This window comes from Vipera berus (genome assembly GCF_964194415.1).
Source record: "Vipera berus genome assembly, chromosome: 1".
Classification (NCBI taxonomy): Eukaryota; Metazoa; Chordata; class Lepidosauria; order Squamata; family Viperidae; genus Vipera; species Vipera berus.
The window spans coordinates 8,550,268-8,616,231 of NC_138202.1; the positions used below are offsets into that span (position 1 = coordinate 8,550,268).

General features: G+C 45.8%; 1 protein-coding gene across 1 annotated transcript; it reads right to left on the minus strand.

Annotated features, from left to right (window-relative positions):
* Positions 1-4,609: 4,609 nt before the first annotated feature.
* CIMAP1D (CIMAP1 family member D) lies at positions 4,610-14,026 on the minus strand (the record flags this gene model as incomplete). The annotated part of the gene is made up of 4 exons (XM_081315009.1): positions 4,610-5,332; positions 6,809-6,916; positions 10,599-10,709; positions 13,975-14,026. The coding sequence occupies 4 exons, from the start codon at positions 14,024-14,026 to the stop codon at positions 4,845-4,847; spliced, it is 759 nt and encodes a 252-aa protein (XP_081171135.1). The 3' UTR covers positions 4,610-4,844.
* Between the last annotated feature and the right edge of the window lie 51,938 nt (positions 14,027-65,964).

A 65,964-nucleotide genomic window follows, 5' to 3' on the forward strand; every position in this document is an offset into this window, starting at 1 on the left:
GAGTTGAAGTCCACGAGTCATAAAAGGGCCAAGGTTGCCTAACCCTGGCCTACTTGAGTAATAATATGGCATTCAATTTATATACAGGTAGTCCTTAACTTACAACCTGATTTAACTTCATTTCAAAGTTACAACAGCCTTAGAAAAAGTGACTTGCAACCATTACACCACCCCCAATGGTCACGCCATTGCAATTTGCCACTTGGCAACCACTTACACTTATGACAGTAGCAGCGTCTTGTAGTCACGTGATCAGAATCTGCGGCCTTCCCAGCCAGCTTTCGACATGCAAAGTCAATTGGGAAAGCTACATTTAGTTAACAACTGCTCACTTAATGGCGCAGTTAAAGTGGTCACAAAATCAGGTCTGACCCTAGGATGTCTGCCTTTAAAACTGCATTGGCTTAGGATGGAAATTCCGGTTCCAATTGTAGTCGTAAGTTGAAGTTTACCTGTCAAGAGCCAGAAATCAGGAGATTCAGGCAGTTCAAATGAATATATAGGTTTATTGCAAGCTGAAGCTCTCTACAGAATCTGAACTACAAACAATCAAAGCAAGTTGGTGGTAGATGAGGAATTCAGGGACTGAGATCTCCTGTGGGTGTGAAGAGAATTGAGACTGATGATATACTTGACCCCTCCCTCAGGCTCAGTCTGGCCATCCCCTACAGTACCTGTACTGCCAGACTCCCAGCGATTCTAGGTGATTTACAATTGTTAAAACATTTAATAATAAAGGATCATAGAAAAACACCCTGCAAAACAGAGAGAAGAACAGGATGGGGGGAAAAATAAACCCAAAAAGGAAGGAGGGAGCAAGGGAGGGAGGGAGGAAGGAAGGGAGGAAATGGGAAGGGAAAGGGAGAGAGGGAGGAAGGAAATGGGAAGGGAAAGGGAGGACGGAGGAAGGAAGGAAATGGGAAGGGAGGGAGGAAGGAAGGAAATGGGAAGGGAGAGGGAGGGAAGGAAGAAATGGGAAGGGAGGAAGGAAGGAAGGAAATGGGAAGGGAGAGTGAGGAGTGAGGGAGGGAGGAAATGGGAAAGCAAAGGGAGGGAGGGAGGAAATGGGAAGGGAGAGGGAGAGAGGGAAGGAGGAAATGGGAAGGGAGAGGGAGGAGTGAGGGAGGGAGGAAATGGGAAGGGAGAGTAAGGAGTGAGGGAGGAAGGAAATGGGAAGGGAGAGGGAGGGAGGGAGGAAATGGGAAGGGAGAGAGAGGGAGGGTCAGTCCCTCTGGTACAGAATGCGGCCGCGAGAGTTGTCTTGGGAGTTTCCCGGTACTCCCATGTTACACCTTTGCTCCGCGAGCTACATTGGTTACCAGTTGTCTTCCGGGTGAGGTTCAAGGTCTTAGTGATGGTTTTTAAGTCCCTACATGGCATGGGTCCGGAATACCTCGGGGACCACCTGCTGCCGGCGTCAACTCCCCTCCGCCCTGTGCGTTCCCACAGAGAGGGCCTCCTCAGGGTGCCTCCGGTCAGAGAATGCCGGCTGGTGGCCCCCAGGGGGAGGGCCTTCTCTGTGGGCGCCCCGGCTTTGTGGAATCAACTGCCGGTGGAGCTCCGGATGGCACAGGATCTCCGCTCCTTCCGGCGCGGGTTAAAGACCCACCTGTTTGAACAAGCTGGCCTGGCCTGATGGGGAGTTAATTTGGGTTTTAAATATTTGTATATTTTATTGTTTTATCTTGGGCATTAATTTAATTCTATTTTAACTTTTGTAGTTTTGTATTTTTATCACATGCCCTGTTCACCGCCCTGAGTCCCTCGGGAGAAGGGCGGTATAAAAATTTAATAAAACTAAAACTAAACTAAACTAAACTCTTCTCCAGACTTTCTAAAGCAGCCTCACCATCTGCTCCTATCCAGCTCCTTGGGGACAGGAGAGAGGATGATACTTGGTAATGAGATCGTGTTTCCCCTGTTAACTGCGAAGCCATTCTGAGCCCTCCGCTTTGGAAGCCGGCTTATCCTTCGGTCGCACCTTGCCTGGCGCACGTGGGAGACATAATTAGTGTGAAAAGACTCCGCTTCTCTTAGCCCACTTGGACGCTTCTCCACCGCAGTTGTCTTCATGTAAAGAGATGGGGACAAGAATTTGGAAATGCTCCACTAACTCCCCCAAACATTTCTTCCTAACAGGCTCTGATTATATTTGGGCGAGTGAAGATCCCGTAACGTTGTGAGAGGCCACCTGCTTGAAGGTCAAGCAACTGGAAAGGCCCACATTAAAATTCCAAATTCAGAATGGAGCTGGAAGGGACCTTGGAGGTCTTCTAGCCCAACCCCGTGCTCAAACAGGAGACCCTGTGCAATTTGAGACAAATGGCTGTCCAGTCTCCTCTTAAAAGCCTCCAGTGATTGAACACCTAGGACTTCTGGTGGCAAGCTGTTCCACTGGTTAATTGTCCTCGCTGTTAGGCAGTTTCTCCTTTATTCCAGGTTGCTCCTCTCCTTGATTACTTTCCATCCATTGTTTTTTGTCCTGCCGTTCAGGTGCTTTGGAAAATGGGTTGACCCAGTGCTTGGATTCAAATATGTGAACAACCAGTTCTCCGTGTGGGATGCCACTTCCGGAAGTCCATTCTGGGCCTGGGCAACAAAAAATTAGCTACCGGTTCTGCCGAACTGGTGTGAACTGGCTGAATCCCATCACTGCCCCTCCTCCGAGATCCAGATTGTGTGACCCTGTGGTTCTTTTGTCAAGCATGAAAGATTGGTTGATTCCCTAAGATTTGGGCCTGGGAAGTTAAGTGGACCCCAGCTGGTTGATTGGTGTGTTTCGATCCAGCCTTCAGACCAGAAACGGAATGATTTCAGTCACTGTATGTAAATTATACTAGTTGTTCTGTACCTTTATTTTCTATTTTATCCCTGTTTGGCTTCAGCCCTCCAGGCACTTATCTTTAGCCCCCCACAAGCGAGGGAGGCAGCCAGATTTAAATATTTATATTTAAATAAGTAAACTTGTGGTCTTTTGTTTGCTTGGGTCTCACCCTTAGCCAGTTAATGCATAAATCATTTTTAAAGCTGCCAAAGGCAAATGGGAATAGAGAAAGTATAATTGCTTAAAGGGAGGTGCATTTTCTATGCCATACAACCCGAACACAAATACAATCCAGCAAGGAATAGAACAAAAATATCCAAAGAAACAAGTTACAGACCTCTTAACATTGCTTGAATAAACAGATTCCTCATTTTGCAAAGGCACCATACGAATCTGACAGCGAAAAACAAACAAATCACGTAACCCGGCTTTCACGCCTATCTAAATAAACACAACTGCAAAGAATATTACTCTTATTTACCTTGTGTTTAAGCACAAAACAGAAGAAAGGAAGTATCAGCTTAATTTCGCTGCACAACAATGTTAAGGAGACACATTAAAAACCATGGCAGCTGATACCCTGAATAGAGAAATCCCAAAGAGGTAACGGTATATGACAAAAAAGATAAATTTTGTAGATAAATTAGACCATACAAAGCATACTAATAATATACGTTGCGGTTTTGTGAGGTTCTTGTGGTGGGAATTACGAATTTTTGTTCACAGTCAAAAATATACAGTAATGTTGATAAGGATTGATAAACGTTGATTAACTAAAATGTGTGGCATGAATTCTATGCTGCGCTTAATTTACACAACTGAAACATCAAAGAAGTGATTGTCATCAATAAGATCAAGTAAAATTAAATAGTACAGCACTGTATAAATGCCAGAGAAGCTTGTCATCAGGACCACAGTCCCCAATCAGAAGATAACAATAATAGTAATAATAATAACATCAGCACTAATAGAAACACCACTATGTCTTATTTACCATTAGAATTCATTCCAATGCTTCATTAAAACAGGAGTGTCCTGCCTTTCAAATTATTCGTTATTAATTTCCAGTTGCTCAAATACTGCCAGAAAAGAAAAGAAAAAGAAAAACTTTTAAACATAGATAACTTTCCAAATTCAGTTTTGATAATAGATAATAGGAAAAAAATGATCTTTCCCCCGTGGTTACAGCGTAAGCTTGTAATTGGCTGCAAACGAAATCAAAAGCTTCTATTTCTTTTTATTCTTTCTTTCTGCTTTCTTTCTTTTTTCTTTTATTTCACTGTATTTAATCATAATCATAATAGTAAAGTTGGAAGGGTCCTTGGAGGTCATCTAGTCCAACCCCGTGCTCAGGCAGGAAACCCTATGCCATTTCAGACAAAGGGCTGTCCAGTCTCTTCTTAAAAACTTCCAATGTTGGAGCATTCACAGCTTCTGGAGGCAGAACTCAAGACAGCGAGGAAATCCCCCCCTCCTCCTATTTTCCTCACAACAACGACCTTGTGAGGTAGGTTGGGCTGAGAGAGGGATTGGTCCATAGCCACCCAACCAGCTTTCGTGCATAAAGCGGGACTAGAACTCACCAGCTCCTGGTGATTGGCCCATAGCCACCCAACTGGCTTTCGTGTATAAGGCGGGACTAGAACACACAGTCACCTGGTAATTAGCCCAAAGTCACCCAGTTGGCTTTCAAGTCTAAGGCGGAACTAGAACTCATCGTCACCTGGTGATTGGTCCAAAGTCACCCAGCGAGCTTCTGTGGCAGGGGTGGAATTAAGAGTTCAGTTTCCTTTCTTTCTTTCTTTCTTTCTTTCTTTCTTTCTTTCTTTCTTTCTTTCTTTCTTTTTTTCCCCTTTTGCTTTCTTTTCTCCTGCTTTCACTAATTTGCATTAGTTTTTATGCTTTTTGTAGAAAAAAATTAAAACAATTCATAATTAGGAATTAATAAGGAATAATTTTTAAAAAAAAATTTTGAAAAAAAATTACTCCAGAAGACACACACCCCCTCCTTTCTGCTGCCCTACCACTTTGGAGCATCCGCGATAAATGGCATGAGGTATTCGGAGTGACGAACCCCCAAAGAGTAAGACGGCCCCCTTGTCTTGTGAACGCTGACTTTTTCTGGGCTGTGGGCCCCTGGCCCGGGGGTCTGGAAGGCTCTCGGGGGCTTCTGGAGCCTCTTCAGCATGGAGAATGCTGGGGGGCGGCAGAAGCAGAGGGCAGGTGCCTGGGAGTTGTAGTTTGCCGGGCCTGGCGTTTGGCAAGGTCCCTTGGAAGCGCTGCCTTTAGCGTTCCGGCCGGAGATAGCAGCCCGGCTGGGCTTGGAGTGTCTGCCAGGAATCCGTGCTCTGAGCAGTGAGGGGAGGGTGTAGCTGTTGGGAGCCGGAACGGCATCCAGTGGACGAGATTTAGGGCGGGCACCTATGGAGAAGGTGGGTGCCCGCTGCTGAAGGTTGGGTCCCAGCTTCTCTGGACTGTATGTACCCGGTCCGGGGGTTTGAGGCAGAGCTGGGGAAGGTGCAGAGACAAATGTAGAGTTTAGAGACTTTTTGTAATGGGTGTCAACGCTGCTAACGTGGAATGTTCTTGCTTGACAAGGGATGCAGAAGCAGCCATCTCCTACGTTAAACCTGTGTATTGCGATTGAGTTTAAGGTTGGGAGGGGGGGGAAGAGGAGGATGGGACCTTCAAGGCCATCTCTTAGCTAAAGAAGATAAGACCTTGTCGGGTGGAAGGGAAACTGGATTCTTTAAATTAATTGGAGAATATGATTAATGACAAAATTAGAAAGGGGGAGAATTGCCTTTTAATATATGGTGCAAGGGGGAGGAGATTTCAGCTTCCTTCGAGCAAGCGTTTGCCGGTGTGTTAGGCTGAATAAAGGACTTTTATTTTTATTTTTATTTTTTTATTTTAATTCCATTTATATCCCACCCTTCTCTGAAGACTCAGGGCGGCTTACAAGCTTAGCAGTAGCCTTCATTCTATGTATATGCCTGCTTATTAGGGCTTTCACACACACACCCCAAGCGGCATTTTTACAAGGTCAGCTTAATTGCCCCCAACAATCTGGGTCCTCATTTTACCTACCTCGGAAGGATGGAAGGCTGAGTCGACCTTGTTTACTTTTAAGGTAAACAGTGCCTCAGAGTCACTTGAAAAGCCCATACAACTTGACAGCGGGTGGTGGGAAGAGGGGAGGGAGTTGGCCTGAGGAACCAGGAGCAAAGCAATGAACCACCAGGGCAGAGAGTTCCTCCAGCTTGGTGATTTTAAGATGGGTGGACTTCAGTTCCGGCCTGCCTGCCTGCCTCTCTCTCGCCCCCACCCCCGCCTGCTTCCTTCCTTCTTTCCTCCCTTCCTATTTCCCTTCCTCCCTTATTCTTTCTTTCTTTCCTCCCTCTCTCCCTCCCTTCCTTTCTTCCTCTCTCTCTCCCTCCCTCCCTCCTTTCTCCCTCTCTCCCTTCTCCTCCTTTGCCTCCTTCCTTCCTTCCTCACTCCCTTCTTTCTTTTCTCCCTTTCTTCCTCCTTCTCCCTCCTTCACTCCCTCCTTCCTTCCCTCCCACCTCCTTCCTCCCTCCTTCCTTTCTTCTTCTCTCTCTCCCTCCCTCATTCCCTCCTCCCTTCCTGTATCTCTCCTTCCTTTCTTCCTTCCTCCCTCTCCCTACTTTCCTCCTTCCTTTCTTCCCTCCCTCCTCCTTCCTTACACCTTCCTTTATTCTTCTCTCTCCCTCCCTCATTTCCTCCTCCCTTCCTCTATCTCTCCTTCCTTTCTTCCCTCCCTCCTCCTTCCTTCCACCTCTATCTCTCCTTCCTTCCACCTCCCCTCCTCCCTTCCTTTATCTCTCCTTCCTTCCTTCCTTCCTTCCTTCCTTCCTTCCTTCCTTCCTTCCTTCCTTCCTTCCTCCGTCCCTCTCTCCCTCCCTCATTCTTGCCTCTTTTCCCTCCTTCCCATTCCTATTGTCATTATTGCTTGGCGCTTACCTGGAGGTTTTGCTCGTCCCAGCATGGAGTAAGAAGGACCCGTCATCCTGCCGAAGCGTGTGTGCTCAGGGGACACATAGTAACAGGGTCCAGGACTTGCATCATGGCCTGAGAAGAAAGAAAAAACAAAGGGAGACAATTATTTGTAAATAATTCTTCGGATATAGGGTTAATGCTTCAGTTTATTCTAGCATTTGGCTGGTGGTAGTAGTAGTAGTAGTAGTAGTAGTAGTAAACGACTTTATTGTCATTTCAACAATATACAGTACAGTACACAGTGAAACAAAACAACGTTACCCCAAGACCAAGGTGCTACATCAGACGACACAAATCAAAAAAGAACAGAACACAAACTACACATAACTCTAAACTAAAAACTTTTAAAAAACTACAAATACAAGTATTTATAGTTCCAGTTTCTTCATATTGAGATTTCTAATGGCTTGTAGGAAGAAACTGTTACACAATCTGGATGTCCGTGCCCGAATGCTCCTGTACCTCTTTTCAGATGGCAAAAGAGTAAAAAGTGTGTATGAGGGGTGTGTGTAATCAGCCACAATGTTTCTGGCTTTACGGATGGATGCAACGTGTGATGTAAATATCCATGACGGAGGGAAGAGCAACCCCGATGATCTTCTCTGCCATCCTCACTATTCGCTAGTAGGGTTTTGCGATCCGAAACGGTGCAGTTTCCAAACCAGGCAGTAATGCAACTGCTCAGGGTGCTCTTAATAGTCCCTCTGTAGAAGATTGTGAGGATGTGTGGTGGAAGCTGTGACTTCCTCAGTTTCCTCAGAAAGTAAAGACGCTGGTGGGCCTTCCTTGTTATGGAACAGGTGTTGAGGGATCAAGTGAGATTCTCCGCCAAGTGAACACCAAGAAATTTGGTGCTCCTTACAATCTCCACGAAGGAGCCATCGATGTTCAGAGGAGAGCGGTCATATTTTGTCCTCCTGAAGTCAACAGCCATCTCTTTTGTTTTGTCTACCTTCAGAGACAGGTTGTTGGCTTTGCACCAGCCTATTAACTTCTCCACCTCCTCTCTATATGCTGACTCATCGTTCTTGCTGATGAGACCCACCACGGTTACAAATCAATCAAGGTAACAAGCATATCCAACACACTTTCCAAACAATAACCCTATGAGGTGGGTTGTTTGGACTGAAAGTGATTGAAGTCCACACATTGTAAAGTTGACAAGGTTGAGAAACTCTGGTCTATAAAGTCCAATATCGGGCACCCATCCACTTTTGCAGAGAACGGGTGTCTGAAGTCTGCATCCAGTTTTGGTCACCACGATGTAAAAAAGATGTTGAGACTCTAAAAAGATTCTGGAGAAGAGCAACAAAGATGATCAGGGGACTGGAGACTAAAACATATAAGGAACGGTTGCTGGAATTGGGTATGTCTAGTTCAGGGGTCGGCAACCTAAAAAAGGAAAAGAGCCACCGGGAACCGGTTCCATCACAAATTAAAAAAACTGGGAGCCGCGTGCGTGTGTCCATGCACGCGCATGCGAAAAAAACGTTTTGCGCATGCGCACGCGGTTGCCAATTTTTTAAAAAGTGAGATGGAACCGGTTCCCGGTTGCCCGACGGCGACGGCCCGTCTGCAAAGCTGCCGCTTTCGGCAGCTTTGCAGACGGGCCGCGGCAGCTTCCTCAAAGAGCGGCACCGCTGCCCGTTCGCCCGGAGGTACGCGCGCACCTCTCCAAAGGTTTGGGGAGGTGCGCGCGCACCTCCGGTCGTTCGGAGAGGTGCGCGCGCACCTCTCGGAACGGGCCGCGGCGTCGCTCTTTGAGGAAGCTGCCGTGGCCCATCTGCAAAGCTACCGCTTTCGGCAGCTTTGCAGACGGGCCGCGGCAGCTTCCTCATAGAGCGACGCCGCGGCCCGTTCGCGCGGAGGTACGCGCGCACCTCTCCAAAGGTTTGGGGAGGTGCGCGCGCACCTCCGGTCGTTCGGAGAGGTGCGCGCGCACCTCTCGGAACAGGCCGCGGCGTCGCTCTTTGAGGAAGCTGCCGTGGCCCATCTGCAAAGCTGCCGCTTTCGGCAGCTTTGCAGACGGGCCGCGGCAGCTTCCTCAAAGAGCGACACCGCGGCCCGTTCGCGCGGAGGTACGCACGCACCTCTCCAAAGGTTTGGGGAGGTGCGCGCGCACCTCCGGTCGTTCGGAGAGGTGCGCGCGCACCTCTCGGAACGGGCCGCGGCGTCGCTCTTTGAGGAAGCTGCCGTGGCCCATCTGCAAAGCTCAAAGAGCGACGCCACGGCCAGTTCGCGCGGAGGTACGCGTGCACCTCCGCCCATTCGGGGAGGTGCGCGCGCACCTCTCCAAACGGGCGGTGCCACCCGTGGTCTAGTTTAATGAAGAGAAGGACTGGGGGAGACATTGTAGCAGTGATCCAGTATCTCAGGGGCTGCCCCAAAGAAGAGGGAGTCAAGCTATCCTCCAAAGCACCTGAAGGCAGGACAAGAAGCAATAGATGGAAAGTCATCAAAGAGAGAAGCAACCTAGGACTAAGGAGAAACTTCCTGACAGTGAGAACAATTAACCAGTGGAACAACCTGCCTCCAGAAGCCAGGAATGCTCCAACACTGGAAGTTTTTAAGAAGAGATTAGACAACTATTTGTCTGAAATGGTATAGGCCAGGGTTTCCTGCCTGAGCAGGGTTGAACTAGCACAGAGGTCCCCAACCTTTTGGGCACCAGGGACTGGTTCTGTGGAGAGAGGTTTTTCTGTGGACTGGAGAGTGCGTGGTTTTTGTGTGCTACCTGCATCCCACAGATCGGGCTTTGCTCGTTTGTGTGGATCAGTTGCTGGCATGCCGTGGCCCGGTACTGATCCACGGACTGGGGGTTGGGGACCCCTGGACTAGAAGACCTCCAAAGTCCCTTCCAACTCTATTATTATTATTAAGTCACCAGTTTAACTTTCCTAAGGTATTTCAGTGCAATAGAGCAGGGGTCCCCAACTCCCAGTCTGTATTGGCATCGGGCCACAGCATCACACTTATGACTACTGTAGCATCCCCCATGGTCATGTGAACAAAATTTGGACGCTTAGCAACTGACTCATATTTATGACACTTGCAGTGTCCCCGGGACACGCGGTCCCCTTTTGCGACCTTCTGACAAGCAAAGTCAATAGGGAAAAACCAGACTGACTTAACAACCGTGCTGTCAACTTAATGACTGCAGTGCTTCACTTGACAACTGTGCCAGGAAAGTGTCGCAAAACAGGGCAGAATTCACTTCACAAATGTTGCATTCAACAGCAGAAATTCGGGGCTCAGTTGTGGTTGTAAGTCGAGGACTACCTCTATTTACGACGGTTGCAGAGTCCTGGGGGCACGTGATCACCACTTGTGACCTTCTCAATCAACCTCCGACAAGCAACGACAATGGGGGAAGGAAGCTGGATTCATTTAATGATTCACTAAAGAAATATAGCGATTCACTTACCAACTGCAGCAAAACAGTTATAAAATCAGGAGTGACTGCCTTCACAGTCGCCTTGCTTAGCAATAGAAATTCTGGCCCCAATTGTGGTTGTAAGTTGAGGACTTCCTGTATCTGTCCCCATCTCCTATCAGAGGCAGTTACGAACGATGGAAATTTTAGTGCAGGGGTCTCCAAACCTGGCTGGCTGGCTGACTGGCTGGGGAATTCTGGGACTTGAAGTCTACAAGTCTTAAAGCTGTCAAGTTTGGAGAACCTATTTTAGTGGAAGCATCTCTTGAGTGACCATCCCCCGTCTTACAGGTTACGACGCTCAGCAATGCTGTTGCTCACCGTGATTGTTGAGCCTCTGACGAAAGGAATAAGCAGGACTGGTGAAGCGGGTATAATCATGGTTGACAAATCCAATCGTGGGCGGTAAGCTGTAACATCCAGGTCCAGGACCTAAGAGGACAGGAGAACATTTTTTTAAAAATTTTCTTTAGTCTTCATTAATTTCATGATTATATCCTCTTCTAAAAAGGAAAACGTCACTGGGCAGGGGGCTTCTTTGAATAGAATAAGAGAGTTGGAAGGGACCTTGTAAGTTATCTAGCCCAGGGCTTTTCAACCTTTTCACCCTGTTAGGCATATAATTAAGCCTACCTGGTTGGGTTGGAAATATATAAGCCATGATGTATGATATCACTTTAAATGTGATGATTGGCCAAGGGTGTGTTTGCCTCCCAACGGCCATAAGAGGGAGCTAGGGACGTAGTTTCTCTCTCTCGCTGTTTTTTCACTGTTAGTTACTCTGTTACTGCTGTTGTTGGTTTGCTACTGTGTTAAACCTGAACAACTGTGTTTTTCACCTTTGGACCGGTAAGAAGACTTTGTATTTGGAATACTCCTTGGACTGTTACTATTGTTTATCTGTTCTTTACACGTGTATGACCTGGACTGTTTATTTTTGACTGTGCTTTGTATTACACCACAAAGTAAAGTATTTTGTTTTTCACACCTCAGTGTATCTGTGTGGTTACTGTGTGAACTTTGCTGCTCTCAGTACCTTTTTTGTCTGTGCAACTTCTTGTTAGCCCAAGGAGATCTCTGCACAATTCCTGACACACCCACTGTACCACTTTTAGGATATGGCAACATCCGAGTACCACCAGTCGCCTAGCAAGGTGTCAAAAACTTGATGACCAAAAAAAGAGGAAAAAAGTGATGAAGTACAGGTAGTCCTCGACTTACAACAGTTCGCTTAGTGACTGCTCAAAGTTACAATGGCACTGAAAAAAGTGCCCCCCAAGCCACAGCCGAGCAAGACACCTGCCTGCCCGCCCAGCAGCGCTCTTCCTCCTGTCCGAGGTTTTCATTGTTGTGAGCATTTCTGTTGAGGATTGGCAGCGGGGGTGGGGTGTTTGGTTTTTATTCCCCCCACCCCTCTCCTGTGTGGTTGCAGCAGGTTTTGGCCACTTCACATGACCCTGGCACACTGTGACCGTCATAAATATGAATCAGTTGCCAAACACCTGAATGTAAATCACAAGACCCTGGAGATGCGGCAACATTCCAGCTGATTGGCGCTTCTGGGCTCAGCAGAAATGCCAGGATCAGTGCTGAGCTCCAGCTGGATCCTGGTGCTGATCCTGGCGTTTCCACTAAGCCCTGACAGCCCTGCAGCTCCAGCCGTCTCTCGTTCAGGCTTGTGCGGTGCTGCCAACGGTTCAGCTCATTCCCCTCTCCCGCTACTACTTTTCTAGGATGGTTGTGTACCACCTGCCAGGTGCCAATGTACCACAGCTGGTACCCGTACCACTGGTTGGAAAGCCCTGGTCTAGCCCAAGCAGGAAGCCCAACACCAGGGGTCCCCAACCTAGTGGGCTGTGGCCTGCTGGCCACTGGGCCGCAGGACAGGCTGGCCAGTGCGCGCACGTGTGCGCGCACATGCCCCCACTCGCGTTAGTGCCGCAGTTGTGGCGCGTGAAAACAGTCTGCCACCGCACTGCGGGATGTGAAAATGGGACACCACTGTGCCTTGGGGGGGGGGGAAATGGGATGCTGCCGCCATGCTGTGGGTGCAAAAATGGGCTGCAGCTGTGCCGCAGGACACCACCATGCTGCAGGGTGCAAAAATGGAACGCCACTGCACCTCAGGGGGGGGAAACGGACCACTACTGCGGTGCTGCGGGCACAAAAACGGATGGCGCTGAGCCCAAGAACGGGACAGGGCTAGCAAGTATCATGCAAGTGCTAGCCACACCCATTTGCATCACGTGTGGTGCTTGTGGTCCCATGTGTGCATATAAACTGCTTCCCCCTCCCTTTCCTTCCGGCCCGCGAACCAAGAAAGGTTGATCACCTCTGCCCTACGCCATTGTTTATTTTACATCCCACCATTCCTCAGGGCTTCTTGCAAGCGGATCACAATCTTATCCGCAGAAAAAGGTTGCAAAGTAGTTTGGGTTCAGAGTCTGAGCAAGGGTGTGGGGGGGGGGGGAATAGACCTTTTATCCCACTTTCATTCCTCTTATGAGTAACTCAAGTCAACAAACATACATAACAGGCCTTCCTACTACTACTTTCCTCACAACAACTCTGTGAGGTGGGTTGGGCTGGGAGAGTGGGAGGGGCCCAAAGTTATTCAGCTGACTTTCAGGTTTAAGATGGGTCTAGAACTCACTGTCTCCTGGTGATTGACTCAAAGTCACCCTACTGGCTTTCATGCCTAAGGCGGGACTAGAACTCACAGTCTCCTGATGATTGGCCCAGAATCACCTAGCCAGTTTTTATGCCTAAGGCGGGACTAGAACTCACAGTCGCCTGGTGATTGGCCCAAAATCACCCAAACAGCTGTTATGCCTGAGGTGGAATTAGAATTCACCTTCTCCTAGTCCAGGGGTTGGCAACCTTGGCTCTTTTATGACTCGTGGACTTCAACTCCCAGAATTCCTGAACAGTATGGCTCAGCTTGGAACCTCTCTCTTTCCCTTCAGCATGGCTGGCTCAGGAATTTTGGGAGTTGAAGTCCACGAGTCACAAAAGAGCCAAGGTTGCCTACCCCGTCCTAATTTCTAGCTAGATGCTTTAACCATTAAACCAAACAGGATGTTAACAAGACACCTTTTTAGAGATTTTTTGAAACAATCATTTTGAATAGTCTACAGATTCCTCTTAAATAAGGCAAATCATTTATACACCAATGCATCTAACTAACAACTTCCTGGTTATGTTTACAAAATGTACAAAAACATGCTTTGCTTAACCCAGGGGTAGGCAATCTTGGCTCTTTTATGACTCCTGGACTTCAGCTCCCAGAATTCCTGAGCCAGCCATGCTGAGGGAAAAGGGAGAGGTTTCCAAGCTGAGTCATGCTGGCTCAGGAATTCTGGGAGTTGAAGTCCACGAGTCATAGAGATGCCAAGGTTGGCCTAGGGCAGGGCTAGGCAACCTTGGCTCTTTTATGACTCATGGACTTCAACTCCCAGAATTCCTCAGCCAGCCATGCTGAGGGGAAAGGGAGAGGTTTCCAAGCTGAGCCACGCTGGCTCAAGAATTCTGGGACTCCACGACTCATAATAGAGCCAAGGTTGCCTACCCCTGGCTTAACCCATAACTGGTTGGATTCACAAAATACACCAAGCCACAAGCCATGGTTTACAATCCACACAGGCTATTTTTAAAATCTACCACCCAAAGTATATAATCTTGTCCCTTTCCTCCTGACCTGTCTCAAGGGCTCCAATCTTTGGGGATTTCTTTGGCTGAGAGTCTTCCATCTTCAACCCACACATTTCTTTGATGAAGGAGAGCTGGTCTTCTGTTTTGCTTCTCCACTCCTCCCCTCCTTCCCACCAAGGCCACTTATGAAGGAAGGCCAACAATTTTTTTTGCAATGGAGGAACAAGCAAACAAACTAACAATGTGCCCTCTCCAAGCAAAAGAACAACCCAATTCAAAAGGGGGAGGGGGAAATGAATTTATACCATCCAAAGCAGACTTAGTGGGAAAACAGTGTCTGGGGAAGCTCGGAGAAGTGAAATATAATTCCATGGGGTGCGTCCTTGGAGATAAAAAGATGAGCTGTAAGCAGAGACGCAGCAGGTGGCCAAAGAGGGATTCTGTGTGTCAATTATTCTTTTTCCATCTGATCAGGGTAGCTCACATAAAGCCAGCAGACTACTGAGGTGGTGGTTAATTTGCTGGGAGCGGATCTTGAGGTACGGATCCACTAAAAACAGCCCTGGATTTAACTACCTTTGTTTTGTTCAGCCACTTGGAACCCCTGGATTAATATGGCATCCATTTTGGTCACTACAATATAAAAAATACGTTGAGACTCTAGAAAGAGTGCAGAGAAAAGCAAAAAAGGATGATTAGGAGGCTGGAGGCTAAAACATACAAATAATGGTTGAAAGAATTGGGTATGTCTAGATTAATGAAAAGAAGGACATGATAGCAGTGTTCCAATATCTGAACACTCCCACAAAGAAGAGGAAGTCAAGCTATTCTCCAAAGCATCCGAAGGCAGGACAAGAAAGAACAAATGGAAACGAATCAAGGAGAGAAGCAACCTAGAACTAAGGAGAGATTTCCTGACAGAACAATTAATCAGTGGAACGAGTTGCCTCCAGACGTTGTGGGTGCTTCAACCCTGGAGGTTTTAAGAAGAGATTGGACAACCATTTGTCTGAAACGGCATAGGGGTTGGACTAGAAGATCTCCAAAGTCCCTTCCAACTCTGTTACTCTGTTATTCTAAAAGGTAAAGGTAAAGGTTCCCCCGCACATGCGTACTAGTCGTTTCCGACTCTAGGGGCCAGTGCTCATCTCCGTTTCAAAGCCGAAGAGCCAGCGCTTGTCCGAGGACGTCTCTGTGGTCATGTGGCCGGCATGACTAGACGCCAAAGGCGCACGGAACGCTGTTACCTTCCCACCGTGGTGGTCCCTATTTTTCTACTTGCATTTTTACGTGCTTTCAAACTGCTAGGTTGGCAGAAGCTGGGACGAGTAACAGGCGCTCACTCTTACGGGGCACTCGGGATTCGACCCGCCAAACTGCCGACCTTCTGATCGACAAGCTCAGCGTCCTAACCCACTGAGCCACCGCGTCCCTTCTGTTGTTCTAATTTGCATCATTTCACTTTTCTATGATAAAGCAAGCATGCTCAGTAGATTTATATAGATAGAACATATAACATTTCATAGCATCCCAATATTCTTGATATTTATTTATTTATTTTTTATTTTAATCCCATTTATAGCCCGCCCTTCTCCGAAGACTCAGGGCGGGCTTACAATCTAAGCACAAATCAAATGTGCTTAGCAATAGCCGTCATTCTATGTATATGCCTGCTTATTAGGGCTTTCGCCCCCCCACCCCCAAAGCAGCATTATTACAAAGTCAGCTTATTGCCCCCAACAATCTGGGTCCTCATTTTACCTACCTCGGAAGGATGGAAGGCTGAGTCAACCTTGAGCCTGGTGGGATGCGAACCTGCACTAATTGCAGGCAGCTGGTGTTACTTAAGGAGGCATTAGCCCACTGCTCCACCAAGGCTCTTTAAGATATGAACTTGTTCTTGTTCAAGATATGAACTTGTTCTTGCTCATCCTTATATTAAATAGGTGTGGTTTTCACATTAAAATGAGGCATAATGAGTTTGAACGTTACTAAAGTTCAAATGCATGTATAGTCTTTGTCCTTAGCCTATTGCAGACATGTCAACCTTGCGACATCACGTGACATCATGCGACATATCAGAGCTTTTTCCCCATTGCTGGCAATGGGGTGGGTGCGGTTTCCTCATGACGCATCCGGCCCATGGGCCGGCAGTTTGACACCCCTGGCCTATTGGAACCAGAATAACAGAATAAGTTGGAAGGGACCTTGGAGGTCTTCTAGTCCAACCCCCTGCTCAAGCAGGAAACCCTATATCGCAAGGGTCTTCAAACTTGGCCCTTTTATGGCTTGTGGACTTCAACTCCCACAACGCTGGCTGAGGAATTCTGGGAGTTGATGTCCACAAGTCATAAAAGGGCCAGGTTTGAAGACCCCTGCTATATCCATTCAAACAAATGGTTGACCAGTCTCTGCACTTAAGTGAATCATGAGGTCATTAAATGAATCTGGTTTCCCCCACTGACTTTGTTGTCAGAAGCCAGCATGGTTGCAAATGGCATTCACATAATCTCAGGATGCTGCAAAGGTCCTAGATACACACTCCTTGCCAAGCGCCCAACCTTTATCTTGTGACCACGGTGATGCTTCAGTGGTTTTGAGAACTGGTTGTAAGTCACTTTTTTCAATGTCATAACTTCAAACAGTCACTAAACAAATGATTGTAAGTCAAGAACTACCTGTAGTTGGACAAAGTTGGACAAATATTATTATTATTAACTAACCAGTGGAACAACCTGCCTCCAGAAGTGGTGAATGCTCCAACACTGGAAGTTTTTAAGAAGAGACTGGACAGCCATTTGTCTGAAATGGTATAGGGTTTCCTGCCTTAGCAGGGGGTTGGACTAGATGACCTCCAAGGTCCCTTCCAAAATAATAATAATAATAATAATAATAATAATAATAATAATAATAATAATAATAATAATAATAATAATATAAAGTTGGAAGGGACCTTGGAGGTCATCTAGTCCAACCCCCTGCTCAGGCAGGAAACCCTATACCATTTCAGGCAAATGGCTGTCCAGTCTCTTCTTAAAAACCTCCAGTGTTGGAGCATTCACCACCTCTGGAGGCAGGTTGTTCCACTGGTTAATTGTTCTAACTGTCAAGAAAGTTTTTACATAAAAGGCAAATAGGATGCAATGAATGGATGTATTGGAAGCCAAGTTGGTCATGGCATGTAGATCATCTGTGGTACATTTAATTGATGTTTCTCAATTAGTCTTGGTGGAGCAGTGGGCTAATGCCTCCTTAAGTAACACCAGCTGCTTGCAATTATTGCAGGTTTGCATCCCACCAGGCTCAAGGTTGACTCAGCCTTCCATCCTTCTGAGGTAGGTAAGATAAGGACCCAGATTGTTGGGGGCAATAAGCTGACTTTGTAATAATGCCGCTGGGGGGGGGCAAAAGCCCTAATAATAAGCAGGCATATACATAGAATGAAGGCTATTGCTAAGCACATTTGATTTGTGCTTAGATTGTAAGCCGCCCTGAGTCTTCGGAGAAGGGCGGGATATAAATGGGATTAAAATAAATAAAAAATAAAAAAAATGTTGGCAATTTTACTATGCATGGACTTCAACTCCCAGAATTCCCCAGCCACCAGGTGTGGACTTCTGAATTCTGGGAGTTGAAGTCCACAGATTTAAAAGTTGCCAAAATTGAGAAGGGTGCACGTCAAACTCGCGACGTCACATGACATCGCATGACATATCGGAGCTTTTCCCCCATTGCCGGCAATGGGGTAGGCATGGTTTCCTTGTGACACGTCCGGCCCATGGGCCGGCAGTTTGACACCAGACTACATTATTTTTTTATTTTTTTATTTTAATTCCATTTATATCCCGCCCTTCTCCGAAGTCTCAGGGCGGCTTACAAGCTTAGCAGTAGCCTTCATTCTATGTATATGCCTGCTTATTAGGGCTTTCACACACACACCCCAAGCGGCATTATTACAAAGTCAGCTTAATTGCCCCCAACAATCTGGGTCCTCATTTTACCTACCTCGGAAGGATGGAAGGCTGAGTCAACCTTATTGTCTTTTCCCTCAACTTTTCCCTTTAATGTCTTTGATTTTATTACTTTTTGTGCTTTCTCTCCAATGCTGCTTACTCCAAAATGGAAGAACATAATGGGGATTCACACATGCTGGGGGGAAAAATCCGTGTAGGGCAGGGGTCTTCAAACGTGGCCCTTTTATGACTTGTGGACTTCAACTCCCAGAATTCCTCAGCCAGCATGCCTGGCTGAGGAATTCTGGGAGTTGAAGTCCACAAGTCATAAAAGGGCCACGTTTGAAGACCCCGATGTAGGAGAAAGAAGAACTGGAAACCCAAATGAGTTCTCAAAACCCAATCTCATCTGAACTCCACGAAAAGTTGGAGAAAGAGGGACAGAGGGTTAATAGGGTGGATAAAAAGAAGGAGAAAGATAAAAGATTGGCTGAGAGAGCCAGCTCGTGGCAGGTGGGCGGAGACATGAGTGTGACGAGATGGCTGATTGGCTTGAAAAGTGAGATTAGGCGTGTCTTAGCTTTGAAACAGATTAGAAAGTGGAGAACGATTGTGATTGAGCGGATCTGCCGAGGTGGGCGGGGAAAGGAAAAAAAATAATCCAGATTTGATTGGATGATAGCGGTCATAGGCGGAGCGGAGGAGGGGCGGGCGGAATCAAATGTTCAAAGAAAACAAAGGCGGGCTCAGTTTGTTTGACACATGTGGGCTGGGCGGGGTCTGTGCATGCGCAGCCTCTGAACGACACCGTCCTGTTTGTCTGCTCGCGCGCATGCGCAAGCCTCCCCCTCAGTTATCTGTTAACATGGTGCTGCCTGAGGCGAAGAGAAAAAGGCGGGAATGGGTAGCTCGACCCTGGAATTGAGCGGTTCGCCCGGTGGGCCCGGGGAGCAGCAATTCTCCTCAGGTCCCCCTCAAAAACCCCGAGGAAACCGTCCACCCTTGATGAGAGGGCAAGCAGAGGTCGCCTCTTGAGCCTGGATCCTGGAAATCCACTTCCCATGTTCACCCAAACCACCACATAGCATGGGTTCATATTATAATATTTTTATAATTTGTAATAGCAACAGCAGTACCTGGAGACAGCGGAAACACTGGAGAAAATCACAAAACGCACAAGACCTGAAAATGGGACAGCTATGGCAAAAGAATGCCTTGGGCGCAATCCCAAAACATCTGGAGCGCTGTTTGAATAACATCAGCATTGACAAATTCCCCATCGGTCAATTGCGAAAGGCAACTTGACATGGAATAAATAGCTTATGTCCTGCAAGGTATCTTTTAACACCATTAAATAAATAACGTCTGCCTATCCCAGTTCCTTGGGAAGGGCTCAGTAGGCAGACAAAAATAACAAATGTCTAAATATCTGACTGACTGCAATGAGCCATGATATATAATAATTATACTACTCTATGCAGCTTCCTTTAACCCCGATCAACGTGGGCGCTTTACAATTGTTAAAAACATACAAAAACAATACAAAAGCAGCAGAAGACAACAACAGTGGCAAAAATAAGTAAATGCAGGAGAGGAACAGAAAAGGAAGAGAGCATCAATCATCCTGTCCCAAAGTAATAATAATAATAATAAGTTGGAAGGGACCTTGGAGGTCATCTAGTCCAACCCCCTGCTAAGGCAGGAAACCCTATACCATTTCAGACAAATGGCTGTTCAGTCTCTTCTTAAAAACTTCCAGTGTTGGAGCATTCACAGCTTCTAGAGGCAGGTTGTTCCACTGGTTAATTGTTCTGACTGTCAGGAAGTTTCTCCTTAGTTCTAGGTTGCTTCTCTCCTTGACTAGTTTCCATCCAGTCTGGGAGAGAGTGGGGGTGGGAAGAGCCTGGACTTTTTCTTGAAAAAGCAACTGGACTTTCTTGGTTTTTTCCTTTGAAAACTTTTCACTTCTCATCCAAGAAGCTTCCCCAGTTCTAATCAATTAGTGGAAATTGAAGGAGTTCTATTATTTGCAGCCATCCAGTCGTTGGCACTTTGAGGGTCTGTTCTTAGCATTCAGAGAGTCCTGGGGGCCATTTAATAAGAGCCTTGCTGGAGCAGTGGGCTAATGCCTCCTTAAGTAACACCAGCTGCCTGCAATTAGTGCAGGTTCGCATCCCACCAGGCTCAAGGTTGACTCAGCCTTCCATCCTTCCGAGGTAGGTAAAATGAGGACCCAGATTGTTGGGGGCAATAAGCTGACTTTGTAATAATGCCGCTTGGGGGTGTGTGTGAAAGCCCTAATAAGCAGGCATATACATAGAATGAAGGCTACTGCTAAGCTTGTAAGCCGCCCTGAGTCTTTGGAGAAGGGCGGGATATAAATGGAATTAAAATAAATAAATAAATAAATAAATAAATAAAATTCTTCAGTGAAGATTAAGCCTTAACCTGGTTAAGCATCTGGGCAAAGGAGGCTGTGTGCTGGGTGTTTAAAGTGTCTTACGAATCCAGCCACTGAGACTTCTGCAGAGACAACCCTCCCCAAATCTCTTGTGTGGTTCTGTTGTCGCTGTTCTGCCATTACAAGTGCTTTCAAGAGGAACGGGAGCAGTGGCTCCATGTAAAACTATGGGGGTTAGATGCCCGCAATTGGATATTGCTCCCAAATGCACAATCTTTGCTTGGGTGGCAATCTCGTCTGAAGCCCTGGGAGAAAGTGGAAGCTCCTTTTTAGCAATGCACGACCTACATACCAAGCTCAGTGGCAGTAGACAAACACACAAACTCTTACGTGGAAGTGTGTGCCAGCATACAAGGATTATGTCCTTGCTTCTTGACGTTGGTACATACAAGTGTGTAGTATTTGATAGATTTTTAGAGAGCCACTTTGGTCTAGTGCAGACATGTCAAACACAAGGCCCGGGGGCCGGATCCGGCCCGCGAAGTGGTTTCATGCGGCCCGCAAAGCCATCCTGGAAACAGTGAGGGAACGGCCCCCACTGCCTTGGCCCTGGCCCAGAGACCCTCCTCCTGCCAGAGACCCTCAGATCTGTCCCACTCCTGCCCAGGCCCCCATAGGCACCCTTGATGCGAATGATGTAGAGCTGGCCACGCCCACCCAGTAGGCCATATGCACTCTAGCCATGCCCATCCAGTAGGCCACGCCCACCCTGGCCACACCCACCCGGTCCCCTGAGGGCAACTGCAATGCTGATGCGGCCCTCAATGAAATTGAGTTTGACACCCCTGGTCTAGTGATTAAGACACCAGGCTTAGAAAGCGGGAGACTTGAGTTCAAGTCCCACCTTAGACCGTGAAAGCAAACTGGGTGGCTGTGGGGTAATCACCAGGAGACTGTGAGTTCTAGTCCCACTTTAGGCATGAAAGCTGACTAGGTGACTTTGGGCCTGTCTTTCTCAGCCCGGCCCACCTTACAGGGTTATTGTGGGGGAAAATAGAAGGATAGTGTGTTCACCGCTTGAGTTATGTGTGAAAATAATAAAGATGAGATATAAATAAAAGTATATACAGTTCATTTTCAATGGGCGCTGAACTTACAGGTATATAGGTATATCCCTTCATCCAACACAATGCAAAGAATTCTTGAAGTTGAAATCCATACATTTTCACGCTGCCAAGTCTTCTCAAGTGGGCAAAAGTCCATGGGTTCAATTCCTAGTAGAGGGCTTGAATCCATAAAATAACATTGGCCAACAAATCTCAGTAAGGATGAAAGTGGCAAAGTACAGGTAGTTCTTGACTTAGAAGAGTTCGTTTAGTGACCCTTCAAAGTTACAAGGGAACTGAAAAAAACTGATTTACGACCATTTTTCACACAACTGTTGAAGCAACTCCATAGTCACATGATCAAAATTCAGACTCTTGGCAACTGACTTATATTTGACAGTTGTGTCCTCGGGTCATGTGATCACCTTTAGCAACCTGACAAGCAAGGTCAATGAGGAAGCCAGATTCACGCAACATCCATGTTACCAACTTAACAACTGCCATGATTCGCTTAACATCTGAGGCAAGAATGGTTGCAAAATGGGGCAAAGCCCATTTAACAAATGGCTCGCTTAGGAAAGAGAAATTTTGGGCTCAGTTGTGGTTGTAAATCGAGGACTGCCTGTACTTCCTCCTGGTTGTGAACATAATATAGTAGGAAAAGTACCCTTTGTGAATTGGGGAATAAGTTTATTTGGTGCACGACAGTCCTTGCCTGGGTGTGGAAGGATACTTTTTAATGTATGCTTGAGTGGGGCTTTCAAATTTAGGAATATTGAGCCTCAGTAAGGACAGTCATAGTCCCACAAGATAGAAGGTAGATAATTCCTCCCCCATTCCCCAACTTTTTCATTTTGAGAAGTTCTGGAGCAGTAGAAAGAAAGCTCATAAAATCAAGTCACTCGTGTGATTGATCCATTTTACAACTATTCTGACTTATGGCTCTATTACGGTCATTTGCCTAGAACCATCTGTACTGTAATAATTTAAAATCTTAGGGCTACTGTGAGTTGCCTAAACCTATACTCTTGGACGTGGTCACGTCCACCCCTTCAATATAGATTGCCTTTATGCAGAACAGAGAAACATTCTCTTCACTACCTTGTGAATTAAGGTTTTGGATTTTTTCCAAGGTTCACTCACATCAGCTCTCACATACATTAAGCTGTGCATCTGTGATTGTCTGAGTTGTAGTGATGCCCTTTATTGTTTTCATCTTGTGTGTTTTAGCTGCTTCCATTTCCAGTAGTCTGATACTCCTTGATAACCAGTTTCAGCTAGCTGGGTAAAGAGGGTTTGTGTGTGTGTGTGTGTGTGTGTGTGTGTGTGTGTGTGTGTTTGATGGCTGGAACTCCTCTGACAAAAGCTTGAAAAGTGAAATCATATATTTTGAGCAGTTAAATTCATCAATTCTGGGTCACATCTGTTCTCTTTTCACTAATGCAGAGTACATAACATGAAGTGAGAATGCAAAAAACTGTATTAAAAGCTAAAGAGTTATAAAACCAGGCCTTTATAAAAACATACATTTATAGTTTATTGTAGAGCTGTCTTTTGATTGAAACTGGGCATATGTCAGGTCAATGGATCTACTAGCTTGACTCTTGTGTGACAGACACAGGCTGGGTTCATACATTATGCTGAACCAGAGCACTGCAGGCATCCTCTCTACATGTGCTAAAAATGTCACTTTTTCCTGTGGGCCACACATAACTATATAATTAGCTCTGTGGTTCTCAGATGCTGAAAATGTAACATTTGAAAGCACCATCCCTGCTAATGGAAGAAAACCTGAAGTAGCCCATAATTATAAGTTGGGGTTTCTTTTGTATTATTACAGGTAATCCACAAGTTATGGCCGTGCATTCAGCAACTGTTCAAAGTTAACAACAGCACCGTAAGAAGTCACTTACACCAGGTCCTTCAAGTTCTAGCCATTGCAGTATCCCTGTGTCAGGTGAACAAAGTTTGGGGCCTCGCCAACCAACTAGCAAATACCACCAGGGGCAGCATCCCACGGTCACATGATCACCATTTGTGACCCTCTCTGCCAGTTTCACAAAGGTAAAGTCAATGGGGAAGCCTGCAAGGTTGCAAGTTGTTTTGGTAAGTTTTTTTTTCACCCCTCCCCTCTTCCTGCACTCTCACACGTTGCATTCTTCTTCCCCCATCCTCCCTGCGATCACATAAACCCCTCCCCTTCCCTGGTTTTCTTGAACTCACCCCAGTCATACAAAGTTTGGTGTGGCCTGCACTAGGCCTCCAAGGCCTGCCACAAAACTCTGTGGCACCCTCCCCCTCCACTTCTTCCACTTTCTGTTGTGTCAGAAGTTAATGGGAGTGGTTTTCCTTAGGCGGGAAAACCCGGTGCAGTTATTGGTCGTTGCATTCTCGGCGGGAGATTCTGAGCCGGGGATTGGTTATTGTTTAAAGTTACTTAAGTATATAAATACGGAGTTAACGGTTGCCAGCCAGTTGACCCATGTGCATTCAATAAACGTTCTCTTGCTAACGACCTCACTGTACCGCTCGTCATTCCGAACTTAACACTTTCCACTTAACAATCCAGGTGCCTTGGGTTACAGTGACAACTGGGACTCCCTGGATTGCTGTCACTAAGCAGTACAATCACGTAGCATAGGCCAGCGATGGCGAACCTTTTAGAGACCGAGTGCCCAAACTGCAATCCAAAACCCACTTATGTATTGTCGGGTGCTGGGTGGGCGTGGCCCATTGGGTCGGCGTGGCTGCGGTGATAACGGCAGATTGGGTGGGACTAAAAAGTTCAATCCATCAATTCCAACTTTGCGAGATCTTTTTCTCTCCCGCGAGAAGTTGAAATTGATTTGATTGATTGATTGAACCTTTTTTTTTTTTGCACACGGCGGCGGAGGCCTAAAGCGAAAAGGTTTCATAAAACCCAGCTGAAGACCTAGGGCTGGGGCGATGGCGCGTGTGCCCACAGAGAGGGCTCTGCGTGCCGCCTGTGGCACACATGCCATAGGTGTTCTGTACCAGCCTACTACCGGCCCTGCAGAAAAGGCAGGGACAACCCCTTTACAAAACGGCAAGAGGCTGGAACTAAGCCTGCCAAATTTATTAACATAAAACAGAGCAAAACAAGACACGAACTATGAAACAGGAGCTATGAAACAGGAACTATTCAAGCGGTTGCCTTCAGCAAACCAGCCCTCCCACGCATTCCCCTTTTAAACAGTTCAAGGCGTGGCTTCTCTCTGCCTCCTTCCGAGGTGCCCCATTGCCTTCCTCTGTTTACTCCTGATTGACTGCCTCCTGCGTCGGGCGTCCTTGAACAGGGCCAGCTGTGGGTCATCTTCATCCACGCTGTCAGGCTCACACAGCTGGGTCTGCGTAGTAACCAGATGGGAGAGGCCTGGCTGAGAGCTCTGCGGAGCCTCAAGGCTCTCCTCAGCAAGCTCTCCAACACCCCCCTCCTCCTCCTCTGAATCGTCTGACCCAACTGCCGAACCCACAGGCTGACCCTGAATCACAACAATAGGTTCGCCACCACGGACATAGGCTTTACGACTGCATTGCTTAGTGACAGCAATCTGGGTCTCAATTGCAATCGTAACGCGAGGACTGTATGTTGCATATCAGCATTTTTGCTCTTCAGTACAGTCATTCAACAGCTGGGAACTGTTTCTCTCAAAAGGGATAGCATGATAGTCAGCTTGGTTTATTTGCTCATTTATGCATTTATTGAAGCATTTTTGCTCTCTAGAGTTCTAGGCAGCTTGGTATATTTTGCCAACCAGCCATTATGTCCTGTAAACCAGAGCTCATACCTTCTGTGAATCCAGCCATTTGACTGATTCAGTAAATCTAGCCATGTATGTATGAAATTTATATGCCACCTTTCTCACCCTGCAAAGTGACTCAAGTATGTTATGTGAACTAAGCTTTAGAGTTAAGGAAGCATAACTGAAGATTTCTTTTAACTTCAATACAAAACAGAGCACACCATTTTATTTAACTCATTTTAATTTATTAGCCACCCTCCATCTCCAATGGACTCCTTCTTCCAAATAAGAATCTCCCCCTTATCACCCCAGATTTTTCTCTTTCCAGAAGAGAATTCAGTTGGATTGGAACATTGTCGGTTTGTCACTCCTTATTTTAATACTGTGTTCACTTGCGGTTTGTAAGTAATGCGTTAAAATATATATTTACTGGCTTATGTAGGATAAAGATGGAATTGGTGGTTCCATTATACATAATGCAGTAGTGTTGATTTTTCTTTTGGCTAGCAGGTTGCTCGCCATCGTGATGCTAACAGAATTTTTTTTTTCCTTGGTCCAACAGAAGTTATAAAAAGAAGTTGGATGGACAGACTGTATTTGGGGGGAGTGGTGTATACCTTTGAAAAAGTCTTCATTCCTGGCAAGTTATTGCACATCCCTCCAGTTTTCTTGGCAAGATTTGAGGAGTGGCTTGTGATTGCCTGTTTCTAGGGCGGAGAGAGAGGGACTAGCCCAAAATCTTCCATTTGATTTCATGTCTAAGGCAGGACTAGAATTTGCAGGGTCCTAGTCTCTAGCTTGATATCTTAACCGTTGCATCATTGGCTCTCCTGTTGATGCCTTTGAGTCAATGTTGACTCCTGGCAACTGCTTGGAATAGTCCCTGCAGTTTTCCTGCAAGTTTTTTTTCCAGAAGTGGTTTGCCATTGCTTGCTTCCTAGGATTGAGGGAGAGTGACTGGCCTTAGCTCACCCAGCTTGCTTCGTGCCTAAGGCGGGACTAGAATTCACATTCCCATGGTTTCTAGATAAGATAACCTGTATTGTCATTTTTTTTTACTGTGGGCACAACGGCACACATCAAAAATGAAATTTAATTGCCCGCTGTCAGGTTTCCGACGTATGGGCTTTTCAAGTGACTCTGAGGCATGGTTTACTTTAAAAGTCCTTTATTCAGCCTAATACACCGGCAAATGCATGCTCGAAGGAAGCTGGAATCTGAAATCTCCGCCCCTTGCACAATATATTAAAATGCAATTCTCCACCTTTCTAATTTTGTCATTAATCATATCCTCCAATTAATTTAAAGAATCAGTTTCCCTTCCGTTAGAAAACCCCAAGGTCTTATCTTCTTTAGTTTCAGATGGCCTTGAGGTACAATCCTCCTCTTCCCCCCTCCCAACCTTAAACTCAATCTCTTAAAGCAATACACAAGTTTAACATATGAAATGGCTACTTCTGCATCTCTTGTCAAGCAATAAATTAGGGCGGATATGATATTGTTGCCATTACGTAAACATGGTGGGACGAAACCCACAAATGGAACACACAGCTAGAGGGATTGAAATTATTTAAAAGAAACAGACTAAACAAAAGAGGAGGTGGAGTTGCTCTCTATATAACAAATAACTTTATCTCTACAGAAATAGAGCACAACAATGATGAAAACTGTAAACTTGAATGCATTTGGGTCCATATAAAAGGTGAAAAAAATGACTGCCATAGGTGTATACTACAGGCCACCCAACCAAGCAGAGGAAATAGATGAACTTTTTGCTAGTCAGCTAAGGTATTTAGGAAGCACATCACAATAGTAATGGGGGACTTTAATTACCCTGATATCAACTGGGAGACAAACTCTGCACCAAGTGGAAGATCAAACAGATTCCTGACAAACCTAGCAGACAACTTTATCTCCCAAAAAGTAGAGAAGGGAACTAGGGGATTAGCCATATTGGATTTAATTCTCACTAACAGAGATGAAATGATAGAAAGTGTCAAAGCCACAGGAACCTTGGAGGGAAGTGATCATGCAATATTGGAATTCAATATTGGAAGCACAAGCAATAGAACACAGCCAAACTAGAGTCTTGGACTTTAAAAGAGCTACCGTATTTTTCGGACCATAAGACGCACTTTTCCCCCCCAAAAGTGAGGGGGAAAACAAGGGTGCGTCTTATGGTCCGAAGGTGATCCGTATGGCCAGCCCCAACCTCCGCAAGTGGAAAGCAAGGGAGATTGCCAGGAGCACAAATTGGCACATGCTGAGAAACGCCGATCTCGCATTCCTGCAATCTCCCTCGCTTGGTTTCAGCTTCCCTTGCTACAAGAGAAAGCAGGCTGAAACGGAGCGAGGGAGATTGCCAGGAACGCGATCTTGCACTGCTGCAATCTCCCTCACTCTGTTTCAGCCTGCTTTCTCTTGTAGCAAGGGAAACTGAAACCGCGCAAGATCGCGTTCCTGGCAATCTCCCTCGCTCCGCTTCAGCTTGCTTTCTGCAAAAGAAAGCCGGGCTGCAGGGCCGCCTCCGTGGGTACTGCTCTAACACAGAGAGGGAAGGACAAAGAGGGAGAAAAGGAAGGAAGGAAGGAAGGAAGGAAGGAAGGAAGGAAGGAAGGAAGGAAGGAAGGAAGGAAGGAAGGAAGGAACAATGGGAGAGGGAGGGAGAGAGAGAAATAGAGAGAGAGAGAGAGAAAGATAGGGAGAGAGAGGGAAAAAGAAATAGGGAGGGAGAGAAAGAGGGAGAGAGAGGAGAAAGATAGGGAGGGAGAGAAAGAGGGAGAGAGAGAAGGAGAAAGAAAGGGAGAGAAATAGAGGGAGAGAGAGAAAGAGGGAGAGGGAAAGAGAGAGGGAGAGAAAGAAAGGGGGAGAGAGGGAGAAATAGAGGGAAAGAGAAAAATAGAGAGGGAGAGAAAGAGGGAGAGAGAAAGAAGGAGAGAAAGGGAGGGAAATAGAGGGAGAGAAAGAGGGAGAAAAATAGAGAAAGAAGGAGAAGGAGAGAAAGGGAGAGAGAAAGAAAGAGGGAGGGGGAGAGAGGGAGAGAAAGAGAAGGAGAGAGAAAAATTAAATTAGTAACATGATTGTTAAGTGAATCTGGTTTCCCCACTAACTTTGCTTGTCAGAAGGTTGCAAAAGGCGATCACATGACCCTGGAACAATGTGACCATCATAAATATGAATCGATTGCCAAGCATCCGAATGTAAATCACATGACCCTGGGGATGCTGCAATGGTCATAAGTGTGAAAAATGCTCATAAGTCGCTTTTTTCAGTGCCATCGTAACTTTGAACAGTCACTAAGTAAATCGTTGTAAGTCAAGGACTACCTGTACTTTATCATTTTTTTCCTTTTTGGGGGGGGGTGTCAAGTTTTTGACACCTTGCTGGGCAACTGGTGGTACTCGGACATTGCCTTGTCCTAAAAGTGGTACAGTGGATGAAAAGGTTGAAAAGCCCTGTTTTAGTATACTGATACTATTTGGTTCAGAATAATTTTTTCTTGTTTTCCTGCTCTAAAAACTGGGTGCGTCTTATGGTCAGGTGCGTCTTATGGTCCAAGAAATACGGTAATTTCAATAAACTTAGAGAGACCATGGGAAGAATTCCATGGATGAGAATCCTAAAGGAGAAAACAACTCAAGAAGCTTGGGAAATTTTGAAAAGTGAGATAATAAAGGCCCAGTCTAGCACAATACCAACAAAGAAGAAAAACAACAGCTCTCAAAAGAAACCAGCATGGCTGCATAAAGAACTCTCTGATAAATTGAAAGATAAAAAGGACAAGTATAAGAAGTGGAAAGAGAGGCACATAACTAAGTCAGAATATCAGCAAATAGCCCGTACCTGCAAAGATGAAGTGAGGGAAGCTAAGGCTCAAAATGAACTAAGGCTTGCGACCAAAGTCAAAAATAACAAAAAATGCTTCTTTCAACATATAAGAAACAAGAAAAAAGTTAAGGAAATGATTGGTCCATTAGTGGGGGAAAGTGGGAAGAAGGTGACAAGCAATAGGGAGAAAAGCAGAACTATTTAATTCGTTTTTTGCATCTGTCTTTACACAAAGGGGAAAACCAGTCCAACCTACCAAAACCAGTGCCATAAAAAACAGAATAGAAACGCAGTTAAGATAAACAAGAAAATGGTAAGTGAGCACCTGTCCAACCTAGATGAGTTCAAATCACCAGGACCAGATGGATTACACCCCAAAGTTCTCAAGGAACTGGCAGACGTGATCTCAGAACCACTGAACTATATTTTTCATAGATCCTGGAGCACTGGGGAACTACCAGAGGACTGGAAGAGAGCTGATGTAGTTCCCATCTTCAAAAAAGGAAAAAAAATAGATCCAGGAAATTACAGACCTATCAGCCTGACCTCAATACCTGGGAAGATTCTGGAAAAGATAATCAAACAACAAATCAGTGAGCACCTCGATGCAAACAAAATCATTACTAAAAGCCAACATGGGTTTGTCAAAAACAGATCATGTCAGACAAATCTTATTGCATTCTTTGACCAAGTGACAAAATTAGTGGACCAGAGGAATGCTGTAGATATAATTTACTTGGACTTCAGTAAGGCATTTGATAAAGTAGATCACAACCTACTACTTGATAAGATAGAAAAATGTGGGTTAGATAGCATCACCACCAGATGGATTCGTAGCTGGCTGACAGGCCGTACTCAGCATGTGGTCCTCAATGGAACTGCATCTACATGGAAGGAAGTGTGTAGTGGGGTGCCCCAGGGCTCTGTTCTGGGCCCAGTGTTCTTCAACATCTTCATCAACGATTTGGATGAGGGGATAGATGGGGAACTCATCAAATTTGCAGACAACACCAAACTGGCAGGAATAGACAATACTCCAGAAGATAGGCTTAAAATACAGGAGGATCTGGACAGACTTGAACACTGGCCGCTATCTAACAAAATGAAATTCAATGGTGAAAAAAGTAAGGTTCTACATTTAGGCAGGAAAAATCAAATGCACAGGTATAGTATAGGTGGTACCTTGCTCAATAGTACTGTGAGAGGGATCTCGGAGTCCTAGTAGACAATCACTTCAATATGAGCCAGCAGTGTGCTGCAGCTGCCAAAAAAGCCAACACAGTGCTAGGCTGCATTAACAGAGGGATAGAATCAAGATCAAGTGAAGTACTAATACCACTACAATGCTTTGGTAAGGCCACACCTGGAATACTGCATCCAGTTTTGGTCACCACGATGTAAAAAAGATGTCGAGACTCTAGAAAGGGTACAGAGAAGAGCAACCAAGATGATTAGGGGGCTGGAGGCTAAAACATATAGGGAACGGTTGCTGGAATTGGGTATGTGTAGTTTAACTAAGCTGTGAGCTATGCCGTGCAGGGCCACCCAAGACAGAAAGGTCATAGCAGAGAGTTCTGACAAAACGTGATCCACTGGAGAAGGAAATGGCAACCCACTCCAGTATCTTTGCCATGAAAACCCTATGGACAGTACCAAAAGGCAAAACGATATGACGCTGGAAGATGAGCCCCTCAGGTCGGAAGGCGTCCAATATGCTACTGGGGAAGAGCAGAGGGCTAGTACTAGTAGCGCCAGAAAGAATGAAGCGACTGGGCCAAAGTCGAAAGGACGCTCAGCTGTGGATATGTCTGGTGGTGAAAGGAAAGTCCGATGCTGTAAAGATTTTTTCTCCATAGGAACCTAGAATGTAAGATCCATGAATCAAGGAAAGCTGGACGTGGTCAAACAAGAGATGACAAGACTGAACATCGACATCTTAGGAATCAGCGAACTAAAATGGACAGGAATGGGTGAATTTAATTCAGATGACCATCAGGTATACTACTGCGGGCAAGAATCCCTCAGAAGAAATGGAGTAGCCTTCATAGTCAATAAAAAAGTAGGAAAACCAATACTGGGATACAATCCTCAAAATGACAGAATGATCTCAGTTCGAATCCAAGGCAAACCATTCAATATCACAGTAGTCCAAGTCTATGCCCCAACCACCGGTGCTGAAGAGGATGAAACTGACCGGTTCTGTGAAGCCCTACAGCACCTTATAGAAATAACACCAAAAAATGATGTCCTTATCATCATGGGGGATTGGAATGCTAAAGTAGGAAGCCAAAAGATAACCAGAATAACAGGCAAGTTTGGCCTTGGAGTACAAAATAAAGCAGGGCACAGGCTGATAGAATTTTGTCAAGAGAATACGATGGTCATAGCAAACACTCTTTTCCAACAACCCAAGAGAAGGCTCTACACATGGACATCACCAGACGGTCAACACAGAAATCAGATTGACTATATGCTCTGCAGCCAAAGATGGAGAAGCCCTATACAGTCAGTAAAAACAAGACCAGGAGCTGACTGTGGCTCAGACCATGAGCTTCTCATTGCAAAGTTTAAGCTTAAACTGAAGAAAGTAGAGAAAAGCACTAGGCCAGTCAGGTATGAATTAAATCATATCCCTGTTGAATATACAGTAGAGGTGACAAATAGATTTAAGGAATTAGATCTGATAGACAGAGTGCCTGAAGAACTATGGACAGAGGTTCGCAACATTGTACAAGAAGTAGCAACTAAAACCATCCCAAAGAAAAAGAAATGCAAAAAAGCAAAATGGCTGTCTGAGGAAGCTTTGCAAATAGCTGAGGACAGGAGGGAAGCGAAAGGCAAGGGAGAAAAAGAAAGATATGCCCAATTAAATGCAGAATTCCAGAGAATAGCTAGAAGAGATAAGAATGCCTTCTTAAATGAACAGTGCAAAAAATAGAAGAAAACAATAGAATAGGGAAGACCAGAGATCTTTTCAAGAAAATTGGAGAGATGAAGGGAACGTTCAATGCAAAAATGGGCATGATAAAGGACCAAAATGGCAGGGACCTAAAAGAGGCAGAAGAGATTAAGAAGAGATGGCAAAATTACACAGAAGAACTATACAAGAATGAGCTTAACGTCCCTGATAATCACAATGAGGTGGTCACTGACCTCAAGCCAGACATCCTAGAATGTGAAGTGAAGTGGGCCTTAGAAAAGCTGAGCAACAACAAAGCTAGTGGAGGTGACAGTATTCCGGCTGAGCTATTCAAAATCTTAAAAGACGATGCAGTAAAAGTGCTACACTCAATTTGCCAGCAAATTTGGAAAACTCAACAGTGGCCACAGGATTGGAAAAGATCAGTTTACATTCCAATTCCAAAGAAAGGCAGTGCCAAAGAATGTTCAAACTATCGCACCATTGCACTCATTTCTCATGCTAGTAAAGTTATGCTTAAAATCCTACAAGCTAGACTTCAGCAGTATATGGATCGAGAACTACCAGAAGTACAGGCAGGATTTCGAAGAGGCAGAGGAACTAGAGATCAAATTGCCAACATACGCTGGATCATGGAGAAAGCTAGAGAGTTCCAGAAAAACATCTACTTCTGCTTCATTGACTATGCTAAAGCCTTTGATTGTGTGGATCATAACAAACTGTGGCAAGTCCTTAAAGAGATGGGTGTACCAGACCATCTTATTTCTCTCTTGAGAAACCTATATGCAGTGAAAACTGGACACGGAACCACTGATTGGTCCGGCAAGGCTGTATACTGTCGCCTTGCCTATTTAACTTATATGCAGAGCACATCATGAGAAAGGCAGGGCTAGATGAATCAAAAGTTGGAATTAAGATTGCTGGAAGAAATATCAACAACCTAAGGTATGCAGATGATACCACTCTAATGGCAGAAAGTGAAGAGGAACTGAAGAGTCTCTTGTTGCGAGTGAAGAAGGAGAGTGCAAAACTTGGGTTGAAACTAAACATTAAGAAAACCAAGATCATGGCATCCGGCCCTCTCAATTCCTGGCAAATAGATGGGGAAGAAATGGAGGTAGTGACAGATTTTATTTTCCTGGGCTCCAAGATCACTGCAGATAGGGACTGTAGCCAAGAAATTAAAAGATGCTTGCTCCTCGGGAGGAAAGCCATGGCAAATCTAGACAGCACACTAAAAATCAGAGACATCACCCTGTCAACAGAAGTGCATATAGTCAAGGCTATGGTCTTCCCAGTTGCAATGTATGGCAGTGAAAGTTGGACCATAAAAAAGGCTGAGAACCAAAGAATTGAGGCCTTTGAACTGTGGTGCTGGAGAAGACTCCTGCGAGTCCCTTGGACTGCAAGGCGATCAAACCGGTCAGTCCTCAAGGAGATCAACCCTGACTGCTCTTTAGAAGGCCAGATCCTGAAGCTAAAACTCAAATACTTTGGCCACCTAATGAGAAGGAAGGACTCACTGGAGAAGAGCCTAATGCTGGGAAAGATTGAGGGCAAGAGAAGAAGGGGACGGCAGAGAATGAGGTGGCTGGATGGAGTTACTGAAGCAGTAGGCGTGAGCTTAAATGGACTCCAGAAGATGGTAGAGGACAGGAAAGCCTGGAGGAACGTTGTCCATAGGGTTGCGATGGGTCGGACACGACTTCGCAACTAACAACAACAACAGGTTTAACAAAGAGAAGGGTGAGGGGTGACATGATAGCAGTGTTCCAATATCTCAGGGGCTGCCACAAAGAAGAGGGAGTCAAGCTATTCTCCAAAGCGCCTGAAAGCAGGACAAGAAGCAACGGATGGAAACTAGTCAAGGAGAGAAGCAACCTAGAACTAAGGAGAAACTTCCTGACAGTTAGAACAATTAACCAGTGGAACAACCTGCCTCCAGGTGCCCTGGAGAACAGCTTGACTCCCTCTTCTTTGTGGCAGCCCCTGAGATATTGGAACACTGCTATCATGTCCCCCCTCACCCTTCTCTTCGTTAAACTACACATACCCAATTCCAGCAACCGTTCCCTATATGTTTTAGCCTCCAGCTTGAATGGATTTCTTTTCAGCAAAGTGAACAACTGTTTACTTTTCCAATCATGCTGAGCTTGTTATTTGGGGCGGCGTCTGGGATGAACCAAGTGCGGTGGATAAATTGAAAGTTATCTCCAGGCTTCCTTTTAAAGCAAAGCTTTCCCCCAGGTGATGCACAAAAGACAATTTGTTTCGTGAACAGAGTGGAATAATTTAGCTTGAGATACATCAAGTAATCCACGGGCTGCCAGCGGCCCCCAGAGTATCCTGTGGCTTGAGCTGCTGAAATTTGGCAGGGCAGCTTTTATTTCCATGGCTGCTGAGTCAGTTAAGAGAGATCCATATAGTGGGCTGTTAAGTATTTCTGAATTTTTCCAAGGTCTCGGGGAGGTACAGATCATCTGCTGTTGGAGCCATTTATATAAAGCCAAGCCGTAATCTACAGAGCTTCAGCAGTCAAACCAACTGGTTAAGCACTGTCTCAGGTGGTCCGACAGGTATAGCAATTTACCAAATTTTGCCTGTGTCTGGAATGGTTGCTATGAAAGAACCTGTTGTGACTCAGGGCCAGCCTGTGGGTCCGACAGCCGGGTCCGATGTATCGGAGGACTCAGATGTGGGGGAGGAGGGAAACGAACCGGCTGATGATGATTTAGAGGCTTTGCAGAGTCCTCAGCCGGGGACCTCTTCTCAGCTGTGTGAGCCCGAGAGTGCGGAGGATGATGACCCACAGCTGGCCCTGTTCAAGGACGCCCGACGCAGGAGGCAGACGAGCAGGGACAAACAAAGAAAGACTATGGGACTCCTCGGGAGGAGGCACAGGGAGACCACGCCCTGAGCTCTCTATAAAAGAAGTGTTTGGGGAGGGGCTGGTTGCTGAAAGCAACTTTTCCGCTTGAGAAGACAAGCTCTTGTGTTTTTGTTAACTGCGTAATTAAATCTTGGCAGAAGCCTTTTAGCCTTGGACGCTTTCCAGACTCTTCTTTTAATTAGGGGTTGCGAGAAGAGGGCTGGTTCAGAACAGAACCGACAGGGTGTTGTTTCCTCCTGAATTGGTGTATGGATATGTGTTATTGAGAGATTTACAATTTGTTCCTCTGCCGCTACTAAGGCCCAAGGAATGGCCTTGAAGCAGAGGCCTTGATTCATAAGGTAGGAGAGTTGGTTTAATCTAGTTCCATGGTGGCAAACCTATGGCACGCATGCCACAGGTGGCACGCAGAGCCTTCTCTGTGGCCACGCATGCCGTCGCCCCAGCCCTAGGCCTTCGGCTGGGTTTTATAAAACCTGTTCGCTTTAGGCCTCCGCCGCCGTGTGCAAAAAAAAGAAAAAAAGGTTCAATCAATCAATTTCAACTTCTCGCTGGGAAAAAAAAAGATTTCGCAAAGTTGGAATCGATTGATTGAACTTTCTAGTCCCACCCAGTCTGCCGTTACCAACACAGCCACGCCCACCCAATGGGCCATGCCCACCCAATGGGCCTCTCCCAATGGGCACTCGGTCTGTAAAAGGTTTGCAGTGTACTCTAATCTGAAACAGGCATACAGAGCATTCCCTCTCCCCCACCTAGGTACATCCGACCATCTTTCACTCCTGTTGTGCCCAAAATATGTCCCTCTCAGGGAAAGAACTCAGGCAGTCACGAAAAGGGTCAAAACCTGGCCAGTGGGTGCTCTCAGCCAGTTGCAGGGCTGCTTTGAAACCACTGACTGGAGTGTATTCGAAGACCAAGACCTGAAAGCATACACAGATGCCGTACTCTCTTATATTAGAACATGCACTGATAGTGTAACAGCAGAAACGTGCATTAGAGTTTACAGAAACTGCAAACCCTGGATGACTGCAGAGATACGAACTCCTGAGAGCCCAGGATTCTGCCTTTAAGGCAGGGTACAGAGACACATACAGAGAGGCCAGGGCAAATCTCAGAAGAGCGTTAGGACGGCGAAACAGTAATACAAACACAAGGTGGAGAACCACCTAGCAGACAACAATCCGAGGCAAGTGTGGCAGGGACTGCAGCATTTAACCAACCACAAGGGCAATACGAGGAGCATGGTTAACACCGATGCCTCGTTGGCTGAGGAGCTGAATATCTTCTTCGCTCGCTACGAAGTAAAAGGACCAGACCCCATAGCCTCTGCTGGCCAGCCTTCTGATTTTCAGCAACTCATCCTATCTGAAGACCAAGTGAGAACTGTGTTGAAGGCTGTGAATCCCAGCAAAGCCGCAGACCCAGATGGGGTGCTGGGGATAGTGGTTAAGAACTGTGCCGACCAATTAGCAGGGGTCCTGACAAGGATTTTTAACAGCTCCTTGCAAACGGCATGTGTACCATCGTGCTTGAAAGCAGCTTACCATTGTCCCAGTCCCCAAGAAAACTGCAGTTGAGTGCCTGAATGACTATAGACTTGTTGCATTAACGTCTGTAGTCATGAAATGCTTCGAAAGATTGGTTCTCCAACATCTCAGGACATGCCTCCCACTGGATTTCGATAAACATCAATTTGCCTACAGGGGGAACAAGTCGAGAGATGATGCCATAGCTACTGCTTTACACTCTGTAGCAAGTCATCTTGAGAAACCTGGAAGCTATGTCAGGATGCTTTTTGTTGATTATAGCTCGGCTTTCAACACCATTTTGCCGAGCACTCTCATCAAGAAGCTGACTGACTTGAAATTTTCCCTCTCCATCTGCGATTGGATTCAAGACTTTCTCAGGGACCGGTTACAAACAGTGAGGGTTAGGTCTGCTTTGTCCACCCCCCTGAAGCTTTGCACCAGCTCGCCACAGGGCTGCGTGCTTAGCCCCTACCTGTACTCTTTGTACACATATGACTGTGTATCATCCGACCCATCTACTGCGATAATTAAGTTCGCAGATGATACTACCGTGGTGGGTCTTATTACAGGTGGGGATGAGACAGCATACAGGGCGGAGGTACAAAAACTATCCATTTGGTGTTGCAACAACAACTTGCACCTGAACATCGGCAAGACGAAAGAGATGGTGCTAGACTTCCGGAGGAAAAAGGAGGAACCTGCCCCACTTTACATCGGGGAGGACTATGTGGAGAGAGTTTTCTCCTTTAAATTTCTGGGAGTCTACCTCTGTGAAGATCTGACCTGGAAAGTTAATACAACCCAGGTGGCCAGAAAGGCCCAACAGAGACTTCACTTTCTCAGGGTCTTGCGGAAGAACAGGGTAGAACAACAGCTAATGACCCTCTTTTACCGGTCTACTATAGAGAGCGTCCTCTCGAATGGTATTGTGGTTTGGTATGCTGGTCTGACAGTCGCGGATAGGAAAGCATTACAAAGGGCTGAAGAACAGCTTTTATCCATGGGCTGTTAGGCTCTTGAACGGGGATATAATTTTATAAACTTTATGCATGATTGACTTGCGAGGCCGGTGTGTTGTGCAATTAGCTCACATGGTGTAATAAGATGGAGGGTTTGTGTCACTGTAAGTTGGGGGTGGGGGCATGAAGGGACACTCAGCCAATCTCAATGTATACATGGTTGTACTTTGACAGTAAAGGTTCATTCATCACTGATCTAGTTTGAGGGGTTCTTGATGCTCTTTGTGCTTGGTTATTTTCTTGCAGACGTTTCATTACCCAACTAGGTAACATCATCATCAAACAAATTTAGAGAGCACCAAGGACTCTTTATTTCAACCCTGAGCTACAAATACAGGTAGTCCTCGACTTACAACCATTTGTTTAATGACCACTTGAAGTTGCAATGGCACTGAAAAAAATGAGGTGGCCTCATGGTCATGTGATCAAACTTCGGATGCTGCAACTGGCATGTATTTATGACGGTTGCAGAGTTCCAGGGTCATGTGATCCCTTTTTGCGACCTTCTGACGAGCAAAGTCAATGAGGAAGCCAGATTCACTTAACAACTGTGTTCCTAACTGAACAACTGCAGGGATTCACTTAACAACTGGCAAGAAAGGTCATAAAATGAAGCAAAACTCACTTAACAGCTGCCTCACTTAGCAATGGAAATTTTGGGCTCAATTGAGGTCTACGTTCAGGACTGCTTGTAATAACCATTTGATATATGTGCCGATGCCCAATTTTTTGTCTTTTAATTTTCAAAATAAAGTTCGGTGAGAGAGAATGCGGTCATAAAGGAATGAAAATAAGACAAACAGCAACTTGAGACTCTGTTTTGAGTGGCAGGTGAATGGGGGTGGGAGGAAATGGTGGATGGGAGAATCTTACCTGCAAGGGTTTAATAATAATAATAATAATAATAATAATAATAATAATAATAATAATAATAATAATAATAATAATAATAATAATAATAATAATAATAATAATAATAATATATAAAGTTGGAAGGGACCTTGGAGGTCATCTAGTCCAACCCCCTGCTCAGGCAGGAAACCCTATACCATTTCAGGCAAATGGCTGTCCAGTCTCTTCTTAAAAACCTCCAGTGTTGGAGCATTCACCACCTCTGGAGGCAGGTTGTTCCACTGGTTAGTTGTTCTCACTGTCAGGAAGTTTCTCCTTAGTTCTAGGTTGCTTCTCTCCTTGACTAGTTTCCATCCGTTGCTTCTTGTCCTGCTTTCAGGTGCTTTGGAGAATAGCTTGACTCCCTCTTCTTTGGGGCAGCCCCTGAGATATTGGAAGACTGCTATCATGTCACCCCTCACCCTTCTCTTCATTAAACTACACATATGTGCATTCTCCATTTCCTGTTTTTCCAAGCCAATTTTTAGAACACATCTGGAGAATGCGTTATTGCAGAAGGTTACTTGAAATTCTGACCTGAAATCCCGTTAACTCGTATGTCTGTGTTTTCCCCCCACAGGTTTTGCCTTAGAGACTTTTCTCAGCACACTAAGTTAATCAACAACATCTACGTTCCATTCAAAAGAGACAATCAAAAAGCCAAAAAGGAAATAAAAAGACCACAACACCTCATCACCGGCAATCAACAGCCAGATCAGCAGAGATTAACCCCAAGATTAACTGGACCAACGGTCAAGCAATTAAACAAAACCCCAGTCAAGAAACTGCTAACTCAGACAACCAATCGAACTGTAAACAGCTGCCTAATCAAGGAACCCTAACCAAGACTGAACACTTTCACCAACATTGAGCCATTTGTATATAAACAGAGAGCAAGCCCCACTCTCTTTGATGACATTACCTAGTTGGGTAATGAAATGTCCGCAAGTAAACAACTAAGCTCAGAGAACACGAGGGATTCTACATGAACAGACTAATTAACGGAATGAAGGTAAGGGAACATTATTTTGGCTCTCAGATGATTTAGTCTGGTTCATTCATGACAACCGTGATTATGGCTTTAAAGCCCTACATGGCTTAGGCCCGGGATACTTGCAGGACCATCTGCTGCCGGGAATGACCTCCCATCGCTCAGTGCGCTCACACAGAGAAGGCCTCCTCAGGGTGCCGTCGGCTAGACAATGTCTGCTGGCGACCCCCAGGGGGAGGGCCTTCTCTGTGGGAGCGCCAGCCCTATGGAACCAACTTCCCCTTGAGCGCCGGATGGCCCCGGATCTCTGGTCCTTTCGCCGCGGCCTCAAAACACTTCTTTTCCATCAGGCTGACCTGGACTGACGACAGGGATTTTAAAATGTTTTTTAATTTTTAACTTCAATTTTAATCTATTCTATTGGGGCTGTTAATTTAATTCTTTTTTAACTTTTGTATCATTGTATTTTATTGTTGTTAGCCGCCCTGAGTCCTTCAGGAGATAGGGCGGCATATAAGTCCCAATAATAAATAAATAAATAAATAAATAAATAAATAAATAAATAAATAAATAAATAAATAAATACCGTAAATATTGTTATTGTTTTTGGCTTAATTATGTGCCATCGAATTAGTGTTAGTTCTAGGGACCACATAATATAGCATGGGCTAGTTTCCTGTTAAAAAAAGAAGCTGCTGCAGCTCACTTCTTCTATAAACAACAGTTTTTTTAAAAAAAACTGGAATTGCATAATCTATGAATCCAACCGTAATCTTATACCAAATATATAGGAAATAGTGTGGCTTTCCACGTGTGCATACTGTGCTGGAACAGTATGTAACCATCTGGCCAGAGCATATACTTAAGAACTGTGTTAGAGTATTTAGCATTTACAGGGTTAATGTTGTATCATTAAGAGGAAAGTATGTGAGGACATTTAGCATTTAAAGGGTTAAACGCTATTTTCTTAAGAGATGGCTTCTGAGAAATGTAGTCTAGTTCTTAGTAAATCCTATAGCTTATCTAGGACAGTGGGAGGAGTTTCAAAGTTTATTGCAGCAGGGCTTTTCAACCAGTGGTACGGGTACCACCTGTGGTACATTGGCACCTGGCAGGTGGTACGTGACCATCCTAGAAAAGGGATAGTGGGGGAGGGGAATGAGCTGAACCGGTGGCAGCACCGCAGAAGCCTGAGCGAGAGATGGCTGCAGCTGCAGGGCTGTCAGGGCTTAGCGGAAGCGCCAGGATCAGCACCGAGCTCTAGCTGGAGCTCTGCGCTGATCCTGGTGCTTCTGCTGAGCCCAGAAGAAGCGCCGATCAGCTGGAATGTTGCAGCATCTCCAGGTCTTGTGATTTACATTCAGATGCTTGGCAACTGATTCATATTTATGACGGTCACAGTGTCCCAGGGTCATGTGAAGTGACCAAAACCTGCTGCAACCACCCAGCAGATGGGGGGGGAATAAAAACCAAACACACCCCCACCCCACCCCTGCTGCCAATCCTCAACAGAAATGCTCACAACAATGAAAACCTCGGACAGGAGGAAGAGTGCCGCCAGTCGGGCAGGCAGGTGTCTTGCTCAGCTGTGGCTTGGGGGGCACTTTTTTCAGTGCCATTGTAACTTCGAACAGTCACTAAGCAAACTGTTGTAAGTCGAGGACTACCTGTACTTTATCACTTTTTTCCATTTTTTGGGTCATCAAGTTTTTGACCCCTTGCTAGGCGACTGGTGGTACTCGGATGTTGCCATATCCTAAAAGTGGTACAATGGGTGAAAAGGTTGAAAAGCCCTGTATTGCAGGCAGTGGCGTAGCGTGGGGGGTGCAGGGGGGGCCGGCCGCACCTGGCGCAACATCTGGGGAGGCGCGACCGGCGGGCTAGGGCAAGGCTGCTCGCGAGCGAGGGGTATCTGTGCCTGCGCCGACACAGAAACGCTTCTCTCTCTGGGTGGGGGAAGGCTCGGCGGCTCCCTGGGTCTATATAAGCCTCTGTATGCGCACGCCGCCGCGCACTCCCGCGAACGAGAAAGAAAGAACGGCAGCGGCAGTGTCTGCGAGCCTCGCCAGCGGCGGCGTTCCTCGGTGTGGGCGTGCCTGTGTCTTGGGGTGTGAGGCTTTCGGAGAGGCTGCCTTTGGCTCCTGGTACTTGCAGCCGGTGTAAAAGAACAAGTCTGTGAAAGCGGGCGAGAATTTCAGGGGGGTGGGGGGGGACGGGAGATCGCGGGAGGCTCGATTCTTCTTACGCCAGGGGGGTGCCAGGCGTGCGGTGCGGTGCGAGAGCGAGGGGGCGCAAATTACTTGCCTTGCCCCGGGTGCTGACAACCCACGCTACGCCACTGATTGCAGGACTTCCTAGCTACGTGCCATTGTATTATCTCTCTGCCTGAATCCAAGCAACGAGGCTTCTTCGCTCCGTACGAACATGGGCCGAATCTGCCTTTCTTTTTTTACACTGCTAGAATGGACAGATATGCTCATGAACAGATGAACCTAACAGCAAACGTAAGTCTGCCTAGGATTCCTGACCAATAAATTTCTGTTTAAAACTGTTCTGCAGAGTTTAAAGTATCTGGATCAGAATTATAACGCATTTCTAATTCATGGTTCCATCATACAGACACGTGTACATGAACGGTTCTCATAAAATACTCTGGACTCTTTCGGAAAGAACAGTAGCAGAGAAATTAATTTTTGTTTTTCACTTTTTTGATCCTCTGGAAAGTCACCTTATTTTTTTTCTTCAATACAGTTAGTGATACAGGTAGTCCTCGACTTACAACCATTCATTTAGTGACCAAAGTTATAAAGGAACTGAAAAAAAGTGTCTTATGACCTTTTTTTTTATACTTACCACCCCTTGCAGCATCCCCATGGTCACATGATCAAAATTTGTACACTGACTTATATTTATGACAGTTGCAGTATCCTGGGCTGGCATATTCCCCTTTAGCTGCCTTCTGACAAGCAAAATCAATGGGGAAGCCAGATTCACTTAACAACCATGTTACTAACTTAACAACTGCAGTGATTCACTTAACAACTTTTGGTAACCTGTGAAAAGAAAAGTCGCAAAACGGGGCAAAATTCACTTAACCAATGTCTCACTTAGCAACAGAAATGTTGGACTCAATTATGGCCATAAGTCGAGGATTACCTGTATAATGGAGGAAAACTGAGTGATAAAAAAACTTCAAACGCTGAACTTTAACATTAATGCTAGACCATCCAAGAAATAAATGGAAAAATAAAAGAAACGATAAGAGGACAACAAAAGGAATTTTAAATTAAGAGAAATAGATTTTAAATTTTTAAAAGTATCAAGACAAAGAGGGGAAAACACTGCTAACGTTAAAAAAAAGTGGAAAAAAAAGCCTTTAATGCAAATCATTTAACCTCAGAAAAGCAACTTGGTTTTCATCATTCAAAGACTTGGCTCAGTAAGAGAATTGACAGAACAGCTTCTAACTCAGTGCAGAAACCACAAAAAAGTCAAGTAAAAGCTCTCATTTTTGCCATGGAGGGAAATATTCTTTACTGTGTCTGTACTTTTATCTATAAATGCAGAAACCAAAAAATTATGTAAGGGGGCGGGTGGGGGAGAAGCTTTTAATAAGCACTTTAGAAAATGTAAAATATCGTGAAAAGCAACATCCAAACTTAAAAAAAAATGGACAATGGATTTCACTGATTTTTGAACATATTAACTTCTTTTTAATTTTGCACAACCCTCGGCTGGATTAGTAACAGCAGGAGCCGGTTCTGATTTGATTTATTATATTTATATGCCGCCCTTCTCCCTAAGGTTCTGGAAGTGGAAGAGTCAGTCATTGTTGGATTAAACCATTGTGTGGCCCTTCCTAGAGCGGCCTTTGTCCGCACTGCCTCGGAAATGGCCCTCTGGGCAGCCTCCTCTTGTTGCCTGCGTATGTTCAGGTAGTCCTTGACTTCCGATGACTGTTGGTTTTGCGGCCGTTTGAAATTACAACCTGTCTGAAAAAGGGGAATCATGACCTGGGCCCAAGGTTCTGATAGTCGCCCGTTCCTGCGGTTGCGTGGCCACACTTCGGGTGCTTGGCAACATGGCTCTATTTGCGTCCATTTGCAGCATACCAGGCACTTATTTCCAGTCTTCTGCCCTAGCAAACAATGGATTTGCATCATGACTACCACAAAAAAAAAAACCTTATAAATCAGGTTGGTCACATGACTGACTTGTTTTATGACTGTTGTGACCTTAATGGGCAGGCTCCATTACACCATACCAAAAGATTACTTGAACGACGGGGGAAGTCGGATTCACTGAACGACCGTGCGATTCGCTTATCAACTGCAGTGTTTCACTTAACAACTGGCAAAAAAAATGGTTTGTACAGATAGTCCTCGACTTACAACCACAATCGAGTCCAAAATTTCCACTGGTAAGCAAGGCAGTTGTTAAGTGAGTTGCAGTTCATTTTACAACCTATCCTAATACGTGGAAGGGGTTTGTTTCTGACCAGCTGTAGGTTGGCTCAGCCTTCCATCCTTCCAAGGTCGGTAAAATGAGGAGCCAGATTGTTGGGACAAGATGCTGATGTTGTAAGCCATTCCTAGAGTGCTGTAAAGCACTGTGGAACAGTATATAAGTCTAAGTGCTATTGCTATTGATAAGGAAGAATTGCAGGTAGTCCTCCACTTACAGCCATAATGGAGCCTGCCCTTCACGGTCGTAAGTCAATCACCCCAAAAGATCTTGAGTCAACAAGATACTCAAGTCAGTTCATTCAATTTAGTATGAGAAAAATCATACAGGTAGTTTGACGACCACGATCGTGCCCAAATTTCTGTTGCTAAGCAAGATAGTTGTTAAACGGGCCGTGCTCCATTTTATTGACCTTTTGCCACAGATGTTAAGCAAATTGCTGCAGTTGTTAAGTGAACCACATGGTCGTTAAGCAAATCCAGCTTTCCCCCCCCCCTTTGACTTTGCTGCTAAGAAGCCAGCTAGAAAGGTTACACATAATGATTATGTGGCCTCGGGATGCTGCAACTGTAGTAAATAAATAAATGCTGATTGCCGAGTGCCCAAATTTTAATCACATGACTATAGAACTGCTGCAACAGTCACAAGTGTGAGGACTGGTCCCTATTTCCAGTGCCAGTGTAACTTGGAATCTCACTAAGCGAATGGCTGTAAGTCAAGGACTACCTTATGTGAGAAGATGCGTTTAAGATGCTACCTAAGCATTTGAGCCTCTGTAATGGTTTCTCTGCTACCTACAGGCCAAGCAACATGATTCATCTCCTACTTCCTTTCATCTCTCACCTTCTTTATATCTCTGTTTTTTCCCCCCGAGGTAGTTCAGAAGCACTTGTTCTTGCTGTAAATCTCTCCAAGCTAGTAACCTTTTCTCTGTTGTCTTTTCCCCCCTCTCTCTTTTATAATTTGGCCTTTTCACTGTTTAAATGTTCCTCCTTTTGGTGTCTGAATCATCCTTCTGATTCACGGCTCAGTTTGGAAGATCACATAGGAGCCGTGACCAGGGGGGGCTTTTGCCCAGGTTCGCCTGGTGCGCCAATTGCGGCCCTATCTGGACCGAGATGCCCTACGCACAGTCACTCATGCGCTCGTGACCTCCCGGTTAGACTACTGCAACGCTCTCTACATGGGGCTGCCCTTGAGGACCACTCGGAGGCTTCAGCTGGTGCAGAATGCGGCCGCGCGAGTTGTGATGTGGGTTCCCCGATACTCCCATGTAACACCTCTACTCCGCGAGCTGCATTGGCTTCCGGTTGCCCTCTGGGTGAGATTCAAGGTGCTGGTGATGACCTATAAAGCCCTAAATGGCATGGGTCCGGGATATCTGAGGGAACACCTGCTGTTGGCATCAAGTTCCCTTCGTCCTGTGCGCTCCCACAGGGAGGGCCTTCTCAGGGTGCCGCCGGTAAAAGATTGCCGGCGGATAACACCCAGGGGGAGGGCCTTCTCTGTGGGTGCGCCTGCCCTCTGGAACCAGCTGCCCGTGGAGCTTAGGACTGCCCCCGATCTTCGTTCATTTCGCCGGGACCTGAAGACCTGGCTCTTCGAGCTTTCCGGCCCAGGCTGAGAGTTTTAACTGGGGTTTTTATATTTCTTCAGGGATTTAATTTAATCTTTTTAAATTGTTTTTAATTTTTGTATCGTTGTTTTAAGTACCCTGTAAACCGCCCTGAGTCCTACGGGTAAGGGCGGTATATAAATTCAATAAAATTCAAAATTCAAAATTAGAAGTTGGGATATATGAATTAAACTCCAAGTCCTGGAAAACTCCAGCCTAAGCAAGTCAATTCTAGATTAGTGTTAATCAACAATTTTCTATTTGGGGAATGCAAAATTAAATTAGAGATTTAAGATTAAGTATAGTTTTAAAATTCCATATTATATAATTAACTTTTGTGGTTTCTTGCATTCCAACAACTGCTGTTTTCTAAACTTTCATTTAGTTATACAGCCTCAATTCCAATGAAATGTTAATTTTTAGTTTAACATTTTTGATTCATATGGATGGTTGAATAGGATGTGCTGGGTTATTAAACAAAACTGTATTCTGATTTAGCATGCTGTGTGACCTGAACATCATGTTGTTGTTATCGTGCACCTGTATGCACACGTTTGACGACAGCTTGATTCCTTTTCATCCATATATACTAAAACTCTCATTGCCGTGACCTTTAACTGAGCAAAACGATGCAACATAGGGCAGCAGTTTTTGAATCAAGGAATCAAGTTTTGGACCTCAAATGGTCCAAAATCTGGGACCCATGACTCCCATGGAACCGAAATTTGGGAAAGTTGTGGGTGCTTCCATGCTACTGGCTATTTCTGGGCTGCTGCTGTGGTCATGTGATGTTCATTTTTAACGTTCCGGGATGATTTCCCAGGAATTTCCCTTCCAACCCTGTGTGCTGTCCCACTCACGCACACACGCACACATAGCAGGTGTAAGGAGTCTTTATTTGGGCTTCTGAGCCTGAATTGGTATTCCCTAGCAATTCCCTATGTCAGCACTAGCTCAACCCCAATGAGTTCCACAGGCTACTCAAATGAAGCCAACGCTAGTCTTCAAAGCAACGGCAAATACAGTCCCATAGGCAAAAGCTAGTTCTCAAGGCAAAGGCAAGTTCTAAGACAAAGGAAAGTCCACAGGCAAAGGCAAGGCAAGGCAAAGGCAACAGATGAAGAGACACGATCCAAAGTTCAAGGCAAGAGCACACAGCAAGGAAACAAACACGTTCCCAGCATCGTCTCGATCTGTCTGCTGTGCTAAACAGCCACTTCTGGTGCAGCCCTTCAAGGAGGGCGAGGCTTTCTCCTCGCGAGTGATCTGGCTGACCTTCTCTGCTCCTGCCTTTTCTCTGCCCTATGTTGTAATGCATTGGGCCTCTTTACTTGAACTGTTCTACGTGTCTTCAAATGCTGTTTGAGATTGCTTAATCAGGGATTCTGTGTAACGGTTGTAGGTTACCCAGACATGCAGTCTCCAGGACGACCATTGGTTGGCTCTGGGGCGGGAATAGGTTCCTTCAAACCTATTGGCCGCCGCCTAGTGGCCAGCTGTAAAAATAGCTGCGTAGAAGCCTTGGTTACCAGTTCTGTTCCTGTTTGAACTCTCTCGTCTCGCCTCCTGCTTGCAAGAAACCCAGTACACAACATATGTGTTCTTGGATCAGGGATGCAGAAGGCAGTTCTTCTTCCTCATTGCTGACCAGCTGCAGCTGCATGTTTTCTCCACCTGAAGCCTCAGGGTGGTCCTGCTGCAGCTGTGCTGCAGCCAAATCCCTCTCAGATGGCTGCTCGGAGCAGTTTGTTGTGATTCAGGGTCAGCCTATGGGTTCGGCAGTTGGGTCGGATGACTCAGAGGAGGAGGACGAGGGGGGTGTTGAAGAGCTTGATGAGAGCCCCCAGCCAGGCCCCTCTCATCTGGTCACGACGCAGACCCAGCTGTGTGAGCCTGACAGCGTGGATGAAGATGACCCACAGCTGGCCCTGTTCAAGGACGCCCGACGCAGGAGGCAGTCAATCAGGAGTAAACAGAGGAAGGCAATGGGGCTCCTCGGAAGGAGGCAGAGAGAAGCCACGCCCTGAACTGTATTTAAGGGGGAATGCGTGGGAGGGCTGGTTTGCTGAAGGCAACCGCTTGAATAGTTCCTGTTTCATAGTTCCTGTTTCATGGTTGGTGTCTGTTTTATGTTAATAAATTTGGCAGGCTTTATTCCAGCCTCTTGCCGTTTGTAAAGGGGTTGTCCCTGCCTTTTCTGCAGGGCCGGTAGCAGGCTGGTACAGAACACAGTTTGCCAATTCCCTTCCTGACGTGCCCAAAACTGGTTCATCCTCCTCCGGGCTGACATCTGGAGAAGCATCTGGAGAAGCGTCTGGGAGAGTCATCACACCCTGATAGTCTACGTTCTATAAATGTCACTGCTGACTTTTGGCAAGGCTTGAAGAGCTACAGAGGTTGTTGTCTTCCCCTAGGGTAAATTGCCCTAATGACCACCACTCAAGTATAAGCCAACCATGTGCTGCAGCTGGATAAGCACTGAAAGCCTCTCAAGCCAGCAAGAAAAGAAATCCAGTTTCCATAACTCAACTTCCAGATCCCAACCCAATTGTTCTATGTTCTAAAATGATTGCACTGAGTGGAGAGAAGACAACCATTTGGAGAAAGACATTTACCGGGTTCATTTTTCTCCTCGGAAGTCACTGCTTCAGCAAACTATCCCAATTAAAACGGTTTCCAGCATTTGGGTCATTATGTGCCCACTCCTGATAATTGCCATGCTTGGGTGTCCAAGTACCAGCCATAAAAATCTGTGGTGCTTTATACTTTGAGAGTTGCCTGTTGAGGCTCCCACGTCACTCTGGGCTTGGCCCTGTTAGCTCCATAAGCTAACAGTGAAACACGGGACTGGCTTTGCATCTTATGTATGCTGTCCTTCATTGACTGAAAGCTGGGTACCTCTTCACAGGCCCATCCAGGCTTGGGATAGGCCAGGGGTCAGCAACCTGAAACAGTGAAAGAGCCACTCGGAACCGGTTCCCTCACAAAAGGAAAAACTGGGAGCCGCAAAAAAATGTGTGCGCATGTGCGTACATGCGCACATGCGCAGAACAGGGTTTGAAGAGTGGAGGCAAGGCAAGATATGCACCTACCCTGCATATTTGAATTGATTGGTTGAACTTTTTTAGTCCCACTTTTTTTTTGGGGGGGGGACTACACATAGCAGAGGACTGGGAGCCGCAGGAGACAGCTGAGAGAGCCGCATGCGGCTCTGGAGCCGCGGGTTGCAGACCTGTGGGATAGGCAGAGGGAATCAAAATTTATTTTATTTATTTATTTTATTTTATTAAACTTATATACCGCCCTTCTCCTGTAGGACTCAGGACAGTTTACAAGGTTTTTTAAAACAGTACAACAAATTACATAGATTAAAAACAATTAAAATGATTAAACTAACCTTGAAACTAAAAACCCCAATAACAATTAAAATACAATTAAAAGCCCAGTTAATATTCTCAGTCCAGGCCGGAAAGCTCAAAGAGCCAGGTCTTCAGGTCCCGGCGGAATGAGCGAAGGTCAGGGGCAGTCCTAAGCTCTACGGGCAGCTGGTTCCAAAGGGCAGGCGCACCCACAGAGAAGGCCCTCCCCCTGGGTGTTACCCGCCGGCAATCTTTTACTGCCGGCACCCTGAGAAGGCCCTCCCTGTGGGAGCGCACAGGACGAAGGGAGCTTGATGCCGGCAGCAGGTGTTCCCTCAGATATCCCGGACCCAAGCCATTTGATATCCCAAATGATAGTGGGATAACAATTATCTCCCTCCCTTTTAAAACCTCCACAGCCCTATGACTTGAACATATCCCAATTAGTATTTGTGCTAGTGTTAATGGAAGGACCTCCAGCTGGAGGAAGCATTCGGTGATGTTCTTGTCAACTTTTTCCTCCTCCTCCTCCTCCTCCTCCTCCTCAGCCATTCATTAAAAGTTATAAAATACCTTGCTGGAGTGAAATGTTTTTCTCTGCTCCTCTTGATTTTGGCTTGAGCCTGGAACTGCTTCCAATTTAGCTAATTGGGAGTCTCAAGGCTTGACAGGCTTGTAGGCTTCCTAGTGGTGTTTTTTTGAAACAGCAGGCCTGATGTAGCACCTAAGGCTGTAACTCAGCCCTGGTGCTACTGCCGCCAATTTTGCTTTTCTTCCCCTCTCCGAGATAGATAAATAGATATCCTTCTAAAAAGGATGGCATACATATCACTGATCTTTTTTTTATCAGATAAGAGGCCAGATCTGCAAGAGGATATTCTACACTCAGAGATAATTATCTGTGAAAAGGAATATTGAGTGTCCAATTCATCTGATCCATTTCCATCCTCAAAATCTATATACTACTAAAAGTCTCATTTCTGAAACCTTTAACTGGGCAAAACAGTGCATCAATGGGCGATAACTTTTCGACAAAGGTGACTCAAACAGGCTAACTTATAGAAGGCCTCCAAAATTCAAGACCCGTGATTCCCAAGGGAATGAAATTTGGGGAAATTGTAGCTGCTTTAGCACTGCTAGATGCTGCTGTAGTCACATGATGCTCATTTTCAACATTCCATGACAGTTTCCCAGCCACTCTCGCAATCCCTCCCTCCCTTCCTCATCCAGCAGCAGCCATTTACTTGCCTACAGGGAAGGGAAGGGAAGGGAAGAGAGGAATAGGTGTATTGCCCTAAAATGGACCACCATTCAAGTGTGAACCAGCAATGTACTGCGGCTGTCAAAAAAGCCAATGCAGTCCTAGGCTGCATCAACAGAGGGATAGCATCAAGATCACACAGAAGTGATAGTGCCACTTTATACTGCACTGGTGAGACCACATTTGGAATACTGCATCCAGTTTTGGTCATCACAATACAAAAAAGATGGTGAGACCCTAGAAAAAGGGCAGAGAATCAGTAGTCTGGAAGCTAAACTGTACAATGAACGATTGAGGAACTAGGTGTGTCTAATCTAACGAACAGAAGGACTAGGGGAGACATGATAGCAGTCCTCCAATATCTGAGGAGCTGCCACAAAGAAGATGGGGTCAAACCTACTTTCCAGAACCCCTGAAAGCAGGACAATACGCAACGGATGGAAAGTCATCAAGGAGAGATCCAACCTAAAGTTAAAACGAAATTTCCCAACAGTGGTAATGACTAACCTTCAGTGGAAATGGCTTGCCTTCAGAAGTTATGGGTCTTCCATCACCAAAGGTTTTCAAGAAGAGATTGGAAAGCCATTTATCTAGGATGGTAATAAGGTCCCCTGCTTGATCAGAGGGTTGGGCTAGAACATTTAGCAGCCTTTAGGCAAGAGGATGGCCCAGTACGGGAGAAGCAACATCACAGGATCAGGATCAGCAGGTTGCCTTCATTGAAAAAGAAAAAGGGCACTCTTTGAGGACAAAATGTTCATATTTTGGACAGGGAAGATCGATGGTTTGAGAGAAGAGTGAAGGAATCCAGTGAAGATACAGGTGGTGGCCTCAGACACGACCTATCCCCATTTTTTATGCTGCTCTTGCATCAATCATCAGGAAGACATGATAACAGTGTTCCACTATCTCAGGGGCTGCCCCAGAGAAGAGGGAGTCAAGCTATTCTCCAAAGCACCAGAAGGCAGGACAAGAAGCAACGGATGGAAACTAACCAAGGAGAGAAGCAACCTGGAACTAAGGAGAAACTTCCTGGCAGTCAGAACAATTAACCAGTGGAACAACCTGCCTCCAGAAGCTGTGAATGCTCCAACACTGGAAGTTTTTAAGAAGAGACTGGACAGCCATTTGTCTGAAATGGTATAGAGTTTCCTGCCTGAGCAGGGGGTTGGACTAGATGACCTCCAAGGTGCCTTCCAACTTTATTATTATTGTTGTTGTTGTTGTTGTTATCATCATCATCATCATCAAGACCACTTCGCGGTTTACTTGGGAGGCCACATTTAACAACCTCCCTAAGGATTTAGAAGTGGGAACATTTACATCCCAGTAACTCTCTGCTTACTCGCCTAACGAGCCTATCCAGAAATGAAACCATATAAGTCCCTCAACGACATATATGGGGTCCCTCTTAACCAATTTGCTCAACTTGTACACCCACCCACACCCACCCTTCCCAATCCGCCCCACTCCGGGTGCTTCCCAGATCCGTGCAGCATCTCTCGTACACCCTCACGCACCCTGTACACACCATCCCTGACCCGCATGGAACTTCTCGCACAACCCCAAGCATTCCATTGTACCTTTCCTGACACACACCGCACATCTGCGCACTCTCCCCAACCCACATGGCATCTCCTATGCACCTGTGCATACCCTTTCCAACCCTCACACACACATGCACACACACACACACACCGTGTACCCTCTCTCTCCTTCTCTATCCAGCAGCAGCCACTTACTAGCCTGCTAACCTTGGATTTCCAAACTCTTGCTAGCTTCCTCACTGACTTTCTCCCAGCAAGCTTCCCACAAGCAAAGTAAATGGGGGAGAAGGAAGGAAGCGAGGGAGGGAGAAGAAATTAAAAGAAAGAAATTAAAAGACGCTTGCTCCTGGGGAGGAAAGCCATGGCAAACCTAGACAGCACACTAAAAAGCAGAGACATCACCCTGCCAACAAAAGTGCGTATAGTCAAGGCTATGGTCTTCCCAGTTGCAATGTATGGCTGAAAGTTGGACCATAAGAAAGGCTGAGCACCAAAGAATTGAGGCCTTTGAACTATGGTGCTGGAGAAGACTCCTGCGAGTCCCTTGGACTGCAAGGCGATCAAACCGGTCAGTCCTAGAGGAGATCAACCCCAACTGTCCTTTTGAAGGCCAGATCCTGAAGTTGAAACTCAAATCCTTTGGCCACCTAATGAGAAGGAAGGACTCACTGGAGAAGAGCCTAATGCTGGGAAAGGTTGAGGGCAAGAGAAGAAGGGGATGACAGAGAATGAGGTGGCTGGGCAGAGTCACTGAAGCAGTAGGTATGAGCTTAAAGGGACTCCAGAAGATGGTAGAGGACAGAAAGGCCTGGAGGAACGTTGTCCATGGAGTTGCGATGGGTCAGACACAACTTCGCAGCTAACAACAACAACAAGGGAGGGAGGGAGGAAGGGAACAAAGAAAGGAGTGATTCACTTAACTGTGGCAAGAAAATGGGGCAAAACTCACTTAACAGCTGTCTCACTTAGCAATGGAAATGTTGGGCTCAACTGTGGTCATAAGTCGAGGACTACCTGTATTTCTTCCCCCCATCATCCAGTGGGTTAAACACAACTTTAAATGACGATCTTTGCTACTTCTTCAGTCCAACATACGTTTGCTGGCTCCTGTGCGTTTCAGGAACCGTACCGCATTACACCTTTGATGTCGTCTAAGTTTGGAAATTTTGGGGTTGAACTGTGAGCGAATACTGGGAATTGATTCATTTCTTGGGGAAAAAGAAAAAAAAACACCCTTCGTTATGAAAAGGGAAAGTGTTCTGTGGTAGATGCCAAATAATACGGGAAAATAAATCTCACAATTCACCTTTCTTAACCTAATAGATTAGCAATGAGACCGGAATGGGGTAGTTTTTATGTCAGCCCAGACACTCAAGGAACAGGAAAGTGAAATTATAATCCTGAACGGAAAAAAAGTTCCCTGGAGCCATCTAAGAATTTAAATTGTTTTGGCCCACCTTTACCCTCCCTGTGTATGCCCCAAGGCCAAGTTGTGTACACAGGGTTTCCGTTCCCATTAGCGAAGGATTCCATAGCTAAATGACCCATAAATCAACTTGGCATCCCAAAGGGGGAAAAAAGGAAGACTTTTTGGCCGCTGTTTCCTTCTCAGTGGGAAATTTTATTCTACCCTGTTCCTCTGAAGAGGAAGTGAGGAAACCAACCTTCACTTTTGCTTCTAGCAAACTCTTGAATGGGGAAAATATCTTTTTTTTTCCCCTCCGTTGCGATGGAACCGGAGAATAGAGCGGTGTTGTTGTGTTTTTTTGATAGCCTCCATGGAAAGCACCAAAAATAAAGATAGACACTTAGTAATGGCTTTATCGACATACAATGCCTGGCTATTCCTGCTGCTGGCACTTTGCCAGACTTAGAAGATAAAACGTAGAATAACAGAGTTGGAAGGGAATTTGGAGGTCTTCGAGCCCAGCCTGCTACCCGTGGAAAGAGACCTTGTATCTAAGGCAGGGGTGTCAAACTCAATTTCATTGAGGGCCGCATCAGCATTGTGGTTGCCCTCAAGGGGCCGGGTGGGTGTGGCCTACTGGGTGGGCGTGGCCAGCTCTACATCATTCGCCTCAAGGGTGCCTATGGGGGCCTGGGCAGGACTGGGACAGATCTGAGGGTCTCTGGGCCAGGGCCAAGGCAGTGGGGTCCATTCCCTCACTGTTTCCAGGATGGCTTCGCGGGCCACATGAAACCACTTCGCGGGCCGGATCCGGCCTCCGGGCCTTGTGTTTGACATGTCTGATCTAGGGTGTCAAAGAGCCTGTATCTAGGAGACCCTGTATCTGGGTTGTCCAAACTTTAAAATCTGTGGACTTTTAACTCCCAGAATTCTTTCAGCCAGTATGGCTGGCTGAGGAATTCTGGGAGTTGAAGGCCAGGCATCTTAAAGTTTCCCAGCTTGAGAAGCACTGATACAGGTAGTCCTAATAATAATAATAATAATAATAATAATAATAATAATAATAATAATAATAATAATAATAATAATAATAATAACAACAACAACAACAACAACAACAACAATAATAATAATAATAAAGTTGGAAGGGATCTTGGAGGTCATCTAGTCCAACCCCCTGCTCAGGCCGGAAACCCTTGACATACAAACCAGTGATTATTCAAAGTTTACAGTGGCACTGGAACAAGTGACTTATAATCAGTCCTTGCACCTAACAACCATCACAGCATCCCCATAAGCTGACTTTGTAATAATGCCGCTTTGGGGGGGGGGGCGAAAGAAGAAGAAGAAGAAGAAGAAGAAGAAGAAGAAGAAGAAGAAGAAGAAGAAGAAGAAGAAGAAGAAGAAGAAGAAGAAGAAGAAGAAGAAGAAGAAGAAGAAGAAGAAGAAGAACAACAACAACAACAACAACAACAACAGCAACAACAACAACAACAACAACAACAACAACAACAACAACAAAAAGTTGGAAGGGACGAAGAAGAAGAAGAAGAAGAAGAAGAAGAAGAAGAAGAAGAAGAAGAAGAAGAAGAAGAAGAAGAAGAAGAAGAAGAAGAAGAAGAAGAAGAAGAAGAAGAAGAAGAAGAAGAAGAACAACAACAACAACAACAACAACAACAACAACAACAAAAAGTTGGAAGGGACCTTGGAGGTCATCTAGTCCAACCTCCCGCTCAGGCAGGAAACCCTATATCATTTCAGACAAATGGCTGTCCAATGTCTTCTTAAAAACTTACAGTGTTGGAGCATTCACCACTTCTGGAGGCAGGTTGTTCCGCTGGTTAATTGTTCTCACTGTCAGGAAGTTTCTCCTTAGTTCTAGGTTGCTTCTCTCCTTGATTAGTTTCCATCTGTTGCTTCTTGTCCTGCCTCCAGGTGCTTTGGAGAATAGCTTGACTCCTTCTTCTTTGGGGCAGCCCCTGAGATACTGGAACTCTGCTATCACGTTACCCCTTCATCCTTCTCTTCATTAAACTAGACATTCCCAATTCCAGCAATCATTCCTTATATGTTTTAGCCTCCAGTCCCCTGATCATCTTTGCTGCTCTTCTCTGCCCTCTTTCTAGAGTCTCAACATCTTGGATTTGGATTTGTTGTTTTCTTTTGGCTGTCAGCCAATCCCATTGAACAGACTCAAGCGTATTATTTGGAGGAAGGCAGAAACCTGTCCATTTTTGATGTCCTGCATGATTTTATACAGCTTGATTAGGCCCTTCTACCCTGGATCAGAAGTTGGGAATTGTTGCCTGAATACATCTGATGCTGCTCCCCAAAAGGGCTTTTCCAAAAGGCAGCTGGATTTTCTGGGTTGTTTCCTTGAAGACATTTCGTTTCTCATCCAAGAAGCTTCTTCAATTTTGTCAGGAGCTGAAGAAAAGTATCTTTGGGACAACCATGACTGGTATGACTCAGAATCTTTCATAGATATCTGATGTTCTACTCCAGCGGTCCCCAACCTTTATGGCTTGGCGGCCTGGCAGGGGGGGAGAGAGGAACTGGCGAGCACAAGTGATGGGCATGCACCGATCCATCACTCACACAAGTCGAGCTGCACATGCGCTGGCCAGCTGCTTGCGTGGCCTGGTTCCAAACAGGCCACAGGCTGGGGGTTGCACACCCCTGCTCTACTCCTTTTAGTTTTATAATTTCCGATCTAACATCTGTAACCTGGGCCGATCAAAACTTCTAAACTTTCAAAGACAACCTTGGGCACCATGTACAACGAAATCTGTCATGGGTGCATAGTCACTTCATTTCTTCCCCAGCCCCCTGCCTGAATACCGCAGTGTGCGTAATAGCCAACAAAGCCTCTTTGAACCGTTAATCTTGCCCTTTCCAGAAGTATCTCCTTGAACTGGTAATTGAAGAATTTGAATTATTTTAGCCTTCTTTTTAGAACATTGCGAAGGTCTCAGATCACGCAGTCTGCTTCTTCAGAGGTTGACGCATTCCTTGCAAAACTAGTGTGAAAAGGGCACCAAACAATGTTACAACTGGGGTATTTTTTTTAAAATCCCATTTATATCCCGCCCTTCTCCGAAGACTCAGGGCGGCTTACAAGCTTAGCAGTAGCCTTCATTCTATGTATATGCCTGCTTATTAGGGCTTTCACATCCCCCCCAAGCGGCATTATTACAAAGTCAGCTTATTGCCCCCAACAATCTGGGTCCTCATTTGACCTACCTCGGAAGGATGGAAGGCTGAGTCAACCTTGAGCCTGGTGGGACTCGAACCTGCACTAATTGCAGGCAGCTGGTGTTACTTAAGGAGGCTTTAGCCCACTGCTCCACCAAGGCTCTAAAGTAGAACAGTCCAGGGCTCTTAGAACATAGAATAACAGGTCTGGAAGGGACCTTAGAGGTCGTCTAGTCCAACCCTTTGCTCAAGCAAAAGACCTTATACCATTCTGGACAAATGGCTATCCAATCTCTTCTTAAAAGCCTCTAGTGATGGAGCAGCCAGAACTTCCAGAGGCAAGCTGTTCCACTGATCACTTGTTCTCACTGCCAGGAAATTTCTCCTTAGCCCTAAGTTGGATCTCTCCTTGATTAGTTTCCATCCATTTTTCTTGTGTGGCCCTCAGGTGCTTTGGGAGAATAGGTCAATCCCCCTCTTCTCTATGACAGCCCCTCGGATTTTGGAAGACTGCTGTCATGTCATCCCTGGCCCTTCTTTTCATTAAACTGGACGTAACCCAATTCCTACAACCGTTCTTTGTATGGACTAAATGGAAACTAGTCAAGGAGAGAAGCAACCTAGAACTAAGGAGAAACTTCCTGGCAGTGAGAACAATTAACCAGTGGAACAACCTGCCTCCAGAAGTGGTGAATGCTCCAACACTGGAAGTTTTTAAGAAGAGACTGGACAGCCATTTGCCTGAAATGGTATAGGGTTTCCTGCCTGAGCAGGGGGTTGGACTAGATGACCTCCAAGGTCCCTTCCAAATTATTATTATTATTATTATTATTATTATTATTATTATTATTATTATTATTATTATTATACCATTTTTGTATTATGGTGACCAAATCGTGATGCAGTATTCCACGTGTGGCCTTTACCAGTGGCGTACTGTATAGAGCAGTACTATCACTTCTCATGATTGCGATTCTGTCTCTCTGTTGATGCAGCCTAGGACTGCATTGGCCTTTTTTTTTTTTTGGCAGCTGCAGTGCATTGCTGGCTCATACCTAAGGGGTTGTTCACTTAGCACACCTCTCACAATTACTGCTGTTGAGCCAGGTGCCACCTATTCTATACCTGTGCGTTTGGTTTCTCTTGCCTAAGTGCAAGCCCAGCGGTGGGATTTAGCCGGTTGGCAGAACCGGTAGCTAATTTTTTTGTTGCCCAGGCCCAGAATGGACTTCCGGAAGAGGCATCCACACACAGAGAACCGGTTGTTCACCTATTTCAGGGGTAGGCAACCTTGGCTCTTTTATGACTCGTGGACTTCAACTCCCAGAATTCCTGAGCCAGCATGGCTCAGCTTGGAAACCTCTCCCTTTCCCTTCAGCATGGCTGCCTCAGGAATTCTGGGAGTTAAAAGTCCACGAGTCATAAAAGAGCCAAGGTTGCCTACCCCTGACCTATTTGAATCCCACCACTGCATGAGCCCTTCCTTTTCTCACCACTGAACTACGCTCTTCCACTGCAGTCGCTCAGCTCTTGGTTAAAACAGCTGAGCGGAAGTTGGTGGGTTTGGGATGGGGGGGATTTGGGGATATATTGTAAAACTTTGTTTTTGTAAAACTTTTTAATAAAAAAAAAGTTAGCTTTTCTGAGTGACGTCTTCCTCTGACACATCGATCGGAATCCTCCCTCGGCCCGCCATGCTGTAGACCTTTACATGGAAGGACGTGAATCATAATGAGATTTTTGTTCCTTGTTTATCTAGCGTGCCCTTGATTGTGCCTCCTTTCTGATTTTGGAGAGGTTGGGGTCAGGGTTTTCATTTCCTGGAGTTGAATGTCGGCCATCCTCTTAATGGTTCTGTTTTTGGCATTTCGCAAGCTTCATCTCCGGCCTTGAAATGGTTTATCTTTCTTATTCTTGCCAGATGACTATTGTTTCCACAGATGGGTCTGTGTGCGGGGGGGGGGGGGGAAGCATTGCCTCAAAAAAAGAGCTAAATCCAGACCTACAGGCAGCCCTCGACTTATAACCACAAGCGAGCCCAAATTTTCTGCTACTAAGTGAGGTGGGTTTTGCCCCATTTTACAACCTCTCTTGCCACGGTTAAGTGAATCACTGCAATTGTTAAGCTAATAACATATAGTTGTTAAGTGACTTCCTCGTTGACCTTGCTTATCAGAAGGTTGTAAAAGGTGATCCCGTGAGACCGGGATACTGCAATTGTCATAAATATGAAATAATAATAATAATAATAATAATAATAATAATAATAATAATAATAATAATGATGATGATGATGATGATGATGATGATGATGTGGTGATGATGATGGTGGTGGTGATGATGATGATGTGGGAAGGGACCTTGGAAGTCATCTAGTCCAACCCCCTGCTCAGGCAGGAAACCTTATACCATTTCAGGCAAATGGCTGTCCAGTCTCTTCTTAAAAACCTCCAGTGTTGGAGCATTCACCGCTTCTGGAGGCAGGTTGTTCCACTGGTTAATTGTTCTAACTGTCAGGAAGTTTCTCCTGAGTTCTAGGTTGCTTCTCTCCTTGATTAGTTTCCATCCGTTGCTTCTTGTCCTGCCTTCAGCTGCTTTGGAGAACAGCTTGACTCCCTCCTCTTTGGGGCAGCCCCTGAGATACTGGAAGACTGCTATCATGTCACCCCTGGTCCTTCTCTTCATTAAACTAGACATACCCAATTCCAGCCACCGTTCCTCATATATTTTAGCCTCCAGTCCCCTGATCATCCTTGTTGCTCTTCTCTGCACTCTAGTCCAACCCCATGCCCATGGTAGGAGGCCTGATACCAAACGTGTCCAACCTTGGCAACTTTAAGACCTGTGGACTTCTACTCCCAGAATTCCACAGCCATCGTGAGGAATGGGGAATGGCTGGGTGGGGAATTCTGGGAATTGAAGTCCACAAGTCTTAAAAGTTGCCAAGGTTGGATTATCCCTGCCCTATGTACATTCCAGACAAATCACTATCCAATCTCTCGCTTGAAAACCTCGAGATAAAGCACCCACAGCTTCTGGAAGCAAGCTGCACCATTGGTTAATTGACCATCCAGTAATCTATAACCAAGTACATGAAGTACTAATACCACTTTACAACGCCTTGGTAAGGCCACACCTGGAATACTGCATCCAGTTTTGGTCACCATGATGTAAAAAAGATGTCGAGACTCTAGAAAGAGTACAGAGAAGAGCAACAAAGATGATTGGGGGACTGGAGGCTAAAACATATGAGGAACGGTTGCTGGAATTGGGTATGTGTAGTTTAACGAAGAGGAGGACGAGGGGTGACATGATAGCAGTGTTCCAATATCTCAGGGGCTGCCCCAAAGAATAGGGAGTCAAGCTATTCTCCAAAGCACCTGAAGGCAGGACAAGAAGCAACGGATGGAAACTAGTCAAGGAGAGAAGCAACCTAGAACTAAGGAGAAATTTCCTGACAGTGAGAACAATTAATCAGTGGAACAACCTGCCTCCAGAAGTTGTGAACGCTCCAACACTGGAAGTTTTTAAGAAGAGACTGGACAGCCATTTGTCTGAAATGGTATAGGGTTTCCTGCCTTAGCAGGGGGTTGGACTAGATGACCTCCAAGGTCCCTTCCAAATTATTATTATTATTATTATTATTATTATTATTATTATTATTATTATTATTATTATTATTATTATTATTATTATTATTATTATTATTATTATTATTAACCATCTCTATCTAGCAAGAAGACTTTAGCAGCTACTGAACCAGTCTCTTTCACTGGCTGATAGTTTGTACAGTCAAGGGGTTCTTCCTCGTTGGGAGTTTGAACTATTTGCTTGTAGGCTTAACTCACTGACTCTGGTCTTGCCCTCTGGGTGAATAGACAGCAAGGCCCCTCTCTCTTCCTTATTATGACAGCCCGTCAATCTTTGAAGACTCCCTTTGAAGACTCCCTTCCCCTCTGGCCTTCTGCTCTGTAGGTTATATTGTGTAGTGGGTTCTGGGCAGCAGGAAAGACGCCGAGACGATGAGTACAGCATGGCAGATCTTTATTCGGTGGTAGTGACTGTACTGGGGAATAGGGGTTACCTGCCCTCCTTTTATACCTGGCCAGGTGAGCAGCCGGCCAATCGGTTTGAACCTCTGTTTCCCGCCGAAACTGGGTTCCCGCCAAAAGTCCAATGCCCCCTGGTGGTGACTGCTACAAACGTGTGTCTGTGTTCCTGGATACATAACAGGTTAAAAGCCCCCAGACCTTTTAATCGTTCCTCAAAACTCTTGAGTTTCCAGATCCCTCCCTGTCTTAACAGCCCTCCAGAAAGCTTGTTTCAATTGATCGCGCTTTGTTTTCAGAGGGTGATGCCCCCAAACTGGGAATAGCAGCCAAGTAGGATCCAACCAGAACTGAGCAGAATTGGCACGATGGCTTCTCATAATCTGGATTCCAGGCACCTATGAATGCATTCCGAGGTCCGCCATCAGTCGCTTGTTCAACTGAAAGGAAGATGTATGTGCCTGCCTGTTTAGACGGGAAGGGACACTTTGAGAAGTTCTGAGTTTTAATTGCTTCATTATTAAATTTCCTCCCCGCTGCCAGGACAGGAGGTCACACGGCACCCCTTCTCTCTCTGGATGTCAGCTCCATTAGCCAAGCCGCTCTTCCTCTTCTATTTAGGAATTGTTTTCCTAATATTCCACAGGAATCTGCGTTCCTGTAACTTAGCTCCGTTCTTCTGCATCCTGCAATCGGGCACGAGTGAAAGAGGCTCACCTCTTCTCTGCTCATTGAGAAGGCAGCCTTTATCTTCACCCTCACCCTCACCTTCTCATCTCAAGCTTCCTTCACGGTGGGGCTTAGTTTACAGGGCCTTGTTCATCCACATTGCTCTTCCCGGCACATAATCGCTATCATAATCATAACAGTAAAGTTGGAGGGGACCTTGGAGGTCATCTAGTCCAACCCCCTGCTCAGGCAGGAAACCCTATACCAAGGGTCTTCAAACTCGGCCCTTTTATGACTCATGGACTTCAACTCCCAGAATTCCTCAGCCAGCATGCCTGGCTGAGAAATTCTGGGAGTTGAAGTCCATGAGTCATAAAAGGGCCGAGTTTGAAGACCTCTGCCCTATACCATTTCAGGCAAATGGCTGTCCAGTCTCTTCTTAAAAACTTCCAGAGTTGGAGCATTCACAGCTTCTGGAGGCAGGCTGTTCCACTGGTTAATTGTCAGGAAGTTTCTCCTTAGTTCCAGGTTGCTTCTCTCCTTGATTAGCTTCCATCCGTTGCTTCTTGTCCTGCCTTCGGGCGCTTTGGAGAATAGCTTGACTGCCTCTTCTTTGGGGCAGCCCCTGAGATATTGGAAGACTGCTATCATGTCCCCCCTCGTCCTTCTCTTTGTTAAACTACACATACCCAATTCCAGCAACCGTTCCTTGTATGTTTTAGCCTCCAGTCCCCTGATCATCCTTCATCTTTCATATTCCTGAGATTTTGTGTGTGTGTGTGTGTGTGCGTGTGTGTTTGTGTGTGTGTGTGTTCGAGTCAGTTTTTGACTCCTGATGGGTGCCTGGAAAAGTCCCTGAAGTTTTCTTGGAAAGATGTCAGAAGTAGTTCGCCGTTTCCTTCTTCCTAGGGCTGAGAGAGAGAGTGTGACTGACCAAGGTGACTCAGCTGGCAAGACAGGACTAGAACTCACCATCTCCTGGCTGACTGGACCAAAGTCACCCGGCAGCTTTCATGCTTAAAGCGGGACTAGAACTCACCATCTCCCAGTGTCTGGCTTAAAGTCACACAGCTGGCTTTTATGCCCAAGGCGGGACTGGGACTCACCGTCACTTGATGATTGGCCCAAAGTCCCCTTAGCTCAGAGGTCCCCAACCTTTTAGGCACCAGGGACCACCGGTTTCCGTGGAGAGAGGTTTTTCCGCGGACTGGAGGGTGCGTGGTTTTGTGTGTTGCCTGCATCCCACAGATTGGGCTTTGCTTGTTTGTGTGGACTGGTTGCTGGCATGCCGCAGCCCAGTACTGGCCCACGGACCGGGGATTGGGGACCCCTGACCTAGCTGGTTTCCTCCCTAAAGTGGGACTTGAGACAATCTCATGGTTTCTCAGCTAGCACCTTAATCACGACACCAAACTGGCTCTCTTGTCATCTTAAGGTGCCAGGGGCAAAAGTGAGAAGGACATTTGCAGAAGCCCCAGTGAGGATAGAGTTAAACCGTGATGCAAAAGCAGCTGAGTTTGACTTCCATTAAGAGGACCGCATTTGGAGATGCTGGCTTTCCGCCCTGGAGCTGTGATTCCAGGGCAGGGGTCTTCAAACTTGGCCCTTTTCTGACTTGTGGACTTCAACTCCCAGAATTCCTCAGCCAGCTTTGGCTGGCTGAGGAATTCTGGGAGTTGAAGTCCACAAGTCAGAAAAGGGCCAAGTCTGAAGACCCCTGTTCAAGGGCATATTGATTAGTAAATCAGTTCGAACGCAGGCCATCCTCAGCCTACACCCATTCCTTGAGCGACTCTGCAAAGTTACAATGACACTGGAAAAAGTGACTTATGACCAGTCCTCACGCTTACGACTGTCACAACATCTACACCAGTCTCCAACCTTTCTGCCTTTGCAGACTGGCTGGAGGGGGAGGGGGGAGAAGGACGGTTTCACTCGAACAGCCAGTGAGCACAAACCCGCCCCTCGCACAAATGGAGCTGCATGCATGTGCTTGCCTGCCTGCTTCCACAACCTGGGGGTTTGGGGACCCCTGATCTATCCAACATCTACACAGCGTCTACGATCTCGCGTGATCGGAATTTTGGTGCTCGGCAACCAGCGGATCTTTATGATGGTTGCAACATCCCAGAGTCATTTGATCGCTATCTGAGGCCTTCCCAGACAGCTTCTGACAAGCAAAGTCAATGGGGGGCGGGGGGGGGGGGGAAAGCCAGATTCGTTTTAACAACCATGAGATTCACTTAACAGCTTCAGTGACTCGTTTAACAACTGCGGCAGGAAGGTGGCAGAATCGGGCACGACTCACCTAAAAACCGCCTCGCTTAGTGATGGAAATTCTGGTTCCAGTTGGGGCTGTAAGCTGAGAACTATCCTGTAATATGACAATGGTATTTGCAACCAGATATAACCTTCCAAATAGAGCCAATTTAGCGTGACGTTCTTGGAGCACGTTGCCGCTTGGGCAGCAATCAATTATCCTAATTATCAAAGCATGGATGAAATGGATCCTCCTTATTAGCATTTCTCTCTCTCTCTCTCTCTCTCTCTCTCTCTCTCTCTCTCTCTCTCTCTCTCTCTCTCTCTCTCTCTCCTAATGCGCTGCCTAAATTCAATAGTGAACAATTGGATAATATCCATTTTTAAGCATTCCGATAAGAATCAGCAGATTGCAATTCTGGCTTTGGATAGCTAAGGAAGGCTAAAGGTCTGGGTGTAAAACCTTTCCACCAGGAAATCAAGGCTGCCTGCCCAAATTGGGGGATTTTCCCTATTCAGATATTTATCTGCTCTAAGTCTAGAGAATAGCCGGGAACTTGTGTGACACGTCTCTTAAAAGTTCTTCAGTATTTCTGCGAGGCTAATAAAACTCTTCGCCTGAAATGGGGATGGACTCTTTTTTGGAATCAAAACGGAGCGTTCGGGAATGTTGAAGTAATAAATATTTTGAAATAATGCTTCTAAGGAAGCCCAAAAAAAGGGAAATTCAAATATTTAGCCTGGACAACTTTCGTAGCTGATATCTGTGAATTGGTATTCCCCCTGCTGGTGAGCGTTGGGCACTGCATTGAAATTTCAAGACGAACAATTTTAGCCAAGTCTGTGGAGATTCTCAGTCATCCAGGTCATAGTTATCTCAAAGGCTTTTTTTCAAAACTCAAGTGGGCTGTTTGTTTCCTTGAGAAAGAAAACAAGTTTTTCCTGCCTTTTAATAATAACAACAGTAATAATAAAAGTTGGAAGGGACCTTGGAGGTCATCTAGTCCAACCCCCTGCTCAGGCAGGAAACCCTATACCATTTCAGACAAATGGCTGTCCAGTCTCTTCTTAAAAACTTCCAGTGTTGGAGCATTCACAACCTCTGGAGGCAGGTAGTTCCACTGATTAATCGTTCTAACTATCAGGAAGTTTCTCCTTAGTTCTAGGTTGCTTCTCTCCTTGATTAGTCTCCATCCGTTGCTTCTTGTCCTGCCTTCGGGCGCTTTGGAGAATAGCTTGACTCCCTCTTCTTTGGGGCAGGAAATTTCTCCTTAATTCCAGGTTGCTTCTCTCCTTGATGAGTTTCCATCTATTGCTTCTTGTTCTGCCTTCAGGTACTTTGAAGAATAGCTTGAAACCCCCCCCCTTCTTTGCGGCAGCCCTTGAGATACTGGAAGACTGCTAACATGTCACCCCTCATCCTTCTCTCCATTAAATAGACATACCCAATTCCAGCAACCGTTCCTTGTATGTTTTAGCCTCCAGTCCCCTGATCATCTTTGTTGCTCTTCTCTGCACTCTTTCTAGAGTCTCAACATCTTTTTTACATCGTGGTGACCAAAACTAGATGCTGTATTCCAAGCATGGCCTTACCAAGGCATTGTAAAGTGGTATTAACACTTCACATGATCTTGATTCTCTCCCTCTGTTAATTCAGCCTAGCTTTTTTTGGCAGCTGCAGCACATTGCTGGCTCATATTCAAGTGCTTGTCCACTAGGAGATGGGTGGACATCAGCCAGCATGGGGAATTCTGGGAGCTGGCGTCAACTTGTCTTCAAGTTACCAAGGTTGAGAAAAGCTGATCTTAGTTATTTGTTTTACACTCCTGTTGTGTCTGCACAGAGGATTCCAGCCTTTTAAGGAAATTGAAGGTACTGTAATGCAAGATTCACATTAAGTGTCTATTTCCTTGAATAAAATGAATAAAGAGACCTCTAGAATTCAAATATCAGTTCATTTTGTGTCTGCCATTTTTCCAAGGGGCAGAAGGCAATGGAGAGTAAAACAGATCTGTCCTTAATCTGCCCCTTTCTCCCCCATCAAGCCTATGAAGGAGTTTGGGATGACTTATGGGCCAAGGAGGAGAAGGAATTGAAATGTCTGCCTACTTTTCATTTTAGCTGTTATACATATTAGCGGAAAACATTTTTATTTTCGGCATGTAGCTTCCACCTAGTCAGATCAATTCTCCCGAGTCCCCAAATGGGGCTAACTGGAGCTGGTAGTTTGAGATTCAGCATGGTGTGGGAATCTGGCTATGTATTCAGCTGTACAGGCAGTCCTCAACTTACAACAGATAAGATAAGATAACCTTTATTGTCATTTTTTTTTACTGTGGGCACATCAAAAATGAAATTTTGTTGCCCGCTCTCAAAGTGGAACACATACACGACACACACCTAAACATACTACAGTATATACAACATATGTATAGACCAGGGGTAGGCCACCTCGGCTCTTTTATGACACATGGACTTCAACTCGTCAGCTGACTCAGGAATTCTGGGAGTTGAAGTCCATGAGTCATAAAAGAGCCGAGGTGGCCTACCCCTGGTATAGACCCACCCCCCTACATATACATAACAAATATATCGCTTAGCTTAGAAAGTGTGATAAAGGCAAAAATCGTATGATGACAAGTTGAAGGAGCTTAGTATGTTTAGCCTATTGAAGACAAGAATTGTGGGGGGGAGGGAAAGAAACATGATACCTGTGTTCTTTTACTTGAGGGGGTTGACCTATTCTCCAGAGCACCTGAGGGCAGGACAAGAAGTAACAGATGAAAGATCATGAAAGAGAGAACCAACCTGCAGCTGCATGGGTAGTGATGGGAGCACCCCGATACTCCCATATTACACCCCTCCTGCGTGAGCTGCATTGGCTACCGGTTGCCCTCCGGGTGAGATTTAAGGTG